Source organism: Oncorhynchus tshawytscha, linkage group LG14 (genome assembly GCF_018296145.1).
Source record: "Oncorhynchus tshawytscha isolate Ot180627B linkage group LG14, Otsh_v2.0, whole genome shotgun sequence".
NCBI classification, from domain to species: Eukaryota; Metazoa; Chordata; class Actinopteri; order Salmoniformes; family Salmonidae; genus Oncorhynchus; species Oncorhynchus tshawytscha.
This window is the reverse complement of record NC_056442.1, coordinates 6,133,103-6,194,050: the sequence shown is the minus strand read 5'-3', so window position 1 is coordinate 6,194,050 and position 60,948 is coordinate 6,133,103. Positions and strand designations below refer to the sequence as shown.

Genomic DNA, 60,948 nt, shown 5'->3' with positions numbered 1-60,948 from the left:
ATCCATAAAGACAAGGTGAATGGGGTGTTGTGAACTGAAACTGATTGTTGGAGTGCTAAATTCTCTGGAGGAGCAGCTACAGCTAATCATCTAAACAGTTTTATAGTCTTGCCTCACCCCCTGCAGCTGCAGCCAAAGACTAGTGCCTTCACATGAATGTGACTCATGGAAAACTGTGCTAGCAAGGTGTGCTGCCTAGAGCCCTAGAAGTCAATCACTACCAGTCTCCTTACAAAAAGCTCTGCTTTGTTCTGTGGGTGAGGCTTCCGGAAGCTATTATTCCCAGAATGAGACATCAGGGCAAAATGGGGCAGAAATGGGAATTTACCCTGGTCACCAGTGGATAATAGTAAAAGATACGAGGCAACAAACAAGAACGGACGAAGGCCCATAAACTGATTACAACTATAGTCTTAATAAATTGGATCTTTGCTATTACAGCCCGGAGGTGCCATCCCAAACTCCATTTATAAAAATTTAAAAAACTATTATAAAAATAACATTTCACCCCTACACTTTCCCCCAGCTTAGCCCTGCCCCATGAGAGCTCCTTGCCCCGCCCTTCTCCAAACATGGAGTGGCTGTGAGTGAAAGGGGGCTGGTTCTGCCTCTACTGTACTCACTGTGTCTGTGTGAGGATGGCTGCAGCTAAAGAAACCTCAGGAAACCCAGTGTGAACCAGAGCACAGACCTCCACAGACCCTCGACTCACTGCTGCCGTACTGCAGACATCCTACCTGACCTGACCAGCTCCAATCCTGCAGACTGACACCATCACAGGAGCAGGACAAGAGCAGGAGTCTAAGTGGAACTTAACCTGAACAACACTTGAAACTGTCTTATTTTTTCCTCTGCTTCTCTTGCTCCCTCTGATTATCTCTTTCTCTCATGTGCATCTTTCCCAATCCTGAACACTGAGCTGAGTATATTGGAGACCTGAGCCTGCAGCACTCTATTGTGAGTATGTGCAGGATCAAGTTACAATGATACAGGTTATGGGTCTCAGAAAATGGTGGACTTTTGCACCTCTGTGTTGGTGTGCAGATTTTCATGTGAGACAAGTTTCTACCTGAACACAAGCTGAATTTGCTGTTCTGGCTGCCCCCCCCCTCTCTCACTCTCTTTCTTGTTCTCTCTCTCTCTTTCTTGTTCTCTCTCTCTCTCCCTCCCTCTCTCTCTCTCTCTCTCTTTCTTGTTCTCTCTCTCTCTTTCTTGTTCTCTCTCTCTCTCTCTTTCTTGTTTTCTCTCTCTCTCCCTCTCTCCCTCTCTCTCTTTCTTGTTTTCTCTCTCTTTCCCTCCCTCTCTCTCTCTTTCTTGTTCTCTCTCTCTCTTTCTTGTTCTCTCTCTCTCTCTCTCTTTCTTGTTTTCTCTCTCCCTCTCCCTCTCTCTTTCTTGTTCTCTCTCTCTCTCTCTCTCTCTCTCTCTCTCTCTCTCTCTCTCTCTCTCTCATAGGAGGAGAACAGGTGGTGATGTCCCCTTCTCTGTACTGGATCTTGCTGCTCTGTAGACTCCACAGTCTCTGGGCTCAGGATGACTATAGCACACATGATGATAGAACCATGGACAGGAGAGCCAAGAACCAACTACTGACAACGAACGTCATACCCAAGAATGGCCAATGTAAGAGTCCCAACAGTATTTATTTGTTTTAAAGGAGAGACAGAGAAAAGTTTTTCTTAGACATAGTGTTGGCTAGAATTGATAGGATATGTTCACTTCTGAAAATACTACATGGGTAAAACATCCATCACCGAAAAAATGTGTGGCTACAAGAAAATCTCATTTTCAAGAGTCATTGGCAAATGATGGGATCCACTTAAAAAATGATTATATCTCACAGCCAGGCTTAGAAACCCATCCATCTCAGTGGCAACCATTCTGTTCCTTGAACGTTTTTCTCCCTCAAGAGCTGGGTATCCCCGGGCACATTCTTTCGGACACGTTTCTTTGAACATAAGTATGATTTATTCCCAGTTTATATTGGATATGTGCCCTCGCTCCTTGAAAAATATTGTAGGTTAGGATGCCTTGTGTGACTCGTTTCTCCGAGAGCCTTTTAGATATCAGACAGGAATCAGGAACATCAGTTCACAGTTCAAGTCATGGCGCCCCTCCAAGCTACACTTCCACCTTGATAAATAAATCATATCAGAACTTTTCTGGGTTCAATCTTCTCTCTGAGTCATTAAGGTTCAGTATCTCAGAATTTAAGCTTCTGAGTGGCTTTGGTCTAGCTTAACCTTCAGAGTTGTGGTCAGTCGCTGGTCAATGTTGGTCTTGAGTTGGATGTGAGAAAGTACCAACCTTGACCCAGACCACCCCCTGTATTTTGGTTAGGGCACCAGGTGGTGCTAAGTTAGATAGGTAGTGGGTAGGCAGGTTAGATAGGATAGGGGGCTTTGATATTTACTTTCTTTGCTTTGGTTCCGTCCAGACCCTTTTCCCCCATATTACCGTGTGACGGAATAAATTCTTTGTAAACGGTACCACTCTCTCTGCCTTTGTCATCCTTACTCGCACCTACAGTCCCATACCTCTTTCACTTCACGGGGAGTTGAGTTGTAGCAGGGTGTTGCGTTCCCTCTTCACAGAGGCGTGCGTAACACTGATCTCCTGTTTTGAAATGGTAGTGACCCCCAGCTCTGTGAACCACTTACGTAATGTAGCTAGCTAATGTTGTACCCGGTACGTACATGATGATTGAACTGATGAATGATCCTTCTTTGGTGTTAGCGGTGGATATGAGAAAATATCCAGTTTTACCCATATCGGATCTCCTGCTTTGAAATGGGGTTGACCCCAGCTCTGCCCTCTGCCAACCAAAGATTGACAAATTAGCGGTAGCTAGCTACATCTTGTGTAATGTGCATGGTACATGATAAATTAACAATGCGTTAACACTTTTTTCATGTTCTTAGCACTTTTGAATGATGACTGTGGCCTGGAGCTGGCCTTCCTGGTGGACAGCTCGGAGAGCGCCAAGGACAACCACGCCCAGGAGAAGAGGTTCGCCACAGATGTGGTTGAACGCCTGCAGGGGGTCAATCTCCAGACGGGCCGGGCTCTCAGCTCGCGAGCCGCCCTCCTGCAGTTCAGCAGCCATGTGATCATCGAGCAGACCTTCAAGCAGTGGCGGGGATTGGCCAACTTCAAGGCTCACATCGCACCCATCGGATACATCGGCCACGGCACCTACACCACCTACGCCATCACCAACCTGACCAAGATCTACATGGAGGAGTCAGAGCCAGGGAGCATCAGGGTGGCCATACTGCTGACGGATGGCATCTCCCACCCCAGGAACCCAGACATCTTCTCCGCCGTGGTCGACGCCAAAAACCAGGGTGTGAAGTTCTTCATGGTGGGCATCACGCCCGCGGCCAATGACATCTCCAACGTGGCACAGCTCCGTCGGCTGGCTAGCTCCCCAGCCAATCGCTACCTCCATAACCTTCAGGACAGGGGCATCGTGGAAAAGGTCATCAAAGAGATTGTAAGTGCAACATCATCATGTTTCGTCATCTGGTTCAGGTTGTGGTTCGTTGAGATGTAAATTCAGTCCACATTTTTCAGGTGTCTAGAGAAAAAGGTCTCTGTAGTTTGCTGAATGTGTCTTATGGCTGTATAACTGCTTATGGTAGGGAATTTTAAATCTGTGTGGACTCCTCCCTCTTGGGAATTGGCATTCACCATTGGAATGACAAATCAGGCTTTGTCAAAACAGGGCGCCCTCAGGGCCATATTTTGCTAATCACTCTTTGGATATTACCATGTATACAACAAGCTGGGCCTTGAAAATGGTTTGAGAAGAAATGGATGCAAATATATTTGGATTACACAATATTATGTAGGCTTACTCATGTCAAGACTTGCATGCTTTATCTTTGCCGGTTGAAGAGGACTCATGTATATTTCGTGTTTAAGCATCTCCTAACAGTCTAGGACAAAGAATATTTTATGCTTTGTGGGGGCATCCTGTGTGGTTTCAACTCGCTGCACCTGCTAAGGTTGTCATAGTTGCAGGTGATTTGGTCCCCTCTGTCATCACAAACATAGTACCTTTATATTCATACTGTTATCGCTCTAGCACCTTGTTTAGTCTTCACTTGACATGGGGAAATACAGACATCTATATTTTTGACTGTGGCCCCTGGCTGGTGTTTCTGAGGCATTTTGTTGGAAACCATTCCGGTGTTTCAAACTATTTTAACAACGTTCTTTTTTAACTGAAACCTCAGGTAAAAGTAGTCATGGAAATGAACCCTTTGATGTCTGTCCAATAAGACGGATTCGGGCATGAAACAGTACAGTAGGTCTAGAGACACAATATGAGTTCAGGACCTGTTTAACTATACCATTGGTTCTACGTTAAAACTCTGTGGAAAACTGCTGTGTGCAGTAGAAACGAAGCTCAGCAAGATCACGCACGGCTGAATAGCTCAACGAGTCTCACGCACACCCCTCGACTTCTCAACCAATTGTTGACGCAGGTGTTAGACATAACACGATCAAGAAAATCGGGTCATGAAATCCATATTAACCAGCGGCACTTGCATTAGCTACGCGCTCTACTGCTAGATCCATATGGACTGGTTCGAGTTGCGTTCGGGTACCCAGTAGCACCCAGTCAACACAGAGGCTTCATCCTGTTTCAGGCAGCATCTGTATGTCATAAAGGCTGTCTGTCCCATTAGCTTGTCTTTTTATCTCTTGTATGCTTCTGTCTCCGGCGGGATCAGCTCCAATCCTCTCCCGGTAAAAATAAACAGACCTTCTGTGGCGGCTTCAAGTGCTTCTCTGCAAGCGGAAATATACTTTGGATGCTCCGAGACCATTGCATGTAGTTTGTGTTCGTTTCTGTTGAATTTTGACCATTCCCCCTCCATATAGAATGTGGCTGGCTTTCATGTCCAGACCAAACAAAACAGTGTTTGGAGAAAAACAGATTTTGGGCAACAGAATCATTCTTCTACCAGTTTTTTTAGGATTAGGCCTCCAGCTGACAGGATCAGGTGCTGGAGGTTGTAGTAGACTTGTACAGTGAGATGAAGGCAGAGATTGAGATAGACTAAGAATTAGTCACACAGCTGAGTTTAGAGAGCCCTGGGAAAACTTGTCACTCCTGTAATGAACACGATGGGAACGCAGAGCACAGCAGGTGTTTATTTGTAAAGGACCACAGGAGGCGGCAGGTAGCTGGGTCCATGGGCAGGCAGAGGGTCATACACAGAGGGCCCAAAAGGGCAACAGTACAGGTTAGGGAAAAGGATAGTAACGTCGTCAGGGAGATCAGGCAATAGGTTGATAACGGGAAAGCCGATAGGCTAAAGTACAGGCAGGGAATAGGCGTCGTTAGTGAGGCAGACAAACTATCATAGACAGGCAGATTCAAACACAGGAACCTCAGCACTCCAACTATAAGTGTGTTACAAAACAAACAATACCTCACAATGATGGGGTGCAAATAACTGAACTACATAGTGTGTGAACAGGTGATCAGAATTCCGGTGATTGGGATCTGGAGAGTGAGCTGCGTTCAGGGGATATATGTGTTTGAGAGTGTGAGCTGGAAAGTGGGCTGGAAAGTGAGCTACGTTCAAGGGATCTACGTGTTTGAGAGTGTGAGTTGGAAGCAGACCTTACAACTCCAGCCTAAACTCTCCTGAAATGAGTAACTTGAACAGGTTAGATGCCCAACCCCATATCACTGGGATAATCCAAAATGCACCTAAACAGGTATTTCATCAATCAACATTAAAATAACCAGTCCACAAAACATTCCCCGGTGGTGTAGCCTACACGTCGGTGATACAATGTAACTTTAAACTCAAATAAATGTTGTTAAACGTTAAAGCTAGGCTGCTCGTGTTTAATCTTCTGTACAACAATAGAAGTAGGAATCTGATTGAAATCGCAAGCAACATGAATAAACATAAGCAAACATTAGCAATCCGTGTTTGTCGCCAACATTTAGGGAAAGGAATCAAAAGTTGGTTGAATCAAAGTTGTTTCCACATAATTTCAACAAATAAAATTCAATTTGATGACGTTGAATTAACATGGAAAACTGATTGGATTTGCAAAAACGTCATCAAAGTGAGGGAATTGCATTTTCTACACCCAACTTTGAACCTAAATCCAATGACATGGTGACATTTTTTTTCGATTTCACGTTGATATTCACGCTAGTTGACACCTCAACCAAATTCAAATCAAAACTAGATGTTGAATTAACGTCTGCGTCGAGTGGGAGAGGAATGTCCTGACTTTGTTCAACAGTCACTGTCTCACCATGAGATATGTGTCGAATAAATATGAAGTGCACTAAATTTTGAAAAATTATTTGTTTTTCTCATTTCACAGACAGAGTTGGCTGATGAGGGGGTAAGTCCTAGTTATCTAGGCCTACTAATCTTGATATACTGCAGCCTTTTCACACAGTATTCAATAAACTCTCCTCTTCAGGAGTCTGAACTCCTGTCTGACCCCCTATGTTGTGTCCTTGTGGTTTTAGTGTCCTCTGGCCCTGAAGTGTGCGTGTGACAAGGGAGAGAGGGGACCCATTGGCCTCCAGGTAAGTTTCTGAACATGACCAACATCACCCTCAAGCTCCCCTCGACATCAATACATTGAGATTACAGCCCCCTTTCGAATTGAACATCCTGTAGTGGACGATTACTTCAAAACTGAAGTACAGTACAGTACCAACACACAAAGCCTGCCTTGATGCTTACACGTGAGATAATTGAGGGGCTTTGGTAGGCTTTAGTGATTTGTGTGATTAGAGGCGATTCATATCTGCTTCCCTGAAGCAGTGATAGTGTGGCAAATGCTTAACATTCCTGCTTCACTTTATGATCAGCAAGCTGGGACAGATATCGGCTTGGGAAAATCTGCAGAATTATGCTGTTATAGGTTACATTAAAAAAAGTATGTTTCCGGTTGATCTAATAAGGATGCATTTGTTTTTTTTTTGTCATAGGCAGTCACAATATCCACATAAGTAAATACAGTTGAAGTCGGAAGTTTACACACACCTTAGCCAAATACATTTAAACTCAGTTTTTCACAATTCCTGACATTTAATCAGATTAAAAATTCCCTGTCTTAGGTCAGTTAGGATCACCACTTTATTTTAAGAATGTGAAATGTCAGAATAATGCTAGAGTGAATGATTTATTTCAGCTGTTATTTATTTCATCACATTGCCAGTGGGTCAGAAGTTTACATACACTCAATTAGTATTTGGTGGCATTGCCTTTAAATTGTTTAACTTGGGTCAAACTTTTCGGGTAGCCTTCCACAAGCTTCCCACACTAAGTTGGTTTAATTTTGGCCCATTTCTCCTGACAGAGGTGGTGTAACTGAGTCAGGTTTGTAGGCCTCCTTGCTCGCACATAGGATTGAGGTCAGGGCTTTGTGATGGCCACTCCAATACCTTGACTTTGTTATCCTTAAACCATTTTGCCACAACTTTGGAAGTGTGCTTGGGGTCATTGTCATTTGGAAGACCCATTTGCGACCAAGCTTTAACTTCCTGACTGATGTCTTGAGATGTTGCTTCAATATATCCACATAATTGTCCTTCCTCATGCCATCTATTTTGTGATGTGCACCAGTCCCTCCTGCAGAAAAGCACCCCCACAACATGATGCTGCCACCCCCGTGCTTCACGGTTGGGATGCTGTTCTTCGGCTTGCAAACATCCCCCTTTTTCCTCCAAACATAGCGATGGTCATTATGGCCAAACAGTTCTATTTTTGTTTCATCAGACCAGAGGACATTTCTCTAAAAAGTACGATCTTTGTCCCCATGTGCAGTTGTAAACCGTAGTCTGGCTTTCTATTGGCGGATTTGTGGATATAGATACTTTTGTACCTGTTTCCTCCAGCATCTTCGCAAGGTCCTTTGCTGTTGTTCTGGGATTGATTTGCACTTTTCGCACCAAAGTCCGTTCATCTGTAGGAGAAAGAATGTGTCTCCTTCCTGAGCGGTATGATGGCTGCGTGGTCCCATTGTGTTTATACTTGCGTACTATTGTTTGTACAGATGGACGTGGTACCTTCAGGCATTTGGAAATTGCTCCCATAGATGAACCAGACTTGTGGAGGTCTATATTTTTTCTGAGGTCTTGGCTGATTTCTTTTGATTTCCCCATGATGTCAAGCAAAGAGGCACTGAGTTGGAAGGTAGGCCTTGAAATACATCCATACTTACACCTCCAATTTACTCAAATTATGTCAATTAGCCTATCAGAAGCTTCTAAAGCTTGATTGGCTATGAAAAGCCAACTGACATTTACTCCTGAGGTGCTGACTTGCTGCACCCTCGACAACTACTGTGATTATTATTATTTGACCATGCTGGTCATTTATGAACATTTGAACATCTTGGCCATGTTCTGTCATAATCTCTACCCGGCACAGCCAAAAGAGGACTGGCCACCCCTCATAGCCTGGTTCCTCTCTAGGTTTCGTCCTAGGTTTTTGCCTTTCTAGGGAGTTTTTCCTATCAACCGTGCTTCTACACCTGCATTGCTTGCTGTTTGGGGTTTTAGGCTGGGTTTCTGTACAGCACTTTGAGATATCAGCTGATGTAAGAAGGGCTATATAAATAAATTTGATTTGATTTGATAAAGCCATGACATCATTTTCTGGAGTATTCCAAGCTGTTTAAAGGCACAGTCAACTTGGTGTGTGTAAACGTCTGACCCACTGGAATTGTGATACAGTGAATTATAAGTGAAATAATCTATCTGTAATCAATTGTTGAAAAAATACTTGTGTCATGCACAAAGTAGATGTCCTAACCGACTTGCCAAAACTATAGTTTGTTAACAAGAGATTTGTGGAGTGGTTGAAAAATGAGTTTTAATGACTCCAACCTAAGTGTATGTAAACTTCCAACTTCAACTGTAGGTCATTGTAGTCTTTCACCTAACTGACAATTTCTACTGTAGACTGTTCACTTGGTGACCAGACATTGTAGAATATTATAGTCGATCCCCACTGGATGTACATTGATGTGTCTGTACTTTAATATTAGGGCCTGTGCACAGTAATCACTGCCATTATCCTATAACAGACCAAAAATGCAGTTTGTCAAACCAGATGCAGCTGCCACACACTGATCAGATGCTATTACACCACAAATGAGGTTTTTCTCTCCATACCATGCTGATGTGATTTCACTTCCCTCCACAGGGCAAGAAGGGGAATTCTGGAGATGATGGGAACCCAGGTGTTAAAGGATCGAAGGTACTGGTGATTTGCTTTGCCTGTGTGTGTCTTCTTCCAATTAGTCTGTCATTCTGTTTTCAAAACCTTAATTCTCTCTTTCTTACAGGGTGAGAGCGGGCTCAGTGGACTTCCTGGTCGAAATGGGGAAGAGGTCAGTAGAGAGGGCATACCCTAAACACCTGCTGTTACATTATTAGATGAATGTACACAGCCAATTGGCACAGACTTCAACAACTCAACATTGCTAACTGTAAAGACAAGGATTGTGTTTTGTGGTCAGTGACAATGTTTTGATCACTGTCTCTCCTTGCTAATCAAGAGTGTGTTGTTTCTACTCAGGGCAAGCCGGGCTACAAAGGAGAGCAGGTAGAGTATGAATCTCCAGATCAATATCCCTCTGGGTTTCCTAGTATTTAGTAAATATGACACAATGTACCTACCTCATTTTTCTTGTAGGGGGAGAGTGGAGAATGTGGCACACCTGGAATCAAAGGAGACAGGGTACAGTGTATTTTTCTTTTGTTTTGTCATCAAATGTTTTTTTAATCCCACCTTTACCAAGGACCTAAGGCAGGGGTGTAAAACATATGGCACGCAGGCTGGATACGGCCCACGAGGGGGGCCAATCCCGCCCTTGGATGGTTAGAGTAATTTTTAAAAAAGAAAGTTTTTTAATTAACTAAGTGAGTTTGACACCCCTGACCTAAGGGACCATTGTGTCAAAGTGTCTTCTTTAGCTCCATGAATGCGAGCAGAGGTGTATTTTTGTTTAATGGTATTTTATGTGTTTAGCTTTAGTGTCACTACATACCACTCTGTTTATACTTTAGCCAACCAATAGTGTTGTTGGCTAGTTTTTGTTTGTCTGGGCTATGATGTTGCACTGATGAATGCAGACAGTGTGAAACCCATACTACTATGTGTTGACTGTGCCTCCTATGTTTGTTTGTCATGTTTTGACATGAACTGATTGACCCCCTCCTTCTCCAGGGGCCTGAGGGGCCAGTTGGCACCAGGGGAAACAGAGGGCTACAGGTAAGCCTCTGTTCTAGAATCCTCTGTGTCACCCATCTTTGATAAGACTGTCACAAGCTAGGTAGTTTCAATCACTGATACTTTACTATCTAAGTAAAAAATGTCCTTCAAGCTGTCCTCTAAGTTTCAAATTCAATTGTGTTTGTATACTTGTCCATTTGTAGACTACTTTATTCTGTCTTCACACAGGGGTTACCTGGTCCAAATGGCGATGCCGGGCCTGAGGGTCTCATAGGGAAAAAAGTGAGTTTTATTTCATAAAACCTAATACATTATCATTAAGAGAGTGTCATTCACAGAAAGCCATTAGTTAGAGGAACCACATCTGCCCTTAGGATGGAGGAGAAAGCAACTACTTTGTGACTGACTGACTGGTCTGTCTTACGTGTCTATTCACTAAGTCAGAGCCAGAATTTCCCCCACTTAGCTTCAACCCATTGATCAAAGGTAACCTTCTATCTCAAATCCATACAGATAACTAGATTATAGTTTATTGGCTGGACAACATCAATTATGTCTGGGTGTATGGAATCTGGTTTGGATCAGGTCTTTGGTTTCTTGGGTTCATGGTTGAAGAAAATTGGCAGTCAGACACCAAGTCCAGACCGTAACCAGAAAAATGCCAAGTCCCATTCAAGGCCACGATAGTAATTTTGTCAAATCACCACCATAATAAGAGTGTTTCTGTGTTCATATTTCAGAACAACATATGGATTCTTTAGACATACAGAATAATTCTATAGAATTCTTAAAAGAAGGGCTAAGGATTTATAAAATGATTATTATTATAATTATATTATGCTTTTCAATGATGTTCTGATTTAATCTCTCCAGTTTTTGTTGGAAAGGAAAGGGTTAACACTGAAGTGAAAAAGATCCAATCAGGATTTTTCTTTTGCTGGTCTCTGGTGGGGATCAATCTAGCTAGCTAAGTCAGCCATTGGCTAGGCCATCAGAAGCGAGATAGAAGGCTTTTGCCATTCAACTGTATTAGTGCAACATTTTGGAATGACAGTGGAATCAACCAATCGCATTTTGACATAATGGGTGGGACCGTTTTTACAAAGCCTATGGAAACTACTCGAAGGCTAACAGTTCATTATGCATTAGCGAGCTGTAGTTTTTCCATGGTCTAGTTAGCTTTTGTTGTAGGCTAGTTTGCAGCAGCAGCAGCAGCATGAGTTGTTGTCGCTAATTTGTTAGCTTCCCCCTTTTCAAAAATAACTTCAACAATAAGTTAAGTTTCAAATGATCCTCATCTGGTGAGTGGAATTGTATTTTTTTTTATTGCAGCACGCTTGCTGTTGTTAAGCCATCTCTTTGTTGCATTTAAACTTTAGGTGATCAGTTACTTTGTGTGCTAAACTTGAAATGTGTTTTTCAACGGGAAATAATACATGTACATTTCGATTGGGAAATGCTTAATGGTTGTGTTTTTGTATTCTTATGATTGGGACCTACTGGCTTATTATGTCCGAGTGAATGGACTACTTATCCTTTAACATCATGCTGTGTGTGACTGTTGTCTTTCCATCGGCCTTATGCAGTGGTGTAGTGGTGACTGAAGAAGCGGGTATACTCTAATTTTGCCAAAAAGTTCCCAAACAGTATGAAGGAGCCTAGTCACAAAAACACACACAGCCATTTTCCAGCCAAAGAGAGGAGTCACAAAAACCAGAAATGGAGATAAAATGAATCACTAACCTTTGATGATCTTCATCAGATGACACTCATAGGACTTCATGTTACACAATATGTTTTGTTCGATAAAGTTCATATTTGTATACAAAAATCTGAGTTTACATTGGCACGTTATGTTTAGTAGTTCGAAAACATCCGGTGATTTTGCAGAGAGCCACATCAATTTACAGAAATACTCTAAATAAATATTGATAAAAGATACAACTATTATGCATGGAATTATAGATACACGTCTCTTTAATGCAACCGCTGTGTCAGATTTCAAAAAAAGCTTTACACGAAAAAGCACAACATGCAATAATCTGAGTACAGCGCTCAGACAACAAATCAAACCATACAGATATCCGCCATGTTGTGGAGTCAACAGAAGTCAGAAATAACATTATATATATTCACTTACCTTTGATGATCTTCATCAGAATGCACTCCCAGGAATCCCAGTTCCACAATAAATGTTTGATTTATCCAATAAAGTCCATAATTTATGTCCAAATCCCTCCTTTTTGTTTGCGCGTTTAGCCCAGTAATCCAAATTCATGACGCGCGAGCAGACAAAAAGTGAAAAAGTTCTGTTACATTCCGTAGAAACATGTCAAACGAAGTATAGAATCAATCTTTAGGATGTTTTTATCATGAATCTTCAATCATATTCCAACCGGAGAATTCCTTTGTCTTCAGAAATGCAATGGAACTCAAGCTAACTCTCACGTGAACGAGCGTGGTCAGCTCATGCCACTCTGCCAGACCTCTGACACAATCCCTTCTCATTCCCCCCTCCTTCACAGTAGAAGCATCAAACAAGGTTCTAAAGACTGTTGACATCTATTGGAGCCTTAGGAAGTGCAATTTGACCCCATAGACACTGTATATTCGATAGGCAAAGAGTTGAAAAACTACAAACCTCAGATTTCCCACTTCCTGGTTGGATTTTTTCTCAGGTTTTTGCCTGCCATATGAGTTCTGTTATACTCAGACATCATTCAAACCGTTTTAGAAACTTCAGAGTGTTTTCTATCCAAATATACTAATAATATGCATATATTAGCAACTGGGCCTGAGTAGCAGGCAGTTTACTCTGGGCACCTTATTCATCCAAGCTACTCAATACTGCCCCCAGCCATATGAATTTAACATTTTTGTATTTTTTCTATACCAAAACAATATGTTCAAGTCCTCAATAATGCTTGAACCAGATCAATCTGATTGGGTGGACCTGGGCAGTAGCGGTGTGTGGGCAAAATCAATGAGGAAGCCAAGCCAATAAAAAGCCAAATTACAACCCATGTTGTGATAATTGCGTTGTTTGCTCCCTAACCCATTCATTCATACGCCACGAAATATATAATAAGGCCGTGACAACAAAAAGACAAGTCGCACAGTGGCGGCATAAATTCAACTACACATAGACTTATTTCATCACAAAACCGAAGAGTAACATCTGTCTGGTGAAGTCCACAAAGCTAATATTGCATATCAACAGTTACAGTTGAAGTCGGAAGTTTACATACACTTAGGTTGGAGACATTAAAACTAGTTTTTCAACCACTCCACCAATTTCTTGTGAACATACTATAGTTTTGGCAAGTCAGATAGGACATCTACTTTCTGCATGACACAAATCATTTTTTCCAACAATTGTTTACAGACAGATTATTTCACTTATAATTCACTGTATCACAGTTCTAGTGGGTCAGAAGTTGACATACATCAAGTTGACTTTGCCTTTCAACAGCTTGGAAAATTCCAGAAAATTATGTCATGGCTTTAGAAGCTTCTGATAGGCTAATTGACATCATTTGAGTCAATTGGAGGTGAACCTGTGGATATATTTCAAGGCCTACCTTCAAACTCAGTGCCTCTTTGCTTGACATCATGGGGAAATCAAAAATCACCCAACTTATTATGGGAAGCTTGTGGAAGGCTACCCGAAACATTAGACCCAAGTTAAACAATTTAAAGGCATTGCTACCAAATACTAATAGAGTCTATGGTAACTTCTGACCCACTGGGAATGTGATGAAAGACATAAAAGCTAAAATAAATAATTCACTCTGCTATTATTCTAACATTTCACATTCTTTAATATTAAGTGGTGATCCAAACTGACCTAAGACAGGGAATTTTGACAAGGATTAAATGTCAGGAATTGTGAAACTGAGTTGAAATGTATTTGGCTAAGGTGTATGTAAACTTCCGACTTCAACTGTTCAACCTGCAGCATGGTCAAGCAGGTTTATGTTTTCGACAGTTTACTAAAGAGCTACTGATTTAGAACCATGGAGATACAGCAAGTCAGCACAAGGACAAGAGCAGCACTGCCTCCGCTATACCAGCACCATTTCAACTTAAACATTTAAACATCATCAAATCAACAAGAACATGCTTAGTTTAATATACTGAAAACAAATGTAAAAATACCAAAAACAATGTAGTCCAATCAATGCTGCTAAATATCATGTGGCTGTCCCTGGTTCTGATTTCTGTGTGTGTGTGTGTGTGTGTGTGTGTGTGTGTGTGTACGTGTGTACGTAAGTAAAAACTTTATTTTTTGCACTCACACTAGTTGAACGCCAATGCCTTCCTCCTCTCTTTCATGTTGGCAAAATGGTCTATTGTCTGTCATACAGTGCACTTTTAGCTTTTGTTGTCATATGCTACCTAGCTAAAATGCTTGCTAGCCTGACCTCCTTGCATGGACAACAATGAACCAGCTAAGTTATCTAGCTAGCTAGTTAATGTGAGACTACTAGTCTACACATTGAACTGTAATCATCTCAGGCCAGTGGCACAACATATTAATTTATGGTTAGATCAGAATCCCCGTCATAATCATTGGCCTGTACAGACAATTAATTCAAAACCACAAGTCCAAAACCCAATCTCCATCAATGGTTTGCCAGAGGGCCGATTTAGCAATCTAGCTACTGTAGGACATCAACACAAGCAGACCAGAAACAGACATGTTTTTCTGAAAATTATGATTGCAAAGGAAGTGATTTAATTGGTCTGAAGCCAAATCCAAACGGGCCTCTTTATGGGTGCATTTTGCTGCACCGGGACAACCCGCAGTTTGTTGGCTAATTATTTTATGTATTTGTTTTATCAAGGGAGTCCAAACGCTTGCTGGCATCAATGAAATGGTACGGCGGCAACATGTTATACTCTTTTGGTCTTGACAGAATCATATACATGGGCTACACATACTGAGATGGAGGGGCGCTGTTTCCCTCACTCGGATGATTTCTCCGGTGAGATTCAGCCACTTGTGAATTGACGTAAAATTATGACAACACAGAGAGAGACGAAAGATACATGATTTTATCATTTAAATGTTTTTATTGGTCAAATATTTGGGGAAGCCTGACTTCCCTTGGCATACATGATTAAACACCACTGGGCCTGGCAGGTCCTGGCTCCCCAGCGGGTGGGACTGTGTCCGCCCATGTCTACGCCCCCTGATGCAAACAGCACATGATGACAATTGCACATCACAAATAGCAACTAACCAACACTTTGGACCAAACCTTTTCAATACCTGGTTTGCAAACCCAACGTTGCCTTAGTTAGCATTTACTGGTAGATATCATGAGTTGAAATGTCTTTCCTACCCTACCGGCTACCGATGTCATTCTTCTGTGAGCTGTTCCATGTGACAACCAGTTAAGAGCCTCTTGCTGCCTGCAGATGATATTCCACTGAAACTAGGCTGTGTGCTGCGCGCATGTGAATATATTTCACGTGCTTTGTGATTGTGTAGACCACTGTGTGTATAATTTCTCTATTGCACAACATGATTGAAAAGTCGTATACCTCTACTACGCAATGCCAACTGAAAAAATAAATACAAATAAAGTGGCTTGTACGGCTTATACTGTACCTGCATATACCCTCCACTACACCACTGGCCCTTCCTGTTTTACAAAAAGTGCACTCTCCTACATGAGTGCTCTGGTATTATGGTTGCTGTACATTCAGAATCACGAACCTGTCACACACTGGCCTGGGTCCAATAGGTTTGCGACTGCACAAAAATGTCTATAATAGATATAAAGACTATTAAGATATGAATGTTTCAAGAAAAGACTGTATATATTTTGCCCATTGAAGTGGTTTTATGGCTGACTGAATGGAAGCTGATAATTCTACATTTTTTAAAAACTCTGAGTCAAGACCAAGTACACATGTATCCAACACCGAGACAAGACCGAGATACTCAATATGTGGTCTTACAACACTGGTATCGGTCCCACTGAGTAGACTGACTAGATCTGGTCCAGGATGTTCCATGCGGCCCTGGACCAGAGCTACTGACAGGCAGATTCAAGTGGGGCCCAAAAGCAGACAGCAGATGATTGACCAAGTATGTGTGCACTAATGTTTTGAATGGATACATTACTTGCTAAGTATCATCAGTCATTTCATGAACGCCACAGACCCGTTGAGGGATTATAATCATGTTATTATCTTGTCAGTTTGTTTTTCAAACTTCTCTCAGCAACACTACTGCCAAGTCTGACATATGCCCACACTCCCAGTCAAGCATTCAGACGCTTAATTGTTTTGAAAGAATGTTTATGTTGCTTGTTTGACTGTCATCCAAGATCAAATTAATGGCAGACCAATGTCTTACAAAGAGAACAGTATGTAGACTAGCCTACGCACTGAAATATCTCTGCCTTTGTAACGATCGTTGTCCTCCTCGGATGAGGAATAGGAAGGATCAGAAGAAAACGCAGTGTCGTAAGTGTCTATGTCAATTTTCATAAATAAATTGAACACTGCAATAACCAAAAAACAACAAAGAGAGAGAGTGAAAGAAACGAAACAGTTCTGTAAGGTGAAGACACACAAAACAGAAAACAACTACCCACAACCCATAGTGGGAAAACAGGCTGCCTCAGTATGGTTCTCAATCAGAGACAACGATTGACAGCTGCATCTGATTGGGAACCATACCAGGCCATACACATAGAAATCTAACACACAGAACAAAACATAGAATGCCAACCCCAACTCACGCCCTGACCAAACTAAAATAGAGACATAAAAATTGAACTAAGGTCAGGACAGCATGTTGATTTACTTCTATTATAATGCCATACGTCATTATTGGAACAGTGAAGCATGTTTTCTTCTTTTGGCTCTATACTCCAAAAGTTTGGATTTGAAATCAAACAATCACTAGGAGGTTAGAGTGCAGACTGTCAGCTTTAAATGTAGAGTATCTTCACCCATATCGGGTGAACCGTTTAGAAATTACAGCACTTTTTGTACATAGTCCCCCTATTTTAGAGGAGCAAAAGTATTGGGACACTTTTGCTCCTGGACTACATCAATTATGTCTGGGTGTATGGAATCTGGTTTGGATCAGGTCTTTGGTTTCTTGGGTTCCTGGTTGAAGAAAATTGGCAGTCCGACACCAAGTCCAAACCGTAACCAGAAAAATGCCAAGTCCCATTCAAGGCCATGATAGTAATTTTGTCAAATCACCACCATAATAAGAGTGTTTCTGTGTTCATATTTCAGAACAACATATGGATTATTTAGACATACAGAATAGTGAAAAAATGCATGCCGAGAGAAAATAGAGCCACTCTACAACTTATTACAGCGGGGAAAATGGGCTTTCTATGTCTTCAAAGAAGTGCTAAGGATTTATAAAATTATTATTATAATAATTATAATTATATTATGCTTTTCAATGATGTTCTGATTTATTCTCTCCAGTTTTTGTTGGAAAGGAAAGGGTTAACACTGAAGTGAAAAAAAGATCCAATCAGGATTTTCCATTGTCTAGTTAGCTTTTGTTGTAGGCTAGTTTGCAGCAGCAGCAGGAGTTGTTGTCGCTAATTTGTTAGCTTCCCCCTTTTCAAAAATAACTTCAACAATAAGTTAAGTTTCAAATTATCCTCATCTGGTGAGTGGAATTGTATTTTTTTTTATTGCAGCACGCTTGCTGTTGTTAAGCCATCTCTTTGTTGCATTTAAACTTTAGGTGATCAGTTACTTTGTGTGCTAAACTTGAAATGTGTTTTTCAACGGGAAATAATACATGTACATTTCGATTGGGAAATGCTTAATGGTTGTGTTTTTGTATTCTTATGATTGGGACCTACTGGCTTATTATGTCCGAGTGAATGGACTACTTATCCTTTAACATCATGCTGTGTGTGACTGTTGTCTTTCCATCGGCCTTATGCAGTGGTGTAGTGGTGACTGAAGAAGCGGGTATACTCTAATTTTGCCAAAAAGTTCCCAAACAGTATGAAGGAGCCTAGTCACAAAAACACACACAGCCATTTTCCAGCCAAAGAGAGGAGTCACAAAAACCAGAAATGGAGATAAAATGAATCACTAACCTTTGATGATCTTCATCAGATGACACTCATAGGACTTCATGTTACACAATAAGTTTTGTTCGATAAAGTTCATATTTGTATACAAAAATCTGAGTTTACATTGGCACGTTATGTTTAGTAGTTCGAAAACATCCGGTGATTTTGCAGAGAGCCACATCAATTTACAGAAATACTCTAAATAAATATTGATAAAAGATACAACTATTATGCATGGAATTATAGTTACACGTCTCTTTAATGCAACCGCTGTGTCAGATTTCAAAAAAGCTTTACACGAAAAAGCACAACATGCAATAATCTGAGTACAGCGCTCAGACAACAAATCAAACCATACAGATATCCGCCATGTTGTGGAGTCAACAGAAGTCAGAAATAACATTATATATATTCACTTACCTTTGATGATCTTCATCAGAATGCACTCCCAGGAATCCCAGTTCCACAATAAATGTTTGATTTATCCAATAAAGTCCATAATTTATGTCCAAATCCCTCCTTTTTGTTTGCGCGTTTAGCCCAGTAATCCAAATTCATGACGCGCGAGCAGACAAAAAGTGAAAAAGTTCTGTTACATTCCGTAGAAACATGTCAAACGAAGTATAGAATCAATCTTTAGGATGTTTTTATCATGAATCTTCAATCATATTCCAACCGGAGAATTCCTTTGTCTTCAGAAATGCAATGGAACTCAAGCTAACTCTCACGTGAACGAGCGTGGTCAGCTCATGCCACTCTGCCAGACCTCTGACACAATCCCTTCTCATTCCCCCCTCCTTCACAGTAGAAGCATCAAACAAGGTTCTAAAGACTGTTGACATCTATTGGAGCCTTAGGAAGTGCAATTTGACCCCATAGACACTGTATATTCGATAGGCAAAGAGTTGAAAAACTACAAACCTCAGATTTCCCACTTCCTGGTTGGATTTTTTTCTCAGGTTTTTGCCTGCCATATGAGTTCTGTTATACTCAGACATCATTCAAACCGTTTTAGAAACTTCAGAGTGTTTTCTATCCAAATATACTAATAATATGCATATATTAGCAACTGGGCCTGAGTAGCAGGCAGTTTACTCTGGGCACCTTATTCATCCAAGCTACTCAATACTGCCCCCAGCCATATGAAGTTAACATTTTTGTATTTTTTCTATACCAAAACAATATGTTCAAGTCCTCAATAATGCTTGAACCAGATCAATCTGATTGGGTGGACCTGGGCAGTAGTGGTGTGTGGGCAAAATCACTGAGGAAGCCAAGCCAATAAAAGCTAGCTAGCTAGTTAATGTGAGACTACTAGTCTACACATTGAACTGTAATCATCTCAGGCCAGTGGCACAACATATTAATTTATGGTTAGATCAGAATCCCCGTCATAATCATTGGCCTGTACAGACAATTAATTCAAAACCACAAGTCCAAAACCCAATCTCCATCAATGGTTTGCCAAATGGCCGATTTAGCAATCTAGCTACTGCAGGACATCAACACAAGCAGACCAGAAACAGACATGTTTTTCTGAAAATTATGATTGCAAAGGAAGTGATTTAATTGGTCTGAAGCCAAATCCAAACGGGCCTCTTTATGGGTGCATTTTGCTGCACCGGGACAACCCGCAGTTTGTTGGCTAATTATTTTATGTATTTGTTTTATCAAGGGAGTCCAAACGCTTGCTGGCATCAATGAAATGGTACGGCGGCAACATGTTATACTCTTTTGGTCTTGACAGAATCATATACATGGGCTACACATACTGAGATGGAGGGGCGCTTTGTCCCTCACTCGAATGATTTCTCTGGTGAGATTCAGCCACTTGTGAATTGACGTAAAATTATGACAACACAGAGAGAGACGAAAGATACATGATTTTATCATTTAAATGTTTTTATTGGTCAAATATTTGGGGAAGCCTGACTTCCCTTGGCATACATGATTAAACACCACTGGGCCTGGCAGGTCCTGGCTCCCCAGCGGGTGGGACTGTGTCCGCCCATGTCCACGCCCCCTGATGCAAACAGCACATGATGACAATTGCACATCACAAATAGCCTACTAACCAACACTTTGGACTAAAACTTTTCAATACCTGGTTTGCAAACCCAACGTTGCCTTAGTTAGCATTTACTGGTAGATATCATGAGTTGAAATGTCTTTCCTACCCTACCGGCTACCGATGTCATTCTTCTGTGAGCTGTTCCATGTGACAACCAGTTAAGAGCCTCTTGCTGCCTGCAGATGATATTCCACTGAAACTAGGCTGTGTGCTGCGCGCATGTGAATATATTTCACGTGCTTTGTGATTGTGTAGACCACTGTGTGTATAATTTCTCTATTGCACGACAAAATTCAAAAGTCGTATACGACGCAATGCCAACTGAAAAAAATAAATACAAATAAAGTGGCTTGTACTGCTTATACTGTACCTGCATATACCATATATGATAATTCTACATTTAAAAAAAACTCTAAGTCAAGACCAAGTACACATGTATCCAACACCGAGACAAGACCGAGATACTCAATATGTGGTCTTACAACACTGGTATCGGTCCCACTGAGTAGACTGACTAGATCTGGTCCAGGATGTTCCGTGCGGCCCTGGACCAGAGCTACTGACAGGCAGATTCAAGTGGGGCCCAAAAGCAGACAGCAGATGATTGACCAAGTATGTGTGCACTAATGTTTTGAATGGATACATTACTTGCTAAGTATCATCAGTCATTGCATGAACGCCACAGACCCGTTGAGGGATTATAATCATGTTATTATCTTGTCAGTTTGTTTTTCAAACTTCTCTCAGCAACACTACTGCCAAGTCTGACATATGCCCACACTCCCAGTCAAGCATTCAGACGCTTAATTGTTTTGAAAGAATGTTTATGTTGCTTGTTTGACTGTCATCCAAGATAAAAAATGAATGGCAGACTAATGTCTTACAAAGAGAACAGTATGTAGACTAGCCTACGCACTGAGATATCTCTGCCGTCTCCTCGCACTGTTCTTGTTATCGTAGAACTAATGTCTGACAAAGAGAGCAGTATGTAGACTAGCCTACGCAGTGAGATATCTCTGCCGTTGTAATGATCGAGGGTCAAGGATTAGACCAAAACTCAGCGTGGTAAGTGCCCATGTTAATTTTAATAAATAAATTGAACACTGCAATAACCAAAAAACAACAAAGAGAGAGAGTGAACGAAACAAAACAGTTCTGTGAGATGAAGACACACAAAACAGAAAATAACTACCCACAACCCATAGTGGGAAAACAGGCTGCCTCAGTATGGTTCTCAATCAGAGACAACGATTGACAAAGGCCTCTGATTGGGAACCATACCAGGCCATACACATAGAAATCTAACACACACAACAAAACATAGAATGCCCACCCCAACTCACGCCCTGACCAAACTAAAATAGAGACATAAAAATGTAACTAAGGTCAGGACGTGACAGCCGTCTTCTCACACTGTTCTTGTTAGAACAGCATGTTGATTTACTTCTATTATAATGTCATACGTCATTATTGGAACTGTGAAGCATATTTTCTTCTTTTGCCTCTATACTCCAAAAGTTTGGATTTGAAATCAAACAATGGACTAGGAGGTTAGAGTGCAGACTGTCAGCTTTAAATGTAGGGTATCTTCACCCATATCAGGTGAACCGTTTAGAAATTACAGCACTCTTTGTACTTAGTCCCCCTATTTTAGAGGAGCAAAAGTATTGGGACAATTTCACTTATGTGTATTTAAGTAGTAAAATGTTAAGTATTTGGTCCCATATTAATAGCATACAATGACTACATCAATGCTGTAATTTATAAACAGTTCACCCGATATGGATGAAAATACCCTCAAATTAAAGCTGACAGTGCACTTTTACCTCATAGTCATTGTTTGATTTAAAATCCAAACTTTTGGACAATAGCGCCATAAGAGGAAAACATGATTCACTGTCCCAATAATTACGGAGGGCACTGTGTTTGATTAATGGCTTTTAACAATAGTGATTTGAATTCTCGAGGAGTTTCAGAACACCTAGTGGTAGCCTGAACCCCTGGTAGAATCTGATTGATGGAAGTGTGTGTGAAGGGAAAAATGTTAACGTTTGAGGTCAGTGTTTGGTGGTGTGTGTGGTGTTGTGTGTGTGTGTGTGTGTGTGTGTGTATTGGTTTATGTGGTGAGGGAATGGCTGGGTTAGTGATGGTGGTGTGAGGTTAAAGCTAAGAGGAATTCAATGGAAATTATGTCACCTCGTTCAAAGAGTTCTGCTCTTGTTGGCCTATAGTGGAGAAGGAGGGAGAGAGACTTATGAATTGTTGTTGTGCCAAACACATTTAAATATGAATTACCTGTATACTGAATTGTGTGTGTGTGTGTGTGTGTGTGTGTGTGTGTGTGTGTGTGTGTGTGTGTGTGTGTGTGTGTGTGTGTGTGTGTGTGTGTGTGTGTGTGTGTGTGGGGGGGTTACGTGTGTGTTTTGTAGGGTGAGCGGGGACTTTCTGGGCCACCTGGAATACAAGGAGAAACTGGGATCGGGCTTCCTGGACACAAGGTATCACTCCATCACCCCATTGTTTTGAAAAATGAGAATTACATTTTCCCCCAACCACCTGTTGTATCTCACCTCGCGGGTGTTCAACTCTCTCTGCAGGGTGATGTGGGGTTCCAGGGGATACTGGGGCCTCCGGGACCACCTGGCTTGGGGGAACCTGGACTACCGGTGAGTTAGCGCTACCACAATATACGCATGCATTTATGAATACTCAGTGAAATGGGTGTTCATGTAGCTGTATGGAGTCTATGGTTATTCAAGTCTGTTCATCATTGGTTGATTTGTTTGTTTGTGTTTCACAGGGGCCTCAAGGGCCACAGGGCGTCCAAGGAGAGAAGGGTCCTATAGGAGAAGGCTTTGCCGGGCCAAAGGTATGACTGAGCATCTGCAGAGATGTGTCCCGGTCTGGGCTCCAGATCTGTCGCTGTAAAACCAGGAACATCACACGGATGAACGTTATAGGAGAAGACGCAGCGCCATAAAAGTCCATCTGAATTACACCTCTATTTGGTATCACAGTGTCACATGCAATGGATCTATCGATCAGTGATTTCTTGTTCTACTACGGAGTAACTTCCAGCATGCAGGTAGGCGAAGTTCATAGTTCAAAAGGACGTCAGGTGAACCCATACAGGCCCTGGGCTGGGAAACCCCCAGAAGCTATCCAGAACCCCTGTAGAACATGAAAGGAGTGAGTCACTCAACCGAGACCAGAAGGAAGGAATGAGTCCATCTGCTTTTCACTGGGTTGCTCAGGCACACATGGGCTACATCTGCCCAAACCAGACCTCTCTCTTTCTCCCTGCTCTTACATATCCTCTGAACTCAAGTGTTACCAGGATACGGCTATGCTATTTGCATTGCAGTGCGTGTCTTGCTTTCCTAAAGATATTATGTTCTACTGTAGCCTACGCCCTTGTTGCGACTTGTAAGAGAATGGTCGTAAAAGCATCAATGCAAACATGCCATTCCTTTAGAAAGAGATCTGTGTTACGGTATTGACAGTATTACATACAGTGGGGAGAACAAGTATTTGATACACTGCTGATTTTGCAGGTTTTCCAACTTACAAAGCATGTAGAGGTCTGTAATTTTTATCATAGGTACACTTCAACTGTGAGAGATGGAATCTAAAACAAAAATCCAGAAAATCACATTGTACGATTTTTAAGTAATTCATTTGCATTTTATTGCATGACATAAGTATTTGATGCATCAGAAAAGCAGAACTTAATATTTGGTACAGAAACCTTTGTTTGCAATTACAGTGATCATACGTTTCCTGTAGTTCTTGACCAGGTTTGCACACACTGCAGCAGGGATTTTGGCCCACTCCTCCATACAGACCTTCTCCAGATCCTTCAGGTATCGTGGCTGTCGCTGGGCAATACGGATTTCAGCTCTCTCCAAAGATTTTCTATTAGGTTCAGGTCTGGAGACTGGCTAGGCCACTCCAGGACCTTGAGATGCTTATTACGGAGCCAGTCCTTAGTTGCCCTGGCTGTGTGTTTCAGGTCGTTGTCATGCTGGAAGACCCAGCCACAACCCATCTTCAATGCTCTTACTGAGGGAAGGAGGTTGTTGGCCAAGATCTCGCGATACATGGCCCCATCCATCCTCCCCTCAATACGGTGCAGTAGTCTTGTCCCCTTCGCAGAAAAGCATCCCCAAAGAATGATGTTTCCACCTCCATGCTTCACGGTTGGGATGGTGTTCTGGGGTTGTACTCATCCTTCTTATTCCTCCAAACACGGCGAGTGGAGTTTAGACAAATGCTCTATTTTTGTCTCATCAGACCACATGACCTTGTCCCATTCCTCCTCTGGATCATCCAGATGGTCATTGGCAAACTTCAGACGGGCCTGGACATGCGCTGGCTTGAGCAGGGGGACCTTGTGTGCGCTGCAGTATTTTAATCCATGACGGCGTAGTGTGTTACTAATTGTTTTCTTTGAGAATGTGGTCCCAGCTCTCTTCGGGTCATTGACCAGGTCCTGCCGTGTAGTTCTGGGCTGATCCCTCACCTTCCTCATGATCATTGATGCCCCACGAGGTGAGATCTTGCATGGAGCCCCAGACCGAGGGTGATTGACCGTCATCTTGAACTTCTTCCATTTTCTAATAATTGCGCCAACAGTTGTTGCCTTCTCACCAAGCTGCTTGCCTATCCCAGCCTTGTGCAGGTCTACAATTTAACCCTGATGTCCTTACACAGCTCTCTGGTCTTGGCCATTGTGGAGAGGTTGGAGTCTGTTTGATTGAGTGTGTGGACAGGTGTATTTTATACAGGTAACGAGTTCAAACAGGTGCAGTTAATACAGGTAATGAGTGGAGAACAGGAGGGCTTCTTAAAGAAAAACTGTGAGAGCCGGAATTCTTACTAGTTGGTAGGTGATCAAATACTTATGTCATGCAATAAAATGCAAATTAATTACTTAAAAATCATACAATGTGATTTTCTGGATTTTTGTTTTAGATTCCGTCTCTCACAGTTGAAGTGTACCTATGATAAACAATTACAGACCTCTACATACTTTGTAAGTAGGAAAACCTGCAAAACCTGGCAGTGTATCAAATACTTGTTATCCCCACTGTAGGTTTATATTGCCTACTTAGCGACGAGGATAACATTACGCTTCCAGTGGCAGGTGAGGGAACACAGATCAACAATTGTTTTGATCATTCCTGAACGGTCTGGGAAAACAACGCTTGATTACGTTTTGGGAACGCACTTAAGTAACATCACGCCAAATGTAATCTCTGTTTGGCAAAGTTGCAACTTCGACTCATAATAGTCCAGTCAACTGACTGAGGAGACACATCGTTTATTGCATTATTTCATTGAAACTCCTATCATCAGAGATATTTATCTGGCAGTTTACTCTGGAGAGAGTGACGGTGTGAGTTTCCACCAGTCATCTAGAAGCTTCTACTATTAGAGATGGCCTCAAGGCTTTTACTTTCCTGCATTGAGACTGAGCCCAGAGACACAGCTCTGGTTATGAGCAGCAGTGCTCTGTTGCTAGTCACAAGTTCCGGCAAGTTCCAGATTCACGAGAGCTGAAGAGTTTTCTTTTTTTAACTGCTACCCTTGTCATCAGCACCTGCTGGGGTGAAGAAATGGAAGATTATGGGGGATTAATGTGTACATTTTATCTAAGCTCCGTTGCAGGTATATTCTGTTGCTGGTTTGTCCTCAGGTATTGCTAATGCTAATGATGTAGCTGCAGAGTGTATTCTCCCTAGTCCTGAGGTAACCTCTGAGGTAATGGGATATGTTTTGCACACATACAAGGCTCTCACTCTCTCTCTCTCTCTCTTGGCTTCAACTTTGATTATTGTGTAATTTATTTCATAGTTTTTTTTCTTTTAGTCGGCGCGTGACTCTGGCAGTGATTAAGTACAAAGAACCTTCAACGACATTCAGCTGGTCGCTGTGGTTTCCATCTCCACCAGTGCTGATCGACTCTCGCTCGGTGCCAAACACTAAACATGTCCTCCGGCATCTCAACAACCCGCCTTGACCATGTGATCTCCCTGGAACGTTAATTGGAGGTCCAGAGTGGATGCATGCGAGGCTGGGAAGATATCTGAATAAGTTTCCAGAACCCCTTTCACGTTCCTGTTTAGACTTCCTGTCTCTCACGCAGGAACAGACACAGTAAACGAACGTCCGTTGTCACCTTGCGAACCAGCCTCGGCGTGGCACATAGATAGACGTTAACATAAATTACAACAGAATGCTTGAACCTTTTGCCAAGGAGGAAGGAAAAACTCAGTTTAACGTTTCCAGAATGTTCCATTGTTCCCATCAGCCTTGTGGTTTTTCGTTCGCGGGATCATGATTGTTTTCCCGTCAATGAATAACTATCTGTTGCTGTTAGCTGTCTTAGGGCAGAATCCTAATTTGAAATCTAAATCTCTCATTGACATCAGTAGATGAAATTCTGAGTTATGGGCACAGACCTCAAATTGGGATTCTGCCACACCAGCCAGAGAGAGAGAGAGAGAGAGAGACTGAAGAGTTGAAGAGAATTGTAAAGAGCTGTGTTTGTATCTCCGCAGGGGGACCGGGGCCTGGAGGGGCCGAGGGGACCCAGAGGACAGCCCGGCGCTGGACTGAAAGGAGACAAGGTACAGTATAGACTGTAAATAAACTAAATCTGGGTGAATGGCCTTCACACAAACACGCAGTGTTCCCCAGGAACACATTAAGAGCCTTGGGTAGGGAGTGGCCAGAAGCACTGGCATCTAGGTCTCATTCAGACTGAGGTTATATATGAGGCCCCTATGGAATCTGTGTGGTGATGAATCACACAGGGGTCAAGGCTAATGTAAAGGGTGCATCTCAATTGTCTAAAGTGGCCTCCTCTCCTCGTCTCTTTGCCTTCATTGAAACTGGTGTTAAAGATCTGGACAATGTGGACGGAAAGTCCTGGTTCAGAAGGATTCTTGTCTTTTGCTTTCACCTAGTCTGTGTTTTCAGATAAAGGGGAGGAGACAAGGAGAGAAATCTACTTAACGCTATTTTGATGCAGCCTCATTCTACATGAATAACGTTGTGTACTGTCAGAAATAGAATCACGGTCCCACACTGATTATGGATATGAATTGATGACATTTATAAACTGGGTGGTTCAAGCCCTGAACGCTGATTGGCTGACAGCCGTAGTACCACAGGTATGACAAAAGTTATTTTTACTGGTCTAATTACGTTGGTAAACAGTTTCTAATAGCAATAAGGCACCTTGGGGGTTTGTGGTATATGGCCAATATACGACGGCTAAGGGCAGTGTCCAGGCACTCCGTGTTGTGTCGAGCTAAGAACAGCCCTTAGCCGTGGTATATTGGCCATATACCACACCCCCTCGGACCTTATTGCTTAAATATACCATTATGAAAAGCAAACACTGATAGAATTCCGGTAGCTGATGATCATTTTCACAGATTTGAACGTTAATTGACCTTAAAATGGTGTTTGTTCTTGGCCCGATTAGTCTTGGCAAGGTTAGCCTTGTGGTGAAATTCATTCTTGGGATATTGGCAGTGCTTTCATCATATGAGGCCAATCCTTCAGCAAGAATGCTGCTAACAGTTTGGATGAATGTTGCAGTTGGCTAACATTCTGTGTTTTCGCCATGTAACTTTATAACCGCTCTGTTGACACTATAAAGTGAATCATGCTGGCATTTTATAGCTGAGGCATGCATGTATTACTGGGTCGTTGGATCTGGAGTTTGTTTACTTTATTGCCTATCAAAATAGTCAATTGTGTGAACATTCTCAATATTTAATAGCAAGGGGACTAGCAGGAGGATTTTTAACACAGTAATTGTGTTATTTTGACAACTTTCCCTTCATTTTATAACAGATAATGAAAGGGTGATTATCCAGACCAATGTATATAAATGTATATGTACTTTTTGTATATTTATTTCATTAACTTTTCCTGTAAAACATCCGCGAGCTGGTGTTGGTGTAATTATAGCTATGATGCCAACAACGACTCTCTTTGTGACCCTCAGGGTGGCTTTGGCGCTCCAGGTTTTCCAGGGCCTGTCGGCCTGCCAGGCCTGGGCATTCAGGGGGAGAAGGTACGTAGGCCCACCTATTCATTATTACAGGTTTCACCAAGTATCACCCATACATCAATCACCGTCTTCTTATCGGCAGACTCAACAGCCTTGGTTTCTCAAATGACCGCCTCGCCTGGTTCATCAACTACTTCTCAGATAGAGTTCAGTGTGTCAAATCGGAGGTCCTGTTGTCTGGACCTCTGGAAGTCTCTATGGGGTACCACATGGTTCAATTCTCGGGCCGACTCTTTTCTCTGTCTATATCAACGATGTAGCTCTTGCTGCTGGTGATTCCCTGATCCACCTCTACGCAGACGACACCATTCTGTATACACCTGGCCCTTCTTTGGACACTGTGTTAACAAACCATCAAGCGAGCATCAATGCCATACAACACTCCTTCCGTGGCCTCCAACTGCTCTTAATCGCTAGTAAAACAAAATGCATGCTTTTCAACCGATCACTGCCCGCACCTGCCCGCCCGCCCGACTAGCATCACTTCTCTGGACAGTTCTGACATAGAATATGTGGACATATACAAATACCTAGGTGTCTGGCTAGACAGTAAACTCTCCTTCCAGACTCATAGTAAACATCTACAATCCAAAATTAAATCTAGAATCGGCTTCCTATTTCACGACAAAGCCTCTTTCAGTCACTCCGCCCTCATAAAACTGACTATCCTACCGATCCTCGACTTCAGCGATATCATTTACAAAATTGCCTCCAATACTCTACTCAGCAAACTGGAAGCAGTATAACACAGTGCCGTCCGTTTTGTCGCCAAAGCCCCATATACCGCCCACCACTGCGACCTGCATGCGCTCGTCAGCTGGCCATTGCCACATATTCGTCGCCAGACCTACCTGCTCCAGGTCATCTATAAATCTTTGCTAGTTAAAGCTCCACCTTATCTCAGCTCACTGGTGACGATAACAACACCCACCCGTAGCATGCGCTCCAGCAGGTATATCTCACTGGTCATCCCCAAAGCCAACGCCTCCTTTGGCCGCCTTTCCTTCCAGTTCTCTGCTGCCAATGACTGGAACGAATTGCAAAAATCACTGAAGTTGGAGGCTTATATCTCCCTCACTAACTTTAAACATCAGCTATCTGAGCAGCTAACCGATCGCTTCAGCTGTACATAGCCCATCTGTAAATAGCCCATCCAATCTACCTACCTCATCCCCATATTGTTTTTATATACTTTTTTACTCTTTTGCTCACCAGTATTTCTACTTGCACATCATCATCTGCACATCTATCACTCCAATGTTAATTTGCTAAATTGTAATTACTTCACTGCTATGGCCTATTTATTGCCTTACCACCTCACGCCATCTGCACACACTTTTTTTGTATTGTGTTATTGACTGTATGTTTGTTTATTCCATGTAAATCTGTGTTGTTGTTTGTGTCACACTGCGTTGCTTTACCTTGGCCAGGTCGCAGTTGTAAATGAGAACTTGTTCTCAACTGGCCTGCCTGGTTAAATAAAGGTGAAAATTTAAAAAAGAATAAAACATAGTTTATGGATTACTGTCCTAATGTGACTGCCCTGTGCTTCCTGTCCTACAAGGGTATAGAGGGGCCACGGGGGCCACCAGGGGGCAGGGGCCCACAAGGAGATGGATATCCAGGGCCCAAGGTCTGTGTTTGAATGCTTCTTCCTTGACTTTACATTTGTATCAATTGTGGTTATGGCATGTTTAGGCTATCGCTAATACTAGTGACTGTGTATGGGTGCTCCTATCATCCACAGGGTGACCAGGGCTTACCAGGGGAGCTAGGTTCAACAGGAGAGAGAGGGGCTGGCGAACCTGGGGCTAAGGTGAGTCCTCCAATGGAAATGCAATGTGTAGTTTGTCCTCGGTGTGGTGTCACATTCGGATGTGTAGTCGATGCGATGTGAGACAGACAACCAACGATCTCTCTTCAGGGTGAGCCAGGAGCGTCAGGATTGGCTGGTTTTCCTGGCCTCCCAGGAGAGGATGGGGCCCCGGGACAGAAGGTATTTCAGCTTCTGCCATCTCTCCGGCACCATAGGTTGATACTGTACCTCTTTGAATGTGACCATTGGATTCATATGCTTTGCTTGTGTGTCTGTTTTGGCTATATAGGGTGAACCAGGTGTTGGTGGTCTGAGGGGGCCAGAGGGAGCTGCGGGAATTGGCACCCAGGGTGAGAAGGTAAGAAGATTCCCAGGTTTTTCTCCTCACATCGCTGCTTCAAGATTTTCATCTTCATTAATCTGGACAGCTGTGGTATTCCGAGGTTGCTTTTCTGTGCTGTTTTTTTGACGAATGATGTCTCTCGCCATAGGGAGACCAGGGCCAGAGGGGCATTCGGGGCTTGGGTGGGCCTCCTGGAATCGCCGGGCCCTCTGGAGCAAAGGTGAGGACATAATCCTCAATTATCATCAGTCTACACTCTGTACTGTAGTGTAATGTGGTCACACTGCGAGCTTTGACTTCTGACCTCTTTTAGGGGGAGCCTGGGACACCAGGTCGACTGGGTATGCCAGGACTTCCAGGGCGGGGAATCATAGGACCTAAGGTAACAGCCCTCTGTCCCAAAATGCCTGCAATTCACCATGTAGATGAGGTTTATGCCATATCATAACCATATTGTAACTCTCTGTCTCAGGGCAATCTTGGCCCACCTGGTCCATCTGGACCAATAGGAGAGACGGGCTACGGGCTGCCTGGTCCTAAGGTCACACTCTGCCACACTATTAGAATAATAGGGATACTTTTTTATCGGAATAATCAGCGTAATTCATTGATTTACTGATATTTCTTTACTTGAATCTTGCTGTACTTTTATTTAATCACAAACTTTTAGGGTGATCGTGGAGGTCCTGGTCCGTCTGGTCCATTTGGACCCAAAGGCGATGGTTATCCTGGCACTACGGTGAGCAACACTGCTGCTTGTTAATGTGTTGCTATTGCATGAGTTGTACCAGTGTTGACTCTAGTGTTTACCTGGGGTTTGTAGGGAACTCCTGGTCTACCGGGGCTTCCTGGTGAACCAGGCCTGGAGGGGCTGGGCATCCCTGGACCGAAGGTAAAGATATGGTTCTGTGTGAGGGTGTCAGATCTGGGTTATTTTGGATAGTGACAACAGCCCTGGGTGAACAGAAGACCTCAATTAGCAGAGGACATCATGATAGCTGTGTGTTTTCTCCCATTTAGGGCGATATTGGCTTCAGGGGCTTTCCAGGTTTAGCAGGCCCCCCAGGCGAGGGGCTACAAGGTCTACCGGTATGTATTGTAGTCTGACATGAAGAAGCTAATCTGCTAAACAGTTGGCAAAGAATCAATTCCAGCTCTGATGCGAAACCCATTTAGCCTTGTTCAGCGCCATCATAAAACCACTGAGTCATGGTGATTGATACTAGTATTACCTCATGCTGGCAGACTCCACATTTCAGATCCACCTTGTACGTGTGAACACATATCCCCAAGGACCTTGTATTCAAAGGCTGCGATAATCAGCGTTTCATTCTTACAGGACATATATCATTTTCACACACTTCCAAGAACGTGTGAATATATCCCAACATAAGGGTCTAATGAGAACCATTGGGGCCAGGGTGCCTATAACCAACACAATACCCAGAGCCGGCAGTCTAGCTTATAATATTACGTCCAGGTTTCTCTTCAGGCTTTTCATCTTCTGTAGCCCCAGAAGCCCTAGGGAGCGGGCAGACCTGGGGGTTGAGGTACCCCTGTCCGTCACATCAGTAGGTCTGGTCTCATACAGTAAGCCTGCTTAAATGTGTCAGACTATGAACAGTAAAGCCAGAGACACTCGAGTTGTGAAGATACCTGCTCGTGACACGGTTGCCCTGTGAAATTGGGTCACTTTTAATGTCTAGGTTTGTTAAGTGAAAAGTGAAGGGTTTGTCCCTTAGCTTAGCTTATTTTGCATGGCTAGCTAGGTTTGACACAGGTAGTGCAGTGTGGTTGGGCTGTGTTGTGCTGACACTTTTTGATTGCTGTTGTACACATATAACTTCTGCTCATTTCTAGGGTGGCATTGGACGACTGGGCCCCCCAGGGCCAACGGGGCCCCCTGGGCAGGGTATTCAGGGGCCAAAGGTAGGCCTCGCTCTTGCTTTCAAGTGGTACTTCTATAGGAATTCGAACTAAGCAAGCAAACAAAAATGTTCTTGTTTCTTTAAAATGTTGAGTTGAGTACGGCAAATCTTCTCTCTATTTTGTGGACCCTTTCAGGGTGAGGCAGGGTCTCAGGGCGTGACGGGCCCTCGGGGGCCACCAGGGGAAGGATTCACAGGGGCCAAGGTGACGACAGACACAGTGATTTGAAGCATACGGCAGTGTATTTTAACTTTCGTGACCTCTGACCTTGTGTTATCTGGCTCTATGACAGGGTGACCGCGGCTCTGGAGGGGAGAGGGGCCTGAAGGGGGTCAAAGGTGATTTGGGTGACCCTGGAGTTCCTGGCCAATCAGTGAGTCATGTCATGGGTCGCTTTTATAATCAGGGCTATTCATTTGATAACATGGATACATGCTGTAATAAACAATTAACTGCAACCAGAGGAGAAACTGATCAGACCAATGTTTTACTGCTTCCTTTTAGGGCAGACCAGGGTTCAAAGGCGACATGGGCCTCACAGTAAGTTCAATCTTTAGCTGTCTTTTGATTTTACATAGTATTTTTTTCATTCCATTTAGTCACCATGTCAATCTGGATTTTGACCCACAGAGAGAAGACATCATTAAAATGATCAAGGAGATTTGTGGTGAATAAAACATTATTTGTTGTGCTTTGTGTAGTATCATTTAACATCGATTGCAACATACAGCAGGCCTTGTCGAGAATGCACTGGAAAACATCCTTTCTACGTCCGAATCGTATACCTCTGCCTTGTTTCCAGGTTGCGGAATCAAATGCAAGGAGCGGCCCATGGAGCTGGTGTTCGTCATTGACAGCTCGGAGAGCGTGGGGCCGGAGAACTTTGAGATCATCAAGGACTTTGTGGCGGCCCTGGTGGACCGCGTGACGGTGGGCCGCAACGCCACCCGCATCGGCCTGGTCCTCTACAGCCTGGAGGTCAAGCTAGAGTTCAACCTGGCGCGCCACATGACCAAGCAGGACGTCAAACAGGCCATACGAAAAATCCCTTATATAGGTGAGGGCACCCACACGGGCACCGCCATCCGCAAGGCCACCCAGGAAGCCTTCTACAGCTCGCGCAAGGGGGTCAGTAAAGTGGCTATAGTTATTACGGACGGACAGACGGATAAGCGGGAGCCGGTGAAGCTGGATATTGCGGTTCGGGAGGCACATGCAGCCAACATCGAGATGTACGCATTGGGGATCGTGAACATGTCAGACCCCACGCAGCCCGAGTTCCTGAGGGAGCTCAACCTGATCGCGTCGGACCCTAATAGTGAACACATGTACCTCATTGATGACTTCAACACGCTGCCAGGTAAGGCTGGTTTATCGTGTTGGTGTAGTCATATCAGAGTGATTCCTCACAAAACCCAAACAAAAAAGACCATGATTTTTGGCATTATCACTCAATGTAATCCATAGAATAGTCCTTTTCAGGATTGTTGACAAATATTTGACATTTCTATCTAATAACATAATAACATAAATACATGAATATTTATGACATTTTGATCCTACCCAGGCCTCCTTTAAGACACCATAGTGTTTCATCTGTAGATGGTGTCATATGAAGCTTTAGGTCGTTACAATGTTAGCTGAATGTTGAATGGCCCTGGTCAGCTGACATAGTGACGAAAAACTTCTGCCCCTATGTTAGCAGTAGGTCTACTGTTATTATACGGTGTGGTCTGTAAATTTATCTAATGTACCAAGTTAACTGTATCAAGTTGCCGTGAAGTCTCCAAGGCTAATACCAGTACAATGTGATTCATCACCTGTTCCAAGTCATTACAACTCCTGTTGCTCTGTGGCTCTCTCTCTCTCAGCTCTGGAGTCCAAGCTCGTCAGCAAGTTCTGTGAAGACGAGAATGGTGGTCTGATATACAACCGTGTCACCAACGGCTACGGCAACAATGGATACAGGAACGGGAACAATGGGAATTATGGCAACGGGGGCAATGACTATGGAACCACCAACCAGGAGGACTTCAACAACAGGAGGCGAACAGTCACCACTACCGGCACTCAAAGTCAGGGTGGCAGGGTAGACCTAACCCAGCCTATCAACCCTGGCACTGCCACAGTACAGGTCTTTACAGCACAGACATTTAGCAGAGGCACTGGCCAGAAAACAACCTACTCTCAATGTATAGTTGACCTGACTTGCATGCTCCATTGAACTAATGACAACAGTGTCTCCTCTTAGTCTACTGTACATTATCTCACTATAGTAACACTCTCTTCTTAGCCTACTGTACATTATCTCACTATAGTAACACTGTCTCTTCTTAGTCTACTGTACATTATCTCACTATAGTAACAGTCTCTTCTTAGTCTACTGTACATTATCTCACTATAGTAACACTCTCTTCTTAGCCTACTGTACATTATCTCACTATAGTAACACTGTCTCTTCTTAGTCTACTGTACATTATCTCACTATAGTAACAGTCTCTTCTTAGTCTACTGTACATTATCTCAATATAGTAACACTGTCTCTTCTTAGCCTACTGTCCATTATTTCACTATAGTAACACTGTCTCCTCTTAGTCTACTGTACATTATCTCACTATAGTAACACTGTCTCTTCTTAGTCTACTGTACATTATCTCACTATAGTAACACTGTCTCTTCTTAGTCTACTGTACATTATCTCACTATAGTAACACTGTCTCTTCTTAGTCTACTGTACATTATCTCACTATAGTAACACTGTCTCTTCTTAGTCTACTGTACATTATCTCACTATAGTAACACTGTCTCTTCTTAGCCTACTGTCCATTATCTCACTATAGTAACACTGTCTCCTCTTAGTCTACTGTCCATTATCTCACTATAGTAACACTGTCTCCTCTTAGTCTACTGTACATTATCTCACTATAGTAACAGTCTCTTAGTCTACTGTACATTATCTCAATATAGTAACACTGTCTCTTAGCCTACTGTCCATTATTTCACTATAGTAACACTGTCTCTTCTTAGCCTACTGTCCATTATCTCACTATAGTAACACTGTCTCCTCTTAGTCTACTGTCCATTATCTCACTATAGTAACACTGTCTCCTCTTAGTCTACTGTACATTATCTCACTATAGTAACACTGGGCTTGTTACTCTTTTAAAAAAAAAAATTAAACTGTGTATTTGTGTTTTGCTACTAATTCCTAATAGGTTAAGGACTTTGTTGGTCCTCATATTTTTCCTTGTGTGTTTGAATTCCTCCGGGTCCAGAAAGGGCAGCGTGAGGGAGGCCAGGATGGAGGTGTTTACACCCCAGATTGGGGGACTGGTCGCGGGGACGTTCCCACGTTGAACCGCAACACATCCTCCTCCAGGGATTCCTCATCTTCCAATATAGGAGGGTCCTCTTCCTCATCATCATCAGGAACGTCATCTTCATCCTCAGGGTCCTCAGGCTCTGTCCAGTTAGTGCCTGCATCACGACCCGCACTTCCCAAAGGTATGTTGCAACAGCTGGGAGAAGTGCTATGTCTATGTAGTCCTAGAAGTCTACCCTGTGTCTGTTCATTAAGCTAACGGATTGAATCATATGAGCTGTTCAGATTACTACAAAGCCTGTCAAAATCAGTTACTGAATGATTCCAACTGAAATTGACCCACATTTTGGTTGATGCTTTAGCTATATCTGCCAATGAACAGAATCAGTATACTAGTGTGCCATGGCCCCTACATCCTGATATAACATCTATTTATTTAGTGGGCCTTCACTAACGGTCTTCTCTCTGTGTTCTGCCCATGTCAGAGTATGTGCCTCTGGACCCTCGCTGTGCACTGGTCCTAGACCAGGGCCCCTGTCGGGACTACAAAATGCGCTGGTACTACGACAAGCAGGCCAACGCATGCGCCCAGTTCTGGTACGGAGCCTGTGAGGGGAACCAGAACCGCTTCGACACAGAGGAGGAGTGTAAGAGGACATGCGTGCAAGGCAGAGCAGGTACTGTATAGCTCATCGTTCAATGATCTTTGGTTTCCGTTGAATATTCATCAAGTATGGGATTTTGTATGAATGTTTGTGTGTTTTCTTCACAACAGGCTGAGAAGACATCTCACTCAATTCAGTCTTTAAACGGATGTTCCATGGCACCATGTACTTCACGATGGAAGGAGGTCAAGTCATGACAGTATGTTGTACTATTGGATAAATGCTTGCTTGACACTCCCTAGTTCCCCCCCACCCTTGAACTAAAACTCGACACACTTATTATAAATATTCATACACTAATTCAAGTGTCTGATTTGAACTTTAATTTTACCGCCAATCTCTGTAAAATGTTTCATTAAAGGTCCAATGCAGCCGTTTTTATCTCAATATCAAATAATTTCTGGATGACAATTAAGTACCTTACTGTGGTTTGGAACTCTTTCTTATTGGTCTATTAACTAATTTACCACCTGGTGATTTCACCATGGAAGGCCAAAACTCCATCCTACCAAAACAGGCTGAAATTTCAGGCACTCTTTCAAACAACTCTTACACTAAAGGGGCATTATCAATATTTTCACAATTTCACAGTAATCTTTCAGCCTCATAATGTGGAAACATATATAAAACACAGGCAAATCTAGTTTTTGACTGCACTGGGCCTTTAATTTAACATTACCATTTTCATTCAAAATGAATGGATAGCTCATCATATAACATCCTTTTATCACACAATTCAGTCAATCTCACTCAGGTATGTAGTCAAGAAATAGTAGAAAATACCACTTAGTATTAGACACGGATTAATTAATACATACAGTTGAAATTGGAAGTTAACATGTACCTTACCAAATACATTTGACCAAATTCAAATATTTTTTTCACAATTCCAGTTTTTCACATTTACTCCTAGAAAGTCTTAGGTCAGTTAGGATCACCACTTTTTATTTTAAGAATGTGAAATGTCAGAATAATAGTAGAGAGAATTATTTATTTCAGCTTTTATTTCTTTCATCACATTCCCAGTGGGTCAGAAGTTTACATACACTCAATTCATATTTGGTAGAATTGCCTTTAAATTGTTTAACTTGGGTCAAATGCTTCGGGTAGCCTTCCACAAGCTTCCCACACTAAGTTGGTTTAATTTTGGCCCATTTCTCCTGACAGAGCTGGTGTAACTGAGTCAGGTTTGTAGGCCCCCTTGCTCGCACATGCTTTTTCAGTTCTGCCCACAAATTTCCTATAGGATTGAGGTCAGGGCTTTGTGATGGCCACTCCAATACCTTGACTTTGTTGTCCTTAAACCATTTTGCCACAACTTTGGAAGTATGCTTTGGGTCACTGTCCATTTGGAAGACCCATTTGCTACCAAGTTTTAACTTCCTGGCTGGTGTCGTGAGATGTTGCTTCAATATATCCACATCATTTTCCAACCTCATGATGCCATATATTTAGTGAAGTGCACCAGTACCTCCTGCAGCAAAGCACCCCCACAACATGATGCTGCAACCCCGTGCTTCAAGGTTGGGATGGTGTTCTTCGGCTTACAAGCCTCCCCCTTTTTCCTCCAAACATAACGATGGTCATTATGGCCAAACAGTTCTATTTTGGTTTCATCAGACCAGAGGGCATTTCTCCAAAAAGTACGATCTTTGTCCCCATGTGCAGTTGCAAACCGTAGTCTGGCTTTTTTATGGCGGTTTCGGAGCAGTGGCTTCTTTCTTGCTGAGCGGCCTTTCAGGTTATGCCAATATTGGACTCGTTTTACTGTGGATATCGATACTTTTGTACCTGTTTCCTCCAGCATCTTCACAAGGTCCTTTGCTGTTGTTCTGGAATTGATTTGCACCTTTTGCATCAAAGTACGTTCATCTCTAGGAGATGAGTGTGTTGATGGCTGTGTGGTCCCATGGTGTTTATACTTACGTACCATTGTTTGTACAGATGAACGTACCTTCAGGCATTTGGAAATTGCTCCCAAGGATGATCCAGACTTGTGGAGGTTGATTTGGCTGACTTGGCTGATTTCTTTTGATTTTCCCATGATGTCAAGCAAAGAGGCACTTAGTTTGAAGGTAGGCCTTGAAATACATCCACAGGTACACCTCCAATTGACTCAAATGATGTCAATTAGCCTATCAGAAGCTTCTAAAGCCATGACACAATTTTCTGGAATTTTCCAAGCTGTTTAAAGGCACAGTCAACTTAGTGTATGTAAACTTCTGACCCACTGGAATTGTGATGCAGTGAATTATAAGTGAAATAATCTGCCTGTAAACTATTTTTGGAAATTTTCATTTGTGTCATGCATAGTAGATGTCCTAACCAACTTGCCAAAACTATAGTTTGTGAACAAGAAATGTGTGGAGTGGTTGAAAAACAAGTTTTAATGACTCCAACCTAAAATTCCGACTTCAACTGTACATGCTTCAAGTGGCAAATCATTATGGTCTATAGATTTTTTGACAGCATTTTTTGACAGCATCAGTATGTAATGTATATATCCCGCATCATATCATAACTCTTTTATGCTGATCACTGATTTTATATTGCTAACGTAATTGTAATATCTACATTGTTCAAACTGTGAAATAACAACATTGGTGCCATAACGTGTTCCTGCAATAATGCTATACATCTAGCTTGTGACCCAGTATTTACAAGTTTACAGAAACTATGAGCAACTCATTTCATTTCCAAGAAGAAGCAACCCTGTATCAACTCACTGTGCTGTCAACCAACCATGCTAGGAAATGACAACGGTGCTCTACCGTTCATGTCTAGGGATAGTTTTGTGCATTTGAATGTTTTTTTAACAAAGATTTTTAGGAATAAAAATGTGATTTTGTTTTATGTTTGTCTGAAGTTGCAATGTTTATCATACAAGTACATTACCGTACAGTTTTCTACATGACAATTGTTGCCTTTTATTTCACACTGGTTCATGTGGATTATACTGTAGATGTATGGTGTCCTCTACTGGTGAAAAGTTGCCTTGCCTGATGCACACTAGAAGCTAGCGTTCGTCAAGGGTTCTTTGGGAAAGGTGATGGTTCTCTGTGGAACCATGATGACTCAAAGAACCCTTTGAGCTCTTCAATTCTTCTCTACAGTTCACAAAAGCGTTACTTGCTCTTTTAGTGATAATTTAAATGTAGGTTTGCCGGCTCATTAGAGTATTTTTTGGCGTGTTTTGCTCTTAGCTCTTTTTGTGCAACCGTGAGTGAGAGTGTCATCATTCCAGTTTATGTAATCTGTTGTGTTATGCTGTTAAATCATTTATATGTCTATGGCCAGTGTAGTGTCTTGTGAAAGACTCACATATGGCCTTGTGTCCATTGAGAACGGTTGACTAAATCAGTCAGTGGTTCTCAATTCCCTCATCAGGAAACCCCCAGCTGTTCCATTGGTAGCTCACTTGATTCAGATTGTAATTTAACACAAATATAACGCCTATATAACTTTAATAATATAACAAGTGCACATGTTGCTACTACAGCTGCTACTACTACATGTTGCTACTTATTTTGTTTTAACTATGACCATTTGTTCTGACAATCTAGTTGATGGATAGAGGACCGTTTTGAGATGTCAACCATTTGTGAAACTTGTCCTATTAATATGGATAGTGTATCTGTCTACAAAATATATCATGCTCTGAGAAAATGACTTTGCTTAGAGTAAATAAACGTCTGTGAATTTAACTCAAATAAATTGAACTTATTATTTTCATCAGTACAAACAAGATTAATGTACTTTGAAAGTCTTCTCTAAATCTCACTTTCTATGAATTTAGGAACCTCTTCCTGTAGCCACCGCTATCGATAGGTATCCATTTCTGATATTAGCGAGGTGACACTGCTGTCTGTGCACTACACTATATTTATATTACGTGTGAGACACTCCACTACTGTCTATCTTTAGTGTCCTCAACTACAGTGTCCACATTGCCACCCATCTCCAAACACTTTGAGTTATAATCAAGCTAAGTTTACCTGCTTTATATACTTTATCTGTAGACACCTACGTTTAAACAGAGAAGAAAGCCTACTCTGAGGGTACAGTATAATTCAGGGAAAAGTGTCTATTTTCAGGGCTTGAAGTTGAATGCCTCGCCCCTATGACCCCCCCAGAACAATGAAGAGAAAATGAGGAGGAATGTTGATAGGTGGAAAGGCCTGTCTATCAGCTGCTGCCACTGCTGCACAGTGGCATAGGGACATAATATCCTAGAATCCACTTTAAATAGTTTCATTGAGAGGTATTACCCTAGCTTGAATGGTTGTTTGGAAATGAATGAATGGGAATGAGATACAGGGTGGAGACACTAATCTAAACAACCAATATTGGGTTAATAACCAGTAGCTTTGACAGCATTATCCCTCTTTAGCCACTACTAAACCAATGACAGTGTTGAGGCTGAATCATGGTAGTGGACTATAGCCCGGAACACCCCAGTTGCTTCTTTCAGTCTGTGACAGCTGTATGAGTCGGTCTCCGCATTCAGATTTGGCAGAGCTGAGATTCCTACCGACTGAGGCAGGCAGGCAGCTATATTTAGAGGGAAAAGGATTAAATTGCAGTAGGGAGTGGGGGCTTCAAGCTGGGAACCTTTTCTCTGCTCAGCCTTTTCTAGCCTGGACTGGGTGCCAAGAGGACCTGTGGCCACCATTTCTTCCCCTCTGCAAGCCACCGATTTCCCAACACCATGGACCCCAAAGCCATGAAGGAGGAGCTGCGCCTCTTCCAGAGCACCTTGCTCCAGGATGGCCTCAAGGAGCTGCTGAACGAGAACAAATTTGTGGACTGCACTCTGAAAGTGGGCGATCGGAGCTTCCCCTGCCATAAACTCATCATGGCTGCCTGCAGCCCATACTTCAGAGAGATATTGTTTTCCGAGGATGGCAAGGAGGTGAAGGCCAACAAGGAGGTGGTCCTGGACGATGTCAATCCCGCAATCTTGGACATGATAATCATGTATCTGTACTCGGCCGAGATCGACCTCACTGACGAAAATGTGCAGGACATATTTGCCGTAGCCAATCGTTTCCAGATACCTTCAGTCTTCACCGTGTGTGTTAATTATCTTCAGAAGAAGCTCTCCGTGACCAACTGTCTGGCAATCTTCAGGATGGGTCTGGTCCTCAATGTGCCCAGGTTGGCGGTGTCCGCCCGTGACTACATCGCAGACCGCTTCGATATCCTCTCTAAAGACGAGGAGTTCCTCCAGCTGGCCGCTCATGAACTGTTTGCAGTCATCGGTGGCGACTCGCTCAATGTGGAGAGGGAGGAGATGGTGTTCGAAGCCCTCATGAAATGGGTCCACAACGACAAAGACAAACGTGTCCAGGTACTGGGTGACGCCTTTGAGTGCATCCGCTTCCGCCTCATGCCCGAGAAATACTTCCACGACAAAGTGGAGACAGACGAGATCATCAAGGCCGACCCAGAACTCCTGAAGAAGGTCCAGATGATCAAAGACGCGTTCCAGGGGAAACTCCCAGAAAAGAAGGAGAAGGTAGCTGGGGATAAGGGGGCGGATGGTGAGGGTGGCGAGACAGAGGAGGTTTTCCCAGGTTTCCTGAACGATAACCGTCGCCACGGCATGTACATCCGCGACCTGATCCTGATGATCAACGACACGGCAGCGGTGGCGTACGACGTCAACGAAAACGAGTGTTTCCTGGCGGCCATGTCAGAACAGATCCCCCGGAACCACGTCAGCCTGGCATCACAGAAGAACCAGCTCTACCTCATCGGAGGACTGTTTGTGGACGAGGAGGACAAGGACGCTCCCCTACAGTGCTACTTCTATCAGGTAACCAATCATTGTTCATTTAGAGTTTGGGTCACTTCTTTTCATGGTTTCAAATCTTCTATTGGTAATATTTGCCTTTCGGACTCTACGTTAGTTCACTAACTTACATCGACAAAAGTCTTTGTTTGATGTTAGAATAAATGATGATGTCAATAGCACAAAACACTCTTTATTCATAATACTTATTTGTAATAAATTAATGCAGTCATTCCATCAATCAATCAATCATTCATTCATTCATTCAACCCTGTGTATTTCAGTTGGACACTCTTGCAGCTGACTGGGTAGCTCTGCCCCCCATGCCTTCCCCTAGAGCCCTTTTCAACATGGGAGAGTGTGAGAACCTGCTGTTCGCTATTGCTGGAAAAGACCTCCAGAGCAACGAGTGTTTGGACTCTGTGATGTGCTATGACGTCCAGTGAGTGGAATAGCATTCAACGTCTCATTCACACAGTACAGTAGAAACATATAGGACTACTCAGCTCTTTACCATTTGAAGTGTGTGTTTTGACCCTCCTGTTCTGTAATGGCTCTCCCCAGGAAGATGAAGTGGAGTGAGACCAAAAAGCTTCCCCTGAAGATCCACGGCCATTCTGTGGTCTCCCATAAGGGTCTGGTGTACTGCATTGGAGGAAAGACTGATGACAAGTATGTGTGTGTGTGTGTGTGTGTGTGTGTGTGTGTGTGTGTGTGTGTGGTGTGTGTGTGTGTGTGTGTGGTCTTGTTCTTATATCCTTGTGGGGACCTGAATTCCCCCAAAGTCCCCACAAGGATAGTAAAACAAGGAAAATTCTCCACGAAGATAAAGGCTATTTTAAGCTTAGAGGTTTTGTTTAGGGTTTGGGTTTACAATTAGGGTTAGGCGTTAGGGTTAGGTTTAGGGGTTAGGGTTAGGTTAGGGAAGATATAATTTTGAATGAAAATCAATTTCAGGTCCCCACAAGAATTGAAAATCAAGTGTGTTTGTGTGTGTGTGTGTGTGTGTGCGTGCGTGCGTGCGTGCGTGCGTGCATGCATGTGTCGTGCTAAAGATATGGTGTAAGCTGCAGCTGTTTGTAGTCTATCATTCTAAGAACTGTTCATGTTAGATCTTAGAGCTAGCGTAGAAGTCATTATTTTCATTATGGAGCTACACATGGTAAAGTAAACAGTTATTCATACGTGACCGTAGTGAAAATAATGTATTCTTTGGGTTACATGTGAGCAGTGGAGGCTGGTGAGAGGAGGACGGCTCATAATGATGGCTGGAATGGAGTAAATGGAATGGCATCAAACACATGGAAACCACGTCTTTGATGTGTTTGATGCTATTCCATTGACTCCATTCCAGCCGTTACTATGAGCCGTCCTCCTCTCACCAGCCTCCACTGCATGTGAGCACGTATTGTAATGATTTATAGAATCCAAACCGTAACTGTAAATCCATCAGTCTTTCTATACTGCTGCCAGAAGGGCATTTCCTGAGATCTAACAACCCTGTCTATCATTCTCCCGCGCAGCAAAGCCCTGAACAAGATGTTTGTATACAACCACAAGCAGTCAGAGTGGAGGGAGCTGGCTGCCATGAAGACAGCCAGAGCCATGTTCGGAGCCGTCGTTCACAATGGAAAGATCGTGGTGGCCGGTGGAGTCAACGAGGAAGGCCTCACTGCTGCATCTGAAGTCTACGACTTTGGAACAAACAAGTATGTAGCATTTCCTTTGGTGATAAATCAGTTTAAGAACGTGTTACACCTTTTAATATCATTCACCATAACAATACCATTTGCTAGTTCTGGATGTTGATCGTTATTAGTCATCTTGAGTCAGGATGGCCTTAATTAGAAAGAGTCCCCCTGACACTATCCCTAATCACCTTGTTTTGCAGATGGGAGGCGTTCACAGACTTTCCCCAGGAGAGGAGCTCAGTGAACCTGCTGAGCAATGAGGGGGCCCTGTACGCCGTGGGGGGCTTCACCTTCATCCAGAATGACAACAAGGAGGTGGTCCCCGCAGAGATTACTGATGTTTGGCAGTAAGTACCCTCTTTGAATGTTATGTTATCAACCGGGTTTCAAACCCAGGTCTTCTTGCCTAGGCATTAACTCAGTGAGCTAACAGAAGTTTGCATTGTTCCACCCTGTTAGTTTAGTTGTGGGTTCATTATTTTAGATGGCTGACATTTCCATAATAATTTGTTATATGAATGTATGATAAGAAATAAAGTTGAATAAAGAAATGAGAGCACCCTACTTGGTCAGTGGTACTGTACAAACAGTCAACTACGTCTTGTTCTGTTCCTCATCACTGTATCTTCCCTTTCCCTGTGTTAGGTACGAGGAGGACAAGAAGGAATGGAGCGGGATGCTGAGGGAGATGCGTTACGCCGCTGGCTCCTCCTGCGTATCCATGCGCCTCAATGCTGCCAAGATGCCCAAACTCTAGACCCTCGCTGCCCAGTCATGATTCCCCATGATGCCCTCTGTCTGCCCGGACTACCACCATCTCCTCTGGGTAGTGTTTCCATTTCAGGAATAGAGGGGGTGTCACATGACAATTCAAATGTGGACTCTTATTGGTTGATTGTGTTGTGAGTTTCTTTTTGCCTCTTTCTGATCTCAGGTGATTTTCTGTACAATAAAAACATCTACTTTGCTTCAGTGAAGACCGCATCAGTATATTAGTTTCCCTCATTATAGAGTAACCGACAACGTGTATTTAGCTAGCTTTTTTGTAAAATAAACATTTGTTCAAAAACTCCTGTTATGGTTGTTTTGAATTTGGAGAAACAGTTGTCGCCATTTTTATGGCTGGTTTAGTTTAAACATTTGTCTGTGCATAGCACGCATGTTTTACTAGAACTAGATTCAGGTCAAAGATATGGTATATCAGGAATTTAAATCTAGGTGTGAGCCAGTTGGTATAGTAAAAACAAACATGGGAAACACCTACCCATTGGCGGGTTTAAACAACTGCCCTGCATTATGCATACACTATGTACACTAAAGTATGTGTCATACCAACGCTGTAGGTCGCAGTAGATTTCCACAGTAGGTTTGACACACCGTAGGTTAATCTCATTAACCCACAGTGGTGGAAAAAGTACCCAATTGTCATACCTTAATAGAAAATGACTAAAGTAAAAGTGAAAGTCACCCAGTAAAATAATACTTGAGAAAAAGTCTAAAAGTATTTGGATTTAAATATACTTAAGTATCAAAAAGTAAATGTAATTGCTAAAAATATACTTCTGTATCAAAGTATAAATCCTTTCAAATTCCTTATATTAAGCAATCCAGACAGCACAATTCTCTTTCTGTTTTATTTAGGGATAGCCAGTGGCACTCTCCAACACTCAGACATAATTTACAAACAAAGCATTTGTGTTTTGTGAGTCCGCCAGATCAGAGACAGTAGGGATGACCAGGGATGTTCTCTTGATAAGTGCGTGAATTGGACCATTTTCCTGTCATGCTAAGCATTCGAAATGTAATGAGTAATTTCGGGTGTCAGAGAAAATGTATGGAGTAAAAAGTATATTATTTTCTTTAGGAATGCAGTGAAGTAAAAATATAAATAGTAAAGTACAGATAACCCCCAAAACTACTGAAATTGTACTTTTAAGTATTTTTACTGATGTACTTTACACCCCTTGTAACCCAGAACTGGAAATCTCTATGTTACGTAGTCTGTCCTAGAGATGAAATGTAGGTGAACCTTACACCAAAACCTTAGAAACAAATTCCACATTCACCACAAAGAATTTTAGGAGCATATGTTGTACTATTGTTAATGAGGGCACGTTCACTAGATCTTAACTACCTCTAGATACCCTTTACATTCATGAGTTGAACTTGCACTGTAACATTACTAAATTCTTACAACCGCCACAGCTTTTGACCATTTTCACCGGCATCCATTTCTAGTTCACTAATGTCTGTCATCAACATGTATCAAGCATACAGTGATGGAAAAAAGTATTTAACCCCCTGCTGATTTTGTACGTTTGCCCACTGACAAAGAAATGATCTGTTTCTAATTGTAGGTTTATTTGAACAGTGAGAGACAGAATAACAACAAAACAATCCAGAAAAACACATGTTAAAAAAGTTATAAATTGATTTGCATTTTAATGAGGGAAATAAGTATTTGACCCCTCTGCAAAACTTGACTTCGTGGCAAAACCCTTGCTGGCAATCACAGAGGTCAGACGTTTCTTGTAGTTGGCCACCAGGTTTGCACACATCTCAGGAGGGATTTTGTCCCACTCCTCTTTGCAGATCTTCTCCAAGTCATTAAGATTGAGGCTGACGTTTGGCAACTCGAACTTTCAGTTCCCTCCACAGATTTTCTATGGGATTAAGGTCTGGAGACTGACTAGGCCACTCCAGGACCTTAATGTGCTACTTCTTGAGCCACTCCTTTGTTACCTTGGCCGTGTGTTTTGGGTCATTGTCATGCTGGAATACCAATCCACGACCCATTTTCAATGCCCTGGCTGAGGGAAGGAGGTCCATCGTCCCTTTGATGCGGTGAAATTGTCCTGTCCCCTTCGCAAAAAAACACCCCCAAAACATAATTTTTCCAACTCCATGTTTGACGGTGGGGATGGTGTTCTTGGGGTCATAGGCAGCATTCCTCCTCCTCCAAACACGGTGAGTTGAAGAGCTCCATTTTGGTCTCATCTGACCACAACACATCATTCAGATGTTCATTGGCAAACTTAAGACGGGCATGTATATGTGCTCTCTTGAGCAGGGGGACCTTGTGGGTGCTGCAGGATTTCAGGCCTTCACTGCGTAGTGTGTTACCAATTGTTTTCTTGGTGACTATGGTCCCAGCTGCCTTGAGATCATTGACACGCGTAGTTCTGGGCTGATTCCTCACCGTTCTCATGATCATTGCAACTCCACTAGGTGAGATCTTGCATGGACCCCAAGGCCGAGGGAGATTGACAGTTAATTTGTGTTTCTTCCATTTGCGAATAATCACACCAACTGTTGTCACCCCTCTCACCAAGCTGCTTGGCGATGGTCTTGTAGCCCATTCCATCCTTGTGTAGGTCTACAATCTTGTCCCTGACATCCTTGGAGAGCTCTTTGGTCTTGGCCATGGTAGAGAGTTTAGAATCTGATTGCTTCTGTGGACAGGTGTCTTTTATACAGGTAACAAACTGAGATTAGGAGCACTCCCTTTAAGAGTGTGCTCCTAATCTCAGCTCGTTACCTGTATAAAAGACACCTGGGAGCCAGAAATCTTTCTGATTGAGAGGGGGTCAAATACTTATTTCCCTCATTAAAATGCAAATCAATTTATAACATTTTTGACATGCGTTATTCTAGATTGTTTCGTTGTTATTCTGTCTCTCACTGTTCAAATAAACCTACCATTAAAATGATAGACTGATCATTTCTTTGTCAGTGGGCAAACGTACAAAGTCAGCAGGGGATCAAATACTTTTTTCCCTCACTGTATCAACCTGCCGGCTGATGCTAAATGCAGGACATGTGACATCATAGTACAGTAATACTAAGCCACTAAACCCCCAGCACTGAGGGGGAATAACGCCGCTTAATGTACTCCCTTTTTATAACTGCTACACCGGAATGTTGTACTGTACCCATAGTGAAGAGGAAGTAGTACTGTACTTCTCGTATATTTTCAATGCATTCATGTCCAATACAGAAATAGGATCGGAATTCTTTGTGAATAAGGGTTTCGATGCAGCAGTCAATGAGGTAACACCCAACAAAGGCACAGTGCGTGACATGCTTGTGTTTCCCCGTGGTGGGAGCCAGACAGTACTGTAGGAGGTTAATGTAGCTGAAAGGTGGGACCAGAGGTGGTTGATGTATAAGAGAGAGGAGGAGGAAAATCTCAGAGAGGATACCGATGACTGAGAGAGCAGCACTGTCTGACTGACTGACTAACTGTAAGTTGCCATATCACTCACTGTATCTCTAGCCTTGCTTATACCTGATGCTAACATGTGACTTCTGTCCTGATATTTGCCACATTCTTATTGTGCCCACATTGTAGCCATGGCCTCTAAAAATGGTATTAAAATGTGTATTTTGCCTGCATTGTGACTAGATTCCCTTGTGCCTCCCAGTATGCAGATTATTTGACAGATATTCTTTCAAAATAATACGAATGTATTTATTTTAAGACATGGTGTTTCCTGTCAATTTTAGAGACCGGTATAGTGATGATTTAAATGAAAATCGGTTTATACTTGATTGATAATATCCAAACACACTGGGTCCCTGACTACCTCCGGAGGTGGTCAGGAAGATCTGATCACGGACAGATCACAATGCGTATTTTAATCATCTACACCTGTCTAAAAATGTGGGCACACACAGAATGTGGCCAAGACCAGGACAAAGGACACATTTTATAACCAGTTATCAACGGGGCTTCTGACTCAATGTGTTCAGTACAAAGAAACTCTAAGGATAATTTTTTAAATTCTAGTATAGCGTTGATCATACTTACTAGGTGGCTTCACATGTTACAGTATTTTCTGAAAGGAAGAATACATGAAGTGCAGAGTGAAAAGTAAGGAACAAGATGAGAAAAAATAATCAGACCTGAGGTGTAAAATTTGCAATGTCATGGTGTGGATTTTTTTTGTTTATTTATGCTGCCAGAAAAACCTGAGACTGTCTCACACATTTTGTGATAATGAGAGCAGAGGGAAGTAGAAAGGGTATTTTTTTTATTAGTATTTTTATGTTAATAGAAGATGTTTAGAAGTTGAAATTGTTAGAGGCTAGTGTTGAAAATTGAGGGTAAGTGACTGTATTAGAAATAGTAATAGTACTGTAGTAGTAGTAGTAGTATCAGTATCCATAGTAGTAGTAGCAGGAGTAGGAGTAACAGTAGTAGTAGCAGTAGTAGTAGTAGCAGCAGTAGTAGTAGCAGTAGTAGTAGTAGCAGTAGTAGTAGCAGGAGTAGTAGTAGTAGTAGTAGTAGTAGCAGGAGTAGTAGTAGCAGTAGTAGTAGTAGTAGTAGCAGCAGCAGGAGTAGTAGTAGCATCAGCAGTAGCAGTAGTGGTAGCAGTAGTAGTAGTAGCATCAGCAGTAGTAGTAGTAGTAGTAGTAGTAACAGTAGTAGTAGTAACAGTAGTAGTAGTAGAAGCAGTAGCAGTAGTAGTAGCAGTAGCAGTAGCAGGAGTAGCAGTAGTAGCAGCACTAGTAGCAGTAGCATCATCAGCAGTAGCAGTAACAGTAGTAGTAGTAGTAGTAGTAGTAGTAGTAGTAGTAGTAGTAGTAGCAGTAGCAGGAGTAGCAGCAGTAGTAGTAGTAGCAGTAGTAGTAGTAGTAGTAGTAGTAGTAGTAGCATCATCAGCAGTAGCAGTAGTAGTAGCAGTAGTAGTAGCAGTAGTAGCAGGAATAGTAATAGTAATAGTAGTAGTATAATAACAATAATTCAAGGAATATTACTCAGAAATGTGAGGACTACGGATTGTATCCATTTAAAAGTAATCCGATTTATTCCAGTTACGCAATAGGAATACAATTAGCAAATGGTACATACAAATGTACATCAGGAGATCAGTTTACAAATGACTCCATGATCAACGTTTAACCCCGTCTTTTTTTCTTCCAAGAGTGGCAAATCCCAGCATCTCCCATCATCTAATTAACATCACTTTGCAAGGCCCAAAAAAATCTAAGCAAAAAGGTATGAAACTTCACACACATTCTCTAATCACCACATCTCAACACTGTGTGATAAGAGCACACCCCTGTGTCGCTCCTTTTTCAGCTATCCGCCGTCCGACCAACAGAATAACACAGTGTCTCTGTAACAACAAATCCATAGCACTTACAGTACAATAAAATACATCATAATTCATAGCGTTTTGTGAACTCTTGAAACAATCCAAACATGATCATTTAATTCACACAATAACATTAATTTCAAGTTGAATCAGTCTTCACCTCTCCTGCCTTCAGCGACCCTAGGATTTCTGTGGGAATATCTCTTCCTCGAGATTACCACAGATAGGGTGTGTTTGACCCATGTGATAGCCCACTGATGGTCTGCCATTCAAACAATGTCATAAATCGTGATTGAGTCATCATCCTGGGCCTCGGCACCAGCAAGTCACTAGATGCGTCTTCATCACTGGCCTTCATCATCGTTCACATTAGTTTACTCTCTCTATTTTCGACTACGGTAATCTCCTGTTTGGCACCTCTGGGCCAGGAAAGAACCAGAGGTGCCATAATGAAAGGAGTAGAAGTGGTCTTACGAAGAGAGGTGATCCAATGTCTGCAAAAGCAACACCGTATTAAAGTTATAGTTACCACAAGCTGGCTTGCCAAGACAGAACGCGCGGTACACCCAGTCCCACCCTGTGTATGCGTATTTGGCTGAGGCAATGGAGACACTAGTCGGTATAGTTGACGTCTTCTTGACCAGGTTGACTTCGACCTGGGAGCGTGCAAGATGGTAGCACGTATCCTACAGAAGCTCCTGTACCATGGCCGTGGGTTCCGTCAGAGACCTGGTGCTCTTCTCATAGAAGGTATCCTCCCACCAGGGTGCAATGTCAGTGTACATGGATACCCGGCCGAGAATATTTAGCTGTCCCATTGTGAAATCTTCAGTCATTTTCAAGCAGAAAGTGTGGTTAGCTGGACAGGTCAGCCCCCCGTAGGAGAAAGAATTCATCTCACTTATCACACGCCACTGGGTATGAGACACTTGGATAGCTACCGGTGGTAATGTATTACAGGTGCAAATGACATATTTATTACAGTCGCATGACAACAAGACCGGGTTGTTAAGAACGGATCAGTACCCTTCACACAACAATAGCCAGCAAAGTGATCCCATTTTTATGAATTGGTCTTTAACAACCACTCATGAAGGGCGGATGGAGCTCGAGTTGGAAATGTTGGGTCTGGAAAAATAAAAGGGAAAGTCATATAAAAACAAATACAGCCAAAATATCCTCTAGAAATGTGCATCAATGGTGGCTAACAGTTCTGCATATTAAATATTCTGAATATTGTCTGACTTGAACCATTTCTCTAGTTCAAGTGGAACAATGAGGTCGTTCAGCGCATGGCGCGGCGCCTTACCCAGGCAGAGATCCAATATCTCCTGTCGTGCAGCTGTGAACAAGTCCTGTGCGTAAGTTATACAAGCTGTATTGTGTTCCACAGTGTGGGTTTGGACAAAAACTATGTGACTAAGCTTCAATAGTGTCTCAGCTTATGACTTGACGGCCTTGATGATACTATCATCACCAAGCGCCAGGTGATGAAAACCAGTAGCTATTCGATTTGAAATCCATGCAGTATATTGTGTTTGTTTAGCCAGCTGATATGTGTTAGACATGGAGTTACCAGCCCCAAAAAGGCCAGTCAAAGCCACGATTAAGTCTCGCTTTGTACGTGTGTGGCTTGGATAGCAAGTCTGCCCTTGTAACCAGAAATGAAATCCTCAATAAGTGTCTGCAACCATGTGTATGTTCTACCATTACTGCTACAATGAGCCTGGAATGCTGCCAGAACATTAGATATGCTGTAGGACACATTAACCGTAACTAGACTAGCATCATGCAAGAGGGTCTTGTTAATGTTTCCTTTAACAGGACCAACTTTAGGGACTGGATATGGTTATGGACACTGTGTCGGTTTGTGATAGCCGCGTGTAGCACAGGAGGTTGGTGGCGCCTTAATTGGGGAGGATGGGCACTTGGTAATGCCTGGAGCAGAGTGGAATGAGTGGAAATATCTCAACGACATCAAACACATGTTTTGCCATGTGTTTCGTGCCATTCCATCAGCTCCGGTCCAGACATTGTTATGAGTCGTCCTCCCCTCAGCAGCCTCCACTGACATGTAGTACGGTTAAAACAATACTATGTGGACCATGAACAATTCTTTGCATTTGCCCAGGCTTGTGAAATCAGCAGCTCACGAACCAACACAGTACATACCCTCCCTGCAGTTTTGTCCAGACGAATGGTCTGGGTCTGCAGAGGTCACCTATAGGAAAAGCTTGATTATACAATGCAATAACAATGTTATGATGTGTCCTGTTATGACGTGCAACACGCTTGCACCTATATGTGACAGGAAGCAGATCCGTTGTGTGGTAACATGCAATGAAGGGTCTGTAGTGATGTGTGCAAGCACTTTCACTACATTATGATTATGGACAGTCCTGAATGAATCATGAATCATTTACAGATGCGGAGGGGGAGGTTAGATTCATTCAGGATTATCCTTAATCATGGTAGCATTCACATTCATGTAGAAGTGTTTAGAAACATATTATGGGACCAAATACTTCACTTTCTACTACTTCAATACACATAGAAGTTAATTGGTCCCCATACTTTTGGTCCTCTACTACAGTGGGGCAAAAAAGTATTTAGTCAGCCACCAATTGTGCAAGTTCTCCCACTTAGAAAGATGAGAGAGGCCTTTAATTGTCATCATAGGTACACTTCAACTATGACAGACAAAATGAGAAAAAAAATCCAGAAAATCACATTGTAGGGTTTTTAATGAATTTATTTGCAAATTATGGTGGAAAATAAGTATTTGGTCAATAACAAACGTTTATCTCAATACTTTGTTATATACCCTTTGTTGGCAATGACAGAGGTCAAATTACAGGCCTCTCTCATATTTTTAAGTGGAGGAACTTGCACAATTGGTGGCTGACTAAATACTTTTTTGCCCCACTATATGTACAAAAAGCTCTGTCATTTCAAAACAGTTCACCAGATATGGATGAAAATACCCTCAAACTAAAGCTGACAGTCTGCACTTTAACCTTATAGTCATTGTATAATTTCAAATCTAAAGTGCTGGAGTACAGAGCTAAAGCAACAACAAATTTGTCACTGTCCCAATACTTTTGGAGCTCACTATATGCGTATGTAATTATATAACACTGTCTCTGTTTAGGTTCCTCTTCTAGGCCGATAACAACACTCACAGCACGGTCATGTCTAGCGTCATCTACAGCAGGAACAAATCCGACCATAACTGCACCAACGTGGACAGCCTGATGAAACACTACTACCTGCCTATCATGTACAGTGTAATTTTCGCTGTAGGGCTGCTGGGTAACATCACCTCCATCGCCATCTACTTGGCCAAGCTACGACCCTGGAAGTCTAGCTGTATCATCATGTTCAACCTGGCATTGACGGATCTTCTGTATGTTCTGAGTCTGCCTTTCCTGGTCTACTACTACACCAACGGTGAATCCTGGACCCTGGGCAACTTCATGTGTCGCTTTGTGCGTTTCGGGTTCCACTTTAACCTATATGGTAGTATACTGTTTCTCACCTGTTTGGCTGTGTTTCGATATGTAGTCTTGACGAATCCTCTGAGGACGGCGCAGGTGCAGCAGAAGAGGTGGGGTATCTTGGCGTGCGCTGCAGTCTGGGTTATAGCCGGGGCGGAGATTGTGCCCATGCTCACCATGATCACCATGGAGAATAAAAACAACAAGACCCAGTGTTTGGACTTTGCTAGCGGCGACCCGGCTTTAGTGTGGTGGTACGGCTGGCTGCTGACCGTGCTGGGCTACCTGCTGCCCCTGGTGGTGGTTGTGTTGTGTTACGCCGGTATCGCCCGGGAACTAGCCAAGGGGCCCCACACCCACAGCCCTTGCCGGGTGCGGGCACGCCGCCTCACCATACTGATCCTGGTGGTGTTTGTGGTATGCTTCTTGCCGTACCACGTCCTGAGGATCCTAAGAGTAGACACCAGGAGGAAGCCTGAGTCGTCATGTATGGTGGAGCACTGGGTCCACGCCGCTTATATCATATCCAGGCCCATAGCGGGGCTCAACACCTTCTTTAACCTGGCTCTGTACACCCTGGCCGGGGACAAGTTCAAGCAGGCCTTCCTCAGTGTGTTCCACTGGGGCCCCTGGTGGACCAGGTTCAGGACTCACCTCAAACTCAGCCAGGCTGTCGTCAGTAAGCCCAGTAACACAGCTTCAGCCGAAAGGACAGTAGCCACGGATATGGACATCCATAGACAGGAAATATAATACAGTGTTCTACTTCATTCTGTGTGGACATTACTACCATGGCAATATATTGTCCTACAATACTGTGTATACTGCACTGTAAATAGAAAACCTTTTATCAGATTTTATTATATGCCAGTATGAGGTTTACAACATTGATGTGGTTTCTATAAAAATATTAGATACCTATAAAGGGTGCCTTTATATATACTGTATACTCTAATTGATATTGCCATATCACTTCATTATAAATAAACATTTAACAATCAACATTTAACCATCCAATATCTGTCTCAGAGCTCAGTGGGTATTTGATGCATTGTTCTGGTATGACTTGAGAGAAACAAGAACATGATACATTTGGCCCAGGACCTAGAAACATGCCAATATGATTCAGAAACCAAATGTTTTCACTTCTATACCCAGTGTTGTCAGGTATTTATTTCTCCCCTACTTAACGCAAGCAACAATGAGATGAGTGTCAAGGAATAAGGAACACATTGGCTGGGGGGAAAAGGAGTGGCTGGGGGGAAAAGGAGCGGCTGGGGGAAAAGGAGGGGCTGGGGGAAAAGGAGGGGCTGGGGGAAAAGGAGTGGCTGGGGGAAAAGTAGTTGCTGGGGGAAAGGAGGGGCTGGGGGGAAAAGTAGTGGCTCGGGGGAAAGACGTCCTGCTGTTAAAGTTCTGTCTGTTTTACATCTTACATTATGGAGAATCACAGAACCACTTCCTAATAAGGAAACTGATAGTAAACTGTATCATCCTGCTTTTCGTCTGGAGGCTATTTACTGTAATACATTATTCATCCAATTGAATTATTTCAACACATTTCATCATTTGATAGTATCAAATAGCCAACAAACTAGTGTCAGATTAGTGGTGCTTAAATGTTTATTTGAGGCTGTACTAATTGAGTCCCACATCAAAGGGGGGTAATGTCCACTGTCCATCCTACCTTGTGGGAGCCCAGACCTCACTTCAAATTCAAAGCTGAAAGCAAGTATCTAATGCAAAGAAACACTTGAGTGAACTCTGACAGCAAAAACGACCTCAGTATAGTATCTTGCTACCATAACAGAATGAGAACAATAAAGAGGAGTGATAGGCTAGGATGGAAACTTGAATATGAATATAAATGAGTTGGGCTATCTATGCGTGCAACAAGTTCCTCCTGTCTCTAGTTGCAATTGATTGTTGGATATTGTTTCTTGTCAACCTTTCAATCGCTTCCTCTACCTTTCCAGTAAACATGGTTGAGAAGCTCCTTTGATGAATTCCCCAAATCATTGGAATCTGTGTTATGCATTTGACCCTTTTGAGAATGTGCAGGTGTATGCCAACAGGAGCATGTGGTCTCCTATCATAGTATCTACTGTCTTTCAGCAGTGTTCAGATATACAGATTTTATACAGATCATACTTCGTCCATGTGTACTTTTGTACACATGGACGTATACGGTCACTGCATGCGATTCCAACTCAGTGGTTTATTCTGTAGTCAGTGTACTCCCAGGCTACTCAGGGCCTGTGTCCCAAATGGCAACCTATTCCCTATAGTGCACCACTTTAGACCAGAGCCAGATCAAAAGTAGTGCACATATAGAGAATAGTGTACCATTTTGGAGGCATACAGAGATTGGTGCTGTGTTTCACACTGACTGGGAACCAGGAAGGAACTGTTTCTGTCTGGTAAAAACCCTTTACAGTGTTTGTCTCTTCCTTCCTGCACACCTCCCTTTCTATCCACATATTTTCACGTTTCTCGATTAACCGCTTATCTTTCGATCAGCACCCGCCCTTCCCATATAACTCAACTGGAATGTAAATCGACAAATCTTTTGTTTTTACAGGCGTCTCTACAGACCACAGATACTTTAAGTCGGATTCCCAAACATCAATTCTACATAATATGTTGAATATGACATAAGTGCACTGAGTATAAGGACTCCGTGTGGTTCAGGGCTGCATTTCATTTCAATGTATATTTAAGGTGAATTAGTCAACCCCGAACCACCGGAACGACCCATTTCAATCAACAGTGAGAGATCTTCAGAAAATAAGAGTGACTGGATAGCTTGTTCTTTAGAAATGATGTCACCAAACGATTCTACTGAATGCCATATGTCATATCCCCCCATGCTTCACAAACCATTTCACAGTGCTCGCTCATGTTTATGATTGTAAAAGTGAAAGTGCTCCTCTGGTTAGAACAAGTGCCATTTGGAGAAGCGGTGGACTTGACACAGGTTCATTTTGGTCTGAATTCTTGCAACAATGGATTTCTACTGGGATCACACTGCTTTTTAAAAAAAAGCTTCACATTCTAAGTGTTATTCAGAGTAGTGCATGGTAGTAGTTATGGAGAAAAAACAACTTATCTCACTGTTACTGGGTTGACTTGATAAGAAGTAATGATGGTTGTAGAATTATTGACCTCAATAAGTCTCTCTTTCTCTCTCCTACTGCGATAGCAATTAGATAGCCTGAGAACTGCAGCTGGGCTGAAGAGAGGCTATTTTGGGGTAAGAACACACTGACTTTCTCCTCCTTCCCTCCCTCCCCACCCTCCTCCTCCTCCTCCTCCATACATCACTGGTTCTGTTCTCTCTTCATCACATCACACCAGCCTCTCTGGTATGTAGAAATCCCCAGAGTGACTATGTACCCCGATGAGGGAGGAAGGTATTCAGATAGCCTACTCTTTATTGTGCTGCGTTGGAGTCAAGCTCAATCGCACTTTAAACGCTTCATTTCACCCTGAACTGCCTGTAACCACAACTAATGGCTAACGGCTGCTCTACACCACCATGATGTAAGAAGGCTCTAATTGGTTCAGACAGCCAGCCTATTGTGCCCCCCGGTATTTATTTCTAACATCTTAAACAGAGTTCCATCACACAGTGTGTGTGTGTGTGTGTGTGTGTGTGTGTGTGTGTGTGTGTGTGTGTGTGTGTGTACGTGTGAGTGTGTGTGCGTTCGTGGATTTGACAGAGAAAGCGTGCAAAGAGAAGTGGATGTCATCAAGACTTCTCTTTGTCATGAATAACACAATGTGAAGGGAAGCAGAAAAAAGGACAGCTTTTGGAAAGCTTGGAAATCAGTGGTACGCTGCGTACATTTAATGCACAGCTTTCCTACAGGTGAATGTCTTGAATACCATCATACTGTACATACTAACTCATAGTTGGAAAGCAAACTTACAAGGTAAACTAATACAAGTCCTGTCCTAAATAACCAAAGTACGGGAGGGTGGTTAATGAATAATTTATTGTGTTATTTACTAACATATCTTACTTTAGAAATCATGAGCAAGTCCTATGTTGTAAAGCTAGGTTAACGGAATCTTCAGTAATTTTGGTAATTAAAATGTAATCTTTGGTAACTTTGGTAATTTACTCAAATAACTTTAAAAATATTTATATGCATATATGTATACATTTTTTACATTTTATATCTGTGTCTGTATTGTCCATGAGTTTCTAGTGGATAGATCATATGGTTCAAGAGAAAATAGCCTAATTAATGAAAAAAGCATCTAATTAAGAATGGCATTATTTTCATCTTACTCTGCAACTCTTCCAACTATTGACTTTTTTTCACAACTGCCACCACATTGGCGCCAAAACATTTACAACAAAGACATAGTCAAATAAATAAAAGCGTGTGAAAAAAATACAAAGGTGTTTAATGCTGAAACCCTCATATTAAACACCAATGGTTTTGATTGATGATTTATATTAGGATAATATTTTACAGGTTTTACATTTAATTTCTTATTTTAGAATCATCTTACTTGATTATTTTATACATTTTACATGTGATAAGGCCACATAGAGGGCCACAGATAATTACTGACACCTGTGATAATCTGAAGTACCCAAAATGGCCAGTAGATGCCATCTGATAAAATATAAAAAGAAAGCTACCGAAATCCTGGTAGTTTACTGGTAAACTTCGAAAGTTTCCAGTAATATACCCTCCCTTTGCAACCCTAAGCGAACCACATTCTTTTCAAGAATCCTGAGGCGCTTATTTTGTTTACGTACAGTCCCATGGAGATTCTGATCAAATCTTGTAGAATGTCCATTTGACACTAGAGTTGTTCACCTACTTTGAAGAACAGACAAGCATTAGAAAATGAACACACACAATAAACTCTGCATGAGAGGAGAAACAAAAGTTGACAACATCATGATAAATAGTAATAATAAATACATATATTTGAAAGATTAAGACACCATTGGGCAGCCCAAGGCAGAGAGAGAGAGAGAGAGAGAGAGGTAGAGAGAGAGAGAGAGAGAGAGAGAGAAAGAGCGAGAGAGAGAAACTGACAGGAAGTACTAGTCCTTGCATGGGTGTTGCGGCCTCACCATCTCACCACCTGGCTGCTGTAGTCCTCTGTGGTGGCTACACCTCCCACCTTCTCCCCTTCCACCCCCTCTATCTCCCTCTCCTCCTCCTCCCTCCTGGCTTTGGAGATGGGGGCTGTGTGCTGGTGTAGCCGCTGCCTCTCCTCCTGCCTTTCCTGCCTCCTCCTCAACCTCTGCTCCTGGTGCTGTGTCTGGCGGCTGTACTGATACCTCCGGAGGAACAGCTCCTTGGCGTACTCGTACAGCTCCACGTCCAGGGCGTTGAGCCCCTCGATGCGCCGCCGCAGAGCCCCCTCCCCCACCCCCACGCTGGCCGCCCGCGTGCTGTTGATCTGCGTGAAAGCCTGGATGAAGCGCAGGCCGAATGTCCGCTCAAACAGGTACTGCGTCTTGCGCTGGAACTCGGTCAGGCCGTAGAAGGCCATGTTGCGGAGGTTGTTCTTGGCACTGGCTAGTAGGACACGGCCGCGCTCCCGTTCGGCGCCGATGGTGGAGACGTTGTAGCAGCCCACCAGGCTGAGGTCGGCCAGCATGCGGACCTGCCGGTTGTTGGCCAGGTTGGAAGGGCAGTCCATGAAGTTGGTCAGCGTGACCCCGGTCCAGTCGTCGCCACTGTAGCAGGCGGGCAGTTCGTCCTGGGTGGGAGAGCGGCCGTCACACATGTGCAGGGCTGTCTTCCAGGTGGCGCCCCGCTGCACGTGCTTCCACTCGCTCAGGTAGCGGGAGACAGGGTCCCTTAGCATGGTGATGTAGTAGAAGTTCCTGCAGCAGCAAAGACAGAAAAAGACATTCGTTTCAATACTTCCTTCCTTTCCATGTCTCCTTTCCTTGTCTCCTTTCCTCCGTGCTCTCCAATCCATAATGACAGAACTGGGAAGTGGGAGAAGTGGGAGCGTTAGAGAGAGTGAGACTGGCACACGTCTTTCACTTTCCCTCCCTCTATGTAACACTCGCTGATGAGCTAGGAAGTGGCAATGAGCTATAATTATTTGGCCATGTGAGAGAGAGAAAAAGGTGGAAATGGGGTGATGAAAAGAATGAAGAAAATATCATATTTCTCACATTTAAAAATAGCCAGCATTAGAAGATAGGAAACTCTAATAACGCTCTCTCTAAACAGTGATCCTAATGAGCTGAGAGCACAGTGGGCTATCTCATTTTTAATACTGAATAAGAGACATTTCTCATCCTATTGCTAGGCCTCCCTAGCTCCTGAATATGCGTACCTCGGTACCTTCCTTTCACTGCGTAACAAATAGCTACATTTAAGTAGCATGTTGCGCTCTACTGTCCTTTTTCTGAAAACGGTGAACTTATCGAACATCCAATCCGTGGAGGATTTCTTCTAAATCAAAAAAGGGAATATAGGCTAAAGATGAGAGTGTAGTGTATAGAATCACTTTTTTTCTAATACAGATCACACCGCACTGCAGTATTTTTTTTACATTATCCCGTAGTCAAATAAAGTAGGGGAACCATTTTGGGCCCCCGACAGGTACAACGGGGAGTTTGAGAATTGAGATCAAGACTAAAACCTTGAAAGCTGCAGCTATACGGCAAAGTAAACATCTTGTATGTGTCAAATGCAGAGCGCTGCTTGTTTTCACTTCGAGATTCCTGACGGCAGAGCTGCTAGAGATTCATGAGGAGCGGTTAGCAAAAGAGTTGAGACTGCCAGAGGAGACGAAGCGTCACAAAGCATTCACTTATACATTCTGATGGAGAAGGAAAAGACGCTTTATACGATAGATATCATAGTCAACACTGAGCCGCTAACATTTTGCCTGAACAGAAACTGAATTGCTTGAACAGGATTTTCTCAACGGTGAGCAATGGGGTTGAGTAGTCAGAGTATGTCAGATGTTGTCTCTATACTGATCAACAAATATTGATTTCGACCAAAACTCTTAGGGGTAATTAAGGAAAGGGAAATGTCAGTCTGCACCACTGAAGTGGTAATAATGGCTCTGTGACTGCCATTTAAAGAACCATCTGACTGTTGACCTTTTGGTGCAGGAGACACACACACCACCCTCAAAGGTAATTAGGAGATTATTGTCGGGTGGCAGACTACCATCGACCGATATTTTAATGTGTCAGCAGAAATAGATCCTAACAACGTTTTTTTTCATGACACACGCGCGCGAGCGTGAGCGCACACGCACTCACACAGACTCACACATACGCACACACACACACGCACTCACACACACACACACACT

The 60,948-nt window shown here is 42.8% G+C and overlaps 4 protein-coding genes and 1 pseudogene across 8 annotated transcripts in view; 3 read left to right on the top strand and 2 right to left on the bottom strand.

Annotated features, from left to right (window-relative positions):
• Nucleotides 1-636: 636 nt before the first annotated feature.
• LOC112266441 (collagen alpha-1(XXVIII) chain-like) lies at nucleotides 637-37,581 on the top strand. The gene is made up of 36 exons (XM_024443911.2): nucleotides 637-957; nucleotides 1,453-1,620; nucleotides 2,919-3,493; nucleotides 6,364-6,384; nucleotides 6,515-6,574; nucleotides 9,204-9,257; nucleotides 9,346-9,390; nucleotides 9,579-9,605; nucleotides 9,696-9,740; nucleotides 10,230-10,274; nucleotides 10,464-10,517; nucleotides 22,811-22,879; nucleotides 22,979-23,047; nucleotides 23,182-23,250; nucleotides 26,945-27,013; nucleotides 28,405-28,473; nucleotides 30,035-30,103; nucleotides 30,218-30,286; nucleotides 30,395-30,466; nucleotides 30,576-30,644; nucleotides 30,778-30,849; nucleotides 30,943-31,011; nucleotides 31,102-31,170; nucleotides 31,300-31,368; nucleotides 31,453-31,521; nucleotides 31,650-31,718; nucleotides 32,490-32,558; nucleotides 32,694-32,762; nucleotides 32,851-32,931; nucleotides 33,063-33,098; nucleotides 33,189-33,225; nucleotides 33,361-33,918; nucleotides 34,430-34,692; nucleotides 35,834-36,062; nucleotides 36,366-36,557; nucleotides 36,656-37,581. Exons 2-36 carry the CDS (start codon nucleotides 1,470-1,472, stop codon nucleotides 36,658-36,660), a joined length of 3,657 nt encoding a protein of 1,218 aa, XP_024299679.1. The 5' UTR covers nucleotides 637-957; nucleotides 1,453-1,469; the 3' UTR covers nucleotides 36,661-37,581.
• Nucleotides 37,582-41,135: 3,554 nt separating this feature from the next.
• LOC112266440 (kelch-like protein 41b) lies at nucleotides 41,136-45,014 on the top strand. The gene is made up of 6 exons (XM_024443910.2): nucleotides 41,136-42,363; nucleotides 42,624-42,781; nucleotides 42,904-43,011; nucleotides 43,863-44,048; nucleotides 44,231-44,377; nucleotides 44,676-45,014. The coding sequence occupies exons 1-6, from the start codon at nucleotides 41,254-41,256 to the stop codon at nucleotides 44,785-44,787; spliced, it is 1,821 nt and encodes a 606-aa protein (XP_024299678.1). The 5' UTR covers nucleotides 41,136-41,253; the 3' UTR covers nucleotides 44,788-45,014.
• Nucleotides 45,015-48,124: 3,110 nt separating this feature from the next.
• LOC112266438 (2-oxoglutarate receptor 1) lies at nucleotides 48,125-54,632 on the top strand. Of its 4 annotated transcripts, none has more exons than XM_024443908.2 (3): nucleotides 48,125-48,274; nucleotides 49,958-50,031; nucleotides 53,283-54,632. In XM_024443908.2, exon 3 carries the CDS (start codon nucleotides 53,323-53,325, stop codon nucleotides 54,379-54,381), a length of 1,059 nt encoding a protein of 352 aa, XP_024299676.1. In that variant the 5' UTR covers nucleotides 48,125-48,274; nucleotides 49,958-50,031; nucleotides 53,283-53,322; the 3' UTR covers nucleotides 54,382-54,632. The 4 variants fall into 4 exon arrangements, with proteins under 4 accessions (XP_024299676.1, XP_024299677.1, XP_042152895.1 ...); XM_042296961.1 differs by lacking the exon at nucleotides 48,125-48,274 and adding an exon at nucleotides 51,394-51,492 and having other exon boundaries at nucleotides 49,989-50,031; XM_042296962.1 differs by lacking the exon at nucleotides 48,125-48,274 and adding an exon at nucleotides 51,394-51,488 and having other exon boundaries at nucleotides 50,001-50,031.
• LOC112266439 lies at nucleotides 49,694-51,980 on the bottom strand (annotated as a pseudogene).
• Nucleotides 54,633-58,020: 3,388 nt separating the features above from the next.
• Nucleotides 58,021-60,948, bottom strand: part of LOC112266437 (heparan-sulfate 6-O-sulfotransferase 3-B-like) — a 24,674-nt gene continuing 21,746 nt past the window's right edge. The window contains exons 2-3 of one of the 2 annotated variants that reach the window (XM_024443903.2): nucleotides 58,727-59,488; nucleotides 58,021-58,466 (exon numbers count right to left, since the gene is read on the bottom strand). In XM_024443903.2, the coding sequence (XP_024299671.1) occupies nucleotides 58,460-58,466; nucleotides 58,727-59,488 (769 nt within the window). In that variant the 3' untranslated portion in view covers nucleotides 58,021-58,459. The remainder of the gene's footprint in view (nucleotides 58,467-58,726; nucleotides 59,489-60,948) is intronic. The other variant, XM_024443904.2, reaches the window with a different exon arrangement.

Excerpts from the sequence above, each read along its gene's own strand:
- LOC112266441 (XM_024443911.2), top strand. The coding sequence starts at position 1,470 with ATGTCCCCTTCTCTGTACTGGATCTTGCTGCTCTGTAGACTCCACAGT. Across the intron at positions 31,012-31,101 it reads GGGGAATCATAGGACCTAAG|GGCAATCTTGGCCCACCTGG; the intron begins GTAACAGCCCTC and ends TCTCTGTCTCAG. Across the intron at positions 31,522-31,649 it reads TGGGCATCCCTGGACCGAAG|GGCGATATTGGCTTCAGGGG; the intron begins GTAAAGATATGG and ends TCTCCCATTTAG.
- LOC112266440 (XM_024443910.2), top strand. The coding sequence starts at position 41,254 with ATGGACCCCAAAGCCATGAAGGAGGAGCTGCGCCTCTTCCAGAGCACC. Across the intron at positions 42,364-42,623 it reads TACAGTGCTACTTCTATCAG|TTGGACACTCTTGCAGCTGA; the intron begins GTAACCAATCAT and ends TGTGTATTTCAG. Across the intron at positions 44,049-44,230 it reads TACGACTTTGGAACAAACAA|ATGGGAGGCGTTCACAGACT; the intron begins GTATGTAGCATT and ends CTTGTTTTGCAG.
- LOC112266438 (XM_024443908.2), top strand. The coding sequence starts at position 53,323 with ATGTCTAGCGTCATCTACAGCAGGAACAAATCCGACCATAACTGCACC.